General features: G+C 38.8%; 1 long non-coding RNA gene across 4 annotated transcripts; it reads right to left on the bottom strand.

Moving 5' to 3' along the window:
- Positions 1 to 37,611: 37,611 nt before the first annotated feature.
- On the bottom strand, positions 37,612 to 63,743 carry LOC143268151 (uncharacterized). 4 transcript variants are annotated; one of them, XR_013043831.1, is made up of 6 exons: positions 63,645 to 63,743; positions 60,212 to 60,325; positions 50,001 to 50,110; positions 47,658 to 47,778; positions 40,838 to 40,981; positions 37,612 to 38,311 (listed from the first exon to the last, which is right to left on the bottom strand). It is a non-coding gene; the product is annotated as an uncharacterized LOC143268151 (long non-coding RNA). The 4 variants fall into 4 exon arrangements; XR_013043833.1 differs by lacking the exons at positions 37,612 to 38,311; positions 47,658 to 47,778 and adding an exon at positions 49,579 to 49,632 and having other exon boundaries at positions 39,909 to 40,981; XR_013043830.1 differs by lacking the exon at positions 37,612 to 38,311 and having other exon boundaries at positions 39,909 to 40,981.
- Between the last annotated feature and the right edge of the window lie 8,346 nt (positions 63,744 to 72,089).

Here is a 72,089-nt window from a genome sequence, read left to right as displayed (position 1 = left end):
AAATGGTGGGACTCCATGAGTCCTTCCCATATCTATAGCTAACAGTTGGGTTGGCCCAACTTGTGTAGGCCTAGTGCCAGTAGACATCTCCTGTTAGTTCATGATTGCCAAGGCCATGTGGTGCTTAGAAAATGACATGTTGAAGTTCTTTTCTCTGTCTTCCAGCCCTCCTTAAATTCTTTCTGCACTCTCTTCTGTAATGGCTATGAGCCTTAATGGGAGGTGAAAATGTCTGTCTTTCTTTCTCTCTCTTTCTTTCTCTCTTTCTCTCTTTCTCTCTTTCTCTCTTTCTTTCTTTCTTTCTTTCTTTCTTTCTTTCTTTCTTTCTTTCTTTCTTTCTTTCTTTCTTTCTTTCTTTCTTTCTTTCTTTCTTTCTTCCTCCCTCCCTCCCTCCCTCCCTCCCTCCCTCCCTCCCTCCCTCCCTCCCTCCCTCCCTCTCTCTCTCTCTCTCTCTCTCTCTTTCTTTCTTTCTTTCTTTCTTTCTTTCTTTCTTTCTTTCTTTCTTTCTTTCTTTCTTTCTTTCTTTCTTTCTGTTTTTCAAGACAGAGTTTCTCTGTGTAGTTTTGGTGCCTGTCCTGGAGCTTGCTCTGTACACCAGGCTGGCCTTGAGCTCACTCTGCATGCTGAGTGCTGGGATTAAAGATGTGTGCTACCACCACCCAGCCTCTAACTGTCTTTTATTATCACATTCTGTATATCCATGGATCTAGATATTTACCCCTATTCACTGCAGAGAAACCTTTCTATGATTAAGGATGAGCATAGCCTTTGTCTGTAGGTGTAAGCAGATCCTTACAAGGTGGTTTGATACTATGCCAACTTAACTAAGCAGAAGTAGTAGGTCCTTCCTAAGGCCTAAGACCTCTTTAGTCATGGGGTTTTTGACCAGGTTTACAGTAATAGACATAGACTCACTCTTCTGGAACATTCTTCAAATCCAGTGAGGGATTGGTTTGTTATAACAGTCATACTACTATGGTACCAGTGTGCACTTCTTGCCTGGCAGGTTGGTGTTATAGTTAATAGAGTTCACAGCTGGCTAAGAGCATAGATGCTTTGATTCTCTCAGCAGCCTGCATAGCACCATCTGGCTCTATGAATGCTAGCCAGCAGGGAAGAAACTTCTAGCTCAATTCCAGCGAATTTTTTTTTCTATGACATAGATGCAAGGGGAGAACACATCTTATGCACCTCTTTCCTTTCCTTTTTTTTCTATAGAATATAAAACTAAAATTAATTTTACTTTAGTGATTTCACAGGAAGTGTCATGCCATAGACAGTTGATTGGTGAAGCTCGGACTTATCCATGGCACCATTCATAGGATAGGCTTTGCTTGCTAAATTTTAGAGTCACTTGGGCTGTCGTCTTGTGATTTTCTTTATTACAGTTCTATCATCTCACTTTTTCCATAAGTGGGAAAAAAGGAAGTATTGAGAACACTCTTTCATTGAATCAGTCTGCTCTTCTTCTCTGTAATGCTCTAAAGTCTTGGTAGGTGTTCTCAGGTCACACATGACATGGACATTAGCAGAGTGTGAAAAACTTGGGTTTTGCCTTGTACTCAGGAATGTGTTTTGTTGACTCATTTTTTTTTATTAATTCATTTCTATCTGTTGTAATTGTTATAAATCCCTTCCTTGGCTTTGGTGTCAATTTGGTTACTATGGGCTCTTTCTTTTTTCATTTCCTTTAAAGAACAGGCATTTGTAACAACAACTCTCCTTTAAATATTATAGTCGCAGCATCCATATGTTTTAGTTTTATATATCTCAATAAACTTTGTTTTCAGTTATATCAAAGTGTTTTCAAGTTTTCTATGAAATTTTCTTTGTTTGACTCTTTTTTTTTTTTTTTTTTTTTTAAAGATTTATTTATTTATTATGTATACAGTGTTCTGCCCGCATGTATGTCTGCAGGCCAGAAGAGGGCACCAGATCTCATTACAGATGGTTGTGAGCCACCATGTGGTTGCTGGGAATTGAACTCAGGACCTCTGGAAGGAGCAGTCAGTGCTCTTAACCTCTGAGCCATCTCTCCAGCCCCCTTGTTTGACTCTTTTTGTTTAAGATGATATCATTCAATTTTTATAGTTTTTGGAATCTCCCAGATTTTCCCGTTATTGATTTATAACTTCATGTCATCCTGGCTTTATATATTTCAATAATTTTAAATTTATCAAGGCCTGACTATGGCAATAGAGAATGCTTCATCAGAAGTCTTTATGATTGGGTGTTAAGTGTTCCTGTAAATGACTTACATGAGTTGAAGGCTAGATTCCCAACTGGTGACACCGTTAAGATGTGACTGGATCATGAAGGGTGGGCTAACCCACGGAGTGAGCTCACAGCTGACAGGGCTCTTAGGAAGTCGGATAACTAGAGGACATGGGTCATTGAAGTTTGCTTCTGAGGAGTTCAGCGTGTGCCTGAAGCCTCTGTTTCTCCCACCATTTCTGCTTTTTTCCTCTTGCATTGACTTTCTGGCGATTCCCACTGAGTACCATGAGTTGAGCCTTCCTCCTTTAATGTACCCGGTCAGCACGATGTTTATGTCTTCACATAGCTCTAAATGGAGCCAGCCAGCAAGGAAGAAAAAACCCCGAGACCTTGAACCCCAAGTATATGTGTTTCCTTCATTTGTTTTTCTCAGCTATTTTAACAATAATGAGCGTGCACACTTAGATGCTGTTGTGGGTAATGTTGGATAGAATTCTGCAGATTGAATTGCTTTATAGCATTGTTCAAGTTATCCACTTTCTGCAATTCTTCTAGGTTGTTCTAAAATGGTTGAGAATGTTGCATTGAAATTGTCTACTATTTTGTTGAATAGCCCAGTTCTCCATTAAATATTGCTGTTTTTGTTCTTCAAGATGTTTTTCTTCTGAAAGTTTGTGAATGTTTACACTCTTAGTAAATTGCTTCTTTTTTTGCTGTAATATGACCTTCCGCCTGTCTCATGAAGTCTGTCATCTCCTACGGATGTAGCCTCTTGGGCTCTCTCTTTTGCACGGCAGTCTCAGAAGTTCTCCTTTCCTATCCTTTGATACTCTGAAACTCCATAACTAGTGAGTAGCGGTTCATTTCCTCTCCCTTTTTCTTGGCAGTCTCTATGTTCTGTTTCAGCCATTTGGTTTTGTATCCCTAGTAAAGTTGGATTAGTGTCTACTGTCTTGGTACTTGTTTATTTGTTTAAATTATGGTTTTTTGATTTTTCCTTAAAAATAAACATTTTTTCATATAACATTTTTATTTTGTTGTACTTTTACTATACTATTAACCTATTTTCCTATTTCTTAGTTGCTCTGAAAATTATACTTAATGTCTGAATTTAAGAGAAAAATTATGTTGGGATAGCACTAATTTGATTTCATCATTCGATGATTGTAGTGGGTAGCCATTCCAGCTTTGGTCTGGAAGTTCCAGCCCCCATTGAGGTTTTGGTAACTATCACGCCCACAAGGCAGGGCCAAGGGAGGACCCTGAAGACCCGAGATCTGGACGTGCCATGCTGTGCTCTCTTGCTGCTGGGAGCCCGGACGCTAGAGGTGGACGGAGGAGAGTTCTCCAGAGAACATCGCTGGACTACTGCTGCGTCTTTCCCAGAACCCTCAACCTACCTATTCCTTCATTTGTAAGTTACGCCATTAAATACATCTCCTTTTAACTACGTGGAGTGGCCTTAATAATTTCACCAATATATGATCTTTTTGTTCCACAATAGCCCCACCTTTTTTGTACGGCTACCATAATAAAAATTACAAAAGTACCACGTTTACCCTGAAGATTCAAAACTGTGTTTAAAAACTCTCATTTATTTTTATTTTATGTGTTTGAGTGTTTTGCGTCATGTATGTAAGTATATTGTGTGCATACCTGGTATCCATCGAGGCCAGAAGAGGTGCTGGATCCCCTGGAATTGGCTGTAAGCTGCTGTGTTGGTACTGGGAACTGAACCTGGGTCCTCTTCAAGAACAGCGAGTGTTCTTAACCACTGACTGAGCCATCTCTTCATCCTCTGAAAGCATCTTTAAAAAATTGTCACTTGTTTAATTTTTCTCAACTTTTTTAATTTAAAATTTTCAATTTTTGAAAATTTCATATGTAAATATGATATTAACATAATTTCCACACCTCCCTGTCCTCTCCCCAATTCCTTCTACGGGTCCTCCTAAATTGAGACCTCTTATCCTCGTGTGTGTGTGTGTGTGTGTGTGTGTGTGTGTGTGTGTGTACCACCTGCTGAGTCCATTTAGTGTTGCTTGTATGTGAAAGGGTGATGTTAACGAACTCCATGCACATGAAGGGTAGCTGCTCAATGGTACTCGTATTACCCTAAGTTCAATCCTAGGTCTTAGTAAGGACTCAACAAAAATGTTGTTTACAATTGACAAGGTATTAAGATATTTAGTTGGCCACTTGAGATAAGCATCCTATGGCCAGGGAAATTCCTTGTCTGAAGGGTAGGTTATTTTTATTTTTTCACCCCCATTATCGAACAGTCTTAGTCTACATTCTGCGTATCCTCATCTCATGCATTCTACATGTTTACTCTCTTCTTATCTACTGAAATAACACAGGTTAAGGTTTTCTGTTCCATCTCCCTGGAAGTCCTCCATTTGGCTCTGATAAATCTCTTTTTCTGAACACTAACTATTCAGTTCATACAGAGTCCTTGTACCTTTTCTTTTCTTGATTTCTTTCAATTTTTTTATACTTACCACAATTATCTATGTTTGGCACAAACATGAAAATCTGAGCTTGTATTAATATAAATATAAATTAAGTAATATTAGGTGATGCTTAGTAGATTTCACCACCCTCCAACTCTATTTATGATAATACCTATAAGCTCTTTATGACCATGCTTTTTTTTGTAATCTGTGAGACTCTGTTCTCTCTGCATCTTGAGTTTATCACTAGTTTAAAAATAAACTGCCTCAGATAATAGTGAAGTGTTCTGCACACCTTGAAAGTTGAATATTAGACATTTTATATTAGAATCAGAATACATTTCATTGAAATGAAATGATTAGTCCTTCCTACTCTTTTTTGTTTTGTTTTGTTTTGTTTTTTTTGAGACAGGCTTTCTCTGTGTAGCTTTGCACCTTTCCTGGAACTCACTTGGTAGCCCAGACTGGCCTGGAACTCACAGAGATCCGCCTGCCTCTGCCTCCTGAGTGCTGCGATTAAAGGCGTGCGCCACCACCACCCGGCCCTACTCCTTTTTTTGGATAAAACTTACATTAGTCTTGATTGAATGTTGTTATTTTCCACTGTCTTCATTTTTGTTGACAAAAGCATACCTCCCCATTTTGTTGTTAGTTGTGGAAAGCTGTTCTGAAAAGCATCCAATACCATGCCCTCCCTGCACCTGCATAACTAAATAGAAATAAAGGCATTTCTATTAGTAATGTTTGGGAGGTAAAACTCACTGTCACCTATAGACGGGACACCTTCTATTGCTTGTATTGACATCTTCCTTATATACCACCCACACAGTGTATGGGAGTCCTAGAAATACAACTAATGTGAATACTTTTCTCTGCTGGTCATGGACTCCAGAGATCTCAGCCAATTTACAGGTTTTTTTTTTTTTTTAATGGCTCAGAGAACAGTTAAGGAATCCTGACCCTTACATTTTCCATTTAGTCAAAATTTACCTCACCCATTTCTAAAATTTCTGTGGTCTGGGACTATCATTGAATATCCATCACCATCCATCACCAGGATGTCCTGAAACAGATGCTTAAAAACTAGTTCTAGACAGAGACAAGAATGAAAAGCTATGAGAAAATAGAAATAAGCCCAGGACACAGAGACATCTATTGCAGTGATTGGAACTGGCTAAGAAGAAGGGACACGGTCTGGGAGATTGTCTTCTCTAAATGTGTCATACAGAGAATACAGTCCTTGTTCTTCATAATCCTTTACATTTCAGCCTGGCCTTTTTAGACATCTAAGCATGGACAGAGTAACAGTCAACAAGAAGTAGAAATTATTATGAACAACAGGAATGGTGGTCATCATCTGCTAGATAAGCCTTGGGTGTTTTAAAATGTTTTAGTAACACTTTTTATTCATTCTTTATAAATTTCATACATTTTTTACAGTGTATTTTGGTCGTATTTATCTACTACTCTCTCTCTAACTTCCCCTGGTGCTTCAGCCTGTCCTATTAGTCTCTGATTTTTAACAGCTTATCAACAGAATTCTAATGCTTTTTTTTAAAGTGGAGAGTTCCCTAAAACTACTTCTTTATACTACCGTACTGCATTTTATAAATACAATCTGTAATTTCAAATGAATACAGAGCATTGAGGCTAATAGCATATATAGCAACACAACATTAAACACTAGATGACATACAAGACTTGTGAGTACACACACATGCATGCACGCACACATGTACACACGCACGCACGCACGCACGCACGCACGCACGCACGCACGCACACATACCCACCTTGAACCAAGACTCCTTCTTAGGAATTTTTCCTTAATGAGATTTTTCCGTCCTAGAATCCTCAAGTATTTAGGAGGCCCTGCCCTCTGTGAGATGCACCACCTAATGGCATCAAGATGGGGCAGAGTAGGATGCTATGGCTGGTCCTGTTTCTCTGGTTTGTTAACGTTGGGCCAAGATGGAGACCTGACAGTACTTTTGGTAACTAAATCCTTTCTTTAAGTGTGTACTCTTCATTTTAATGGTGGTAAAATCAATCCTGCATCATATGTTGAAATGAAACCTAATCCTATATTATGTGATTAAATGAAACCTAATTGTAGATAATAATTATCATTGTGTCTCTTAGGATTTTAATTAGATTTCTATTTGATTGAGATAGAAATCTATTTTCTTGATTTTACTTCTGGTCCTCTTTGAACAGCTGCTCTTTTGGTGTGTAGGTTCACATCCTCATTCTGAGGCATTCTCCTTCACTGCTTTCCATACTTGAATGCCACATTTCTCTAGTGACTTTAGATGCTCAGCTTCCCTTCATGGTCTTCCTCTAAATACAGTTTTGGTCACTCAGTTGTTAGAGATTGCTTCTCTTCTCAGCTTGTGAGGTTTCTGTCTGTTCCGAGTCTAACAAAGTCAATTTTTCCCCTCTGTTTACACTGCATTCTCTTTCCCTCCACCTTGACCTGGTGGATATTTGCTGTACTGCATTGGAGGGGGATGTTTTAAAAAAGTTAAAGTGAGGTACTTTATGGATGTCCAAGCTTCTACTTTGTGTCTTCTATCCTAAACATAATATACCACCACGGATGCTTCTGTACAAATGTTCCACAATATGTATTGTGAATGCTGTGCTCATATGAGCAAGCTGTTGTGGGCTAGATGAAACTACACGAAGCAATCCCAACCCTAGAGACATCAAATGTAACTGTTATAGATCCATCTTTGATGACTGAAGGATTCTGTCTATTTTGACCACTTAGAGGTTGGCAAAGGCCTCATTTCAACATCTGCTTTTGTGATTTCTCAGTTAGGAAGGCAGTATGGCAAATTGTATATGGATAGTATAATTTCTGCTCCATAACACTGCATGCATGTCTCACATTTGTGGTGAAAATCATTCACCTGGCTGTACCTCACAAGGAGCAATGAAGTTGGATGTGCTGCATGCCTGAATGTGGGAAGAACCAAATATAGCAAAATTTACAACTTTCACAGTAAATGAGCCGTCTGAAGATAATGAGCACATACTTGAGATTACCTAATATCACTAAGTCAGCAAATGTGACAAAACGGTTGTGAATGAAAATGTATTCATTCAGGACAGCTCACCTATTTTGCTACCAAAGGGAGCCTAATAAAGGATGAGAGCTAAAGAGCCACATGCCATTTAAAAGGAGAGATATTGAAAGCTGAAATAGTGGCTTATGGATGTTGTGATGAACTTCTCACAGTGTGCTGGAACTATCTGTAGCTTGCTGGAGAATAGGAGGCTTTTAGGCTAGCCTTGTGCACCTTCTCTGAGGATGAGTAGAACTTTCTGAATAAGGCTTCGAACTGTCTATAGTCCTCAAACGGAGAAGCCAGGACACAGCAACACTGTATACAGTTGAGCCCTATCAACCAAACATGGGATGCCTCTGGCTAAGCCATGAGTCCCCTAATAGTCATCTCTGGTGTTTTCCTGCAAGAGGGATGATCCCCATGTAGAGAGAACCTCTTAAACATGTCATGGGTAAAAACTCCTTACAAAAATAAAGCATTAGAAGATATAATGTAAAATGAAAATAAACTTAATTAAAATGATCTCCCCTTGTTAATGCTATAGTCAGAATGTAAAATCCAAGCATCTTTTCCGTCACTTTTGATGATCGTTGGATGCTTTCTGAAATATTCTTTTTTTTTTTTTTTTTTTTTTTTTTTTTTTTTTTTTTGGACTCACTGATGATGGATAATCAGATTAGATCTGCTAAAGTAGAAACGTTTACATTTCCAAAGAAGCATCATGTATCCCTCAGTAGTGGATGTGACATACTTACTCTGTAATATATTTAGGTGAAATTGAATTTAAACTTCAAATGTGTTTATTCTTGTACTTATTACATCACCTTTCAAGGAACTTTGACATAAAAATGGAAGCTTTTCAAAATCCCCCTAAAATGGAAGATTAAAAAGTATTTCTAAAAAGAGGATTTACCCTGATGGATTTGAAATTGTACCTTTAAGAACATCAGTTTACATTCATATTATTCTGTGAACCTTTAAAATTAGCTAGTTGAATTTTGCCAGAAACTTAGCCTTCTTAATTTACTTACTCACTGATTACTCTTTACACGAGCTGAATGTTTATAGAAATTGGAGATTTTCAAGAACAGTACAGAGACTGTTTATGTGAACAGAGACATAAGATACTTAAGCCTATCATTTTTTATCACACTTATTAATGTTTAGCTGCTCTGACATCTTGATGACTTTTCTAACAACATTAAATCGAGCAATATTTATACCCAGATATTCGAGTTTAGACAAGGCCTACTGGGAGGTCGCTTTCCCTTTGTTTGAAAGTTCAATGTTTATTTTCTTTAGATGTTGATACAGAATGTTCACAATGTACCAGTTTTGTAACAGTGATTCATAAAATGATTACAGCCCATGTATTTTCGAGTTTTCATTGTAGTTTTTTTTCCCACAGTACTTTTAGCAGAAGTTTTTAGCCATTCTTTTAGTTACTTTTTGCTATGTTTCTCAAAGAAAGGGTTCCTGAACCCCCTCCCCTAATTGAGGGGCTTCAGTCAATTGATGGCTTCTGGAGGAGAGGAGTCAGGTCCTTTGTAAGGCTGTGACCCTTGGTTGGACAACTATACTCCAGTAGATGGCCCCACACCTGGGAGTATATGGGCCACACAAATTTTATGGGTTATCTAAAAAAAAGGAGCATCGAGTTGGGGTTAGGGAGTGGAGTGGGCATGGGAAGAGTTGGGAAAAAGTATGGGGCTAATATGATCAGAATAAAGTGTATGAAATTCTCAAAGACTTAACAAAATATTAAAAAAATATCAATCAATTTACCTCAAGACCCAGTTATGCTGTGGGATGTCCTGTGTGCTGTGAATATATGTTGCTATGACTGATTGATAAATAAAATGCTGATTGGCCAGTAGCCAGGCAGGAAGGATAGTGTAGGCGGGACGAGGAGAGATGCGAATGCTGGGTGGAAGAAGGCTGAGTCAGGAGATGCTGCCAGCCGCAGTGAGGAGTAGCATGATGTAAGTTACCAGTAAGCCACGAGCCACATGACAAGGTATAGATTAATAGAAATGGGCTGAGTTTAAGTGTAAGGGCTAGACAGTGGTAGGCCTGAGCTAATGGCTGAGCCGTTTAATTAATATGAGCTTCTGAATGATTATTTTATAAGCAGTTGTGGGGTCCATGGCGCTGGGCAGGACTGGAGAAAACTCCAGCTACACAGTTATACCACTCTTGGGCATATACTCAAAGGACACTTCATCCTACCACAAGGATACTTGTTCAACTATGTTCATAGCAGCTTTATTCATAATAGCCAGAAACTGGAAACAACCTAGATGTCCCTCAACTGAATAATGAATAAAGAAAATGTGGTATATTTACATAATGGAGTATTACTCAGCTATTAAAAGCAATGACATCATGAAATTTGCAGGCAAATGGATGGAACTAGAGAAAAATCATTCTGAGTGAGGTAACCCAGACCCAGAAAGACAAACATGGTATGTACTCACTTATAAGTGGACATTAGCTGTTCAGTAAAGGCTAATCATGCTACAATCCACAGGCCCAGAGTGGCTAAGTAACAAAGAGAACTCAAAAGGGATGCATGGATTTCCCTGGGAAAGAGAAATAGAATAGACTTTGCACATGGACTGGAATCAGGTGGGGATGGGAAGAAGAGGGATCAGGTGGGGCAGTGGGAGTGGGAGTGGAGAGAGTACTTTGAGAGACAACTGGGATTAGTGGGCATTGGGAATGGGGTGATGTGGAAACCTCATGCAGTGCTAGGGTAATGGTGGTTCAGAATTTGTGGGAGTTGTCAACTAATGACTGATCCAAGTTGAGGCCCACATCATGAGAGGGAGCCCACACTTGACACTGAGTGGATAGCCAGAGACCCAGCATAGAACCAAACATAACTGAGGAAAAAAAAAATCAATGAAATGATTGCTAATGATATTCTGCTATTCTCACAGACAGACAATTGCTTAGCCCAGTTGTCATCAGAGAGGCATCATGCAAGCAACTGATGGGAGCAGATTCAAAGGCTCACAGCAAAACACCAGGCAGAGCTAGGGGACTCCTGCAGAAGAGAGTGGGAAGGATTGGAGGAGCCAGAAGGGTTGAAGACACCGTGAGAACATGGCCCACAGAATCGACTGAACAAGGTTCATATAGGGGCTGACAGAGACTGAAGTATGGGTCTGAGCTAGGTCCTCTGCATATACTTTTTGATTGTGTAGCTGAGTATCCTTATGGGACTCCTAACAGTGGGAGTGGGGCCTCTCTCTGACTCTTTTGCCTGCTCTTGGGACCCTTTTCCTCCTATCGGGTTGCCTTGTCCAGCCTTGATATGAGGATTTGTGCCTAGTCTTATTATAACTTGTTGTGCCATGTTTACTGGATATCCCTGGGAGGCCTGCTCTTTTTTTTTTTTTTTTTTGAAGAGAAATGGAGGAGGAGTGGATCTGGGGAAGAGGGGAGGCGTGGGGCTGTTGGTAGGAGTGGAGGGAGGGGAAACCATGGTTGGGGTGTCATGTATAAGAGAAGAACAAAAGAAAACAAAGACATTGCCCCCAAATTTAGTGGCTTAAAGCAACTGATTTACTACCCTTACTCCAGTGTCTTAGGAATTCAAGGAGAGTTCTTGGTGGATACTTTGCCTTTGGATGAGTGGACTTTCTGAGGTTACAGGATCTACCACCGTCTATCTCCTGTATCTGAGTGATGATGCTTTGGTGGTATATGCTATTAGGGTGTGTCTTACCTTCCTTCATGTGCTCCTTCCTCATTCTGTTGCCTTGCCTGAGTTTCTTTGCATTGAAGGTCAATTAAGAAGCTGGGGGGGGAGGGGGGGAGAAAGGCTTAAATTTAAATGCCTTTTAAAACATAGGTCCACAAGCTCCTGGAGTTCAGATGAAGAGAGGGAGGAGGGACCATAGGAGCCAGGGGTGGTCAAGATCATGATGGGGAAAACCACAGAGATAGTGGTCCTGAGCTAAGCGCACGGACTCTGGACTGACAGCTGGGGAACCCGCAGGGGACCTAACTAGGCCCTCTGAATGTGGGTGACAGTTATGTGGCTTGATCTGTTTGTGGTGCTCCTGGCAGTGGGACCAGAACTTATCTTGAGTACATTGACTGGCTTTTTAGAGCCCATTCCCTATGGTGGGACACCTTGTCCAGCCTTGATGCAGGGGGGAGGGGCTTGGTCTTGCCCCAACTTGGTATGCCAGCCTGTATTGACTCCCCAAGGGAGGCCTTTCCCCCTTTGAGGAGTGGATGGGGGTGGAGGGGGACATGGCAGAGTAGGGAGAAGGGGAGGGATTGGGAACTGTGGTTGGTATGTAAAATGAAAATATAAAAATTTAAATAAATATTAAATAAAAAAAAACCATAGGCCCAAATCGCACATAGTTGTGTCTATCACACCATACTGGCCAAGTAAGTCACAAGGATGTACTAGAGATTCAAGGAGAATAGGAATAGACTCTGCCCCTTAATGGGAGGCAGAGGGAGAGATAGAGTCCTATTGCAAAGAATGAAGGGGGAAAGGTGGGATCGCTGCAGTTGTTTAGTGAAAAAAAAGTATCACACGTGGATGCATCACATTTCTAAGGCTACGGTGTGTGCCTCTGTCCAAACTACAGCCCTAACTCCAGCAGGTTGCTACTAACTGAAAGTCCATCTTTGCATTCATATCTTTGTTTGGGAGCCAGTGAATGTGCCAGTCAGTTGAAGTGAATGGTTCCTCATCCTGTCTTTCCGATATTTGGCTGTTTGATGTGGGTTAGAGTCTGCCTCTCCAAACAGAGGAGTGTTGATATACTGCTAGCAATACCAGATAACTTGGTTTTTCAGACATGTCTTAAGTACAAATCCCTATTGGATGTTGGATAAAGATGAGTGGATGTGGTTGGGTTACAACTGGCTTCCAAAATGGCAAGAGTACTGATAATGTCCTAAGATAACAACCCAGGCCTAACCCAGGATGGATTCTTCCTGGGAAAGCAGAAGGATTGTTATCAGGTAGACAGAAGCTTCAACTTAGCATTCCTTAGAAACCCCACAATGTGGAAAGCCATTATTTCCCTTATTTGCCACAATGGTCAACTGCCTCGAGTGAACTGTACCTAGTTCCTGGTTAACCCAGACAGCTTACAGCAGTTTGAAGTCCTCATACTAACTCCCAGGCTGTTCTGGCCTCATGCCAACTCTCACTACTATCTCTTCCAACAAAACTGACAATATTTTTCCCATTGGGTGCTGTCTCTACTCTCTGAGGCAGCCTGGCAGTTTGTCCTCCCAATAAACTATTCTTCCTACCCACAGAGTGATCGAGTTTGGTGGTTTCACTGTGCCATGCTTACAATTTCTTTTAATGCCATGGTGTTTGGCTAAGTCACAACTCTTCAGTCCTTTTCAGTGATTTCCCATATCCATCCCCTTGTCCTGGCCTCCCAGGGGTGAAAAACATTTCCATTCTTGTCTGAGGTTAAGTGTCTTCACACGTCTTTCATTGGCCCAGAGGAAAATAACAGACATGGTTAAAACCATTGCATAGAATTTGTCTGTGCTGTATGGCTTGGTTCATTTTCCCTCTACTGCTATAAGTAGAAACTAGGCCTGAGAAATAATATATATATATACAACTCTAAGCAAGGAGATGAGAACAGCCTGGACCATAGCATGATGCACAACTGGTCATAAGACCAGCCTACAATTACCAAAATACAGGTTGCTTTTGGGTATGTAAAGCTGCCTGAAAAAAAAAAAAAAGAACATTCTATTGCATGCAGACATAGGCTACACAGGTACAGAATGAATCAGGCTACAGTATGGTTTAAAGCACAATAGGGAGGGCTGTCCAAAGGCACCAACTGCACTGTGATCATCTTATTGTATGGGTTTTAGTGGGTCAATGATGAAGGGGTGTTAGAAGGAAGAGACACAAAACTGAAGTCTTTGAATAAACGGTACAGAAGAGTTAACAAAGGAGGAGAAGCAATAACCAAAAGCTCCAACGTGAATAAAAAACCCAAACCAAACATATCAGTAGTCCATTGTTCTGGAGGAAGGAATGAATGGCATGGTCTTGCTGACCCAAGAAATGCAAATCTTAAACTGAGCTCTGCAATGCATTCTAATTTGGAGACTTCTAAGTGGATGCTATCCAGGATTAGCATGAATTGTCTTGGCTCAGGGTAATCACTTAGCAGGCATGCCCTAATGAAGTTGGAATGAACACAGGCAGTTTCATTGTTGCTGCCTTTAAATGAGGAAATTGTATCTCCATCGAAGATTTTAGTTGCACAGCTGAAAAAGGCAGAGAGAGCCATCGTGATTGACTGTAATTTAAAAGAGAATCATGGTTAATTGAACATTAAGGAAAAGTAATATTATACTGCATGGCATTTTGTATAAAAATTCCAGGTGGTCTTCCTTTCAAGTAGGAATCATGCTTGTGCAGAAAGCTAGCAAACCAAAGTTTACTAGGCAACATTCTAAAAAACATCCTAATGGGGAATGATTTTTAGAAACACAGATAATATGCTTGTTTCTTAAGTCCCACATTTAGGAAATGCATTTATTTACAGCAAGCCTTTACCTCCACACGCTTACATTTGAGTGGGGGGTTCCCATTTTAACCTTGATTTTAGAGCTGAGAGGCTATCTCAATATCCTTTATTCCTAATTCAGGTATTTGTTACTTTTCGGGTCCTGCCCTTGGTCAGCTATGAAAGCTTGGATGAATTTCTAGAGCTTTCTGTACCTCAACGACCCTATCAATAAACAGAGAAGTGATTCTTACTGGGTGAAGACCGGAGAAGAAGCGAAATCTTACAGGGAAAAGTGCCCAACTTACTGTGCAACATATGGCGAGCACCCAATAAATGCTGGTTGTTTACTGTTATTTTCATATTAACAGTGATGACATAATTACTAATTACCATCACTGCTTAATCTTATAGTCGGAGAAGCAGCTTCGCTAGAGAACCAGGGGACCCTGGCAATGATGTGCGCAGCAGCCTCAGAACTTGAAATAGATTTTGGCCCTTCAATGTCACCCCAGTTCTTTCCCATCTCACTGGTTTTCAAGAGCGCCCCAATGAAAGTAAAGAGAAACGCTGGAAATCATGGGTCCACAAGACCACTCTGAAACAGAAACAGCAGGAATTACTGAACACCGGAAAGAGTGGCCAATCTGCTGTAATGGCCAACAGAGACATTTTTTGAGTCAAGTAATTGCATTAGGATGAATTTTTTTTTCTTTCTGGAAATTATCCACCGGTGATAAGCAGGTTCAAACATGTAGTCAAATCACAGGAAGGGTGGTGAGAAGTTTTCACGTAAAATGCCCATGTCACTTGAAAGGCTGCTGTTTCGAGAGCGTAGCTGATGACACATTCAGTGTTATCAAAACATCTGCACACAGCCCTACTTCACTTTCATTACAATGGCAGAATTAGGAAGGCTGAACATGAAATCTTAGAAAGGGCTGTAATTTGATTTCATGTCGCCAGCATCCACCACACAGTAGGGAGGATTTCGAAGCTGGCTTAACTACTTCAATGCTGAATAAAACATCAGCTCCATGCCCCAAGGTATGTCTGTGGAAGTTGAGAGCCACTCATTAGCTTAGCCATTTCATGGCAAGCCATGCTAAGGCTACGCATATACTGTTAGCATCAATGAGCTAACAGGTGCCGTGTGGTGTTAAGACGGCAAGATTCAATACCAGTTCTACTTGAACTTAATTCAGTGGGATATATGAGCATAACCTCAAAAGAGGTACTGTGATCTACAGTGAAGAATAATTTGCCTACTACTCTAGTTTGCAATTAATGAAAAGTCCTCAGGAAATCCCAATTTCTGATTAAAGAGAGTTGATTATGATTAATGTACCCAAATTAGCTAGCGAAATTGAAAGCACATTACAGCGATGTCATTGCTGCTTAAGCTCCGGAGGCTGCACTGTGGCCTTCTCTCTCATCCCTAATGATGCACAATCGTAGTTAAAAATTTGGCTTTTGGCTAGGGAGACAATGACTGTCCTTTATTTTTGAATGAAGAAATTATTCAAGGTCTTAGGAATTTGCTTTTCTCCCTTCCTAATTATCTGAAAAATTACCATACTACTGCCATGACGCCAGCACATGAGCATGAAATGTTGCACGTTGCATGTGGAAGCCCAGACCTCTGCACTCAGCCACTATACTGTGGCCCAGCCCATGGCACTTAGGTAAAATTTCAAAATGGAAAGGTAGACCCAAAAATATATTTTCAGGAATATATGGCATGGAAATTACTCATTTCTTTTTTGAATTTGAGTGCTTTAATAAGTAAGGAAGTAGTTTTTTTTGTAGAGGATTTTAGATATGCTATACATATTTGCATCTTTTAGGGGATTTCCAAATACATTTATGGAAAATTCAGAAATGTACCATCAGGTTCTGCTAAATTGACTCTTGTTTTAGACGGGAAGCCTCCTCCATACAGCATTTGTTAGAAAGCATCTTCTTTGGTTGGAATCACATTTATATTTCAGGAGAAGCAAGAAGTTATTGTTATTTGTAAACTCTAACAGAATAGGAATTAGTCCAGAAATTAATCTACATTTCCTCAGTTAGCCTGTACAATGTTTCTCCTCTGCTAGGAATTTCATCAGCATTATCACTTACATTTTTATATTAATAGATTTCATGAACTATCTAGGGTTGCAATAACAAAAACACAGGCAAAGAAAACTTCAATATCACAAAATTTTATCACATAGATACAACCTCTATTGTTTTGGAATTAATTCATATGCACTTAAAATATATCTATGTAGTTTTGTTCTATGATTATATTAATTTATAGATGACATTTTAGAATTTAACAACATATAGATTTAGTCGATAATATTCACATATCTTATTTATTCATTTTAGTGGCTGCATAGTATTTTGTTGCATAAAATTACAAACAGATTCTGTTTTTTTCAATTGTAAGTATAGCAATAAAAGAAGTTACTGTAGCTAAGGTTTAATATAATTAACTAATGATTTCCTTGGGAATGCTTAAAAACTTGAATTTATTGGCCAAAAACATTCTTTTAAGACATTTGTAGTAAAAAATGCTTTACAAGAATTTGTCAGTATGTAAGACATGGGCCTGTATTTTAAATACTTATTAGTGATAGACTTTCAATAGGAATCAAACATGTTCATTAGTTCAGTGCCATATTATTAGTCATTCACTTGTAGATTTAAAAATCTTACTGATCATTTATACTTCTGTAATTTTGTTTTTCATTATAACACATTATAACATTTACCATTTTTTTTATTATTTTACAGGAAACGATCTCTTTACCCCCCTTTCCCCTTTACAAATAGTGTAAATACCTTTTGAGTTTAATGTTCATTTTAACCATTATTTCTGAGTACTGGAAATTCCTCAAACACTCAAATTTACTAAATGTATATCATGTATACTAAATTCCATTTTTTTCCTTCCAAAATGTAATTACAAACTCAGTTCTGTCTGTTTTACTCCAAAACTCAACCTGATATCCCATGGTATAGAGCAGGCCACTTGCCAATGTAAGGATTCAAAGAGACCATCGGTCACACAAAGGAAAGGACGTACTGGATGAGACAGTATGCTTGGAGGAGGTGCCACTGCTTTGCAATTGCCTGACATCTTATAGAACACCTCTGTTAAAGGTTAGGAAATCCTAAAATGTTAGCATCCATTAGCTGATAGAAGCTATAAATTTAGAGATAAACGCCATGTTTAACTAAACTATTAGAAAAGATGCCATTTACATTACAGGCTCTGATATCAGAACGCAATCATTAAAAACAGAAGTCTGTAACATGCAGGTGACATGGCACCCAAGGAGGAATATTGTATGGAGCAAACTGTAACAGGCGCAATGAAAACAGTGAAGCTAACTATTCCTGGCAAGCATTTCATCCATTCCCTGAAGTAAATCTGAGTAAAAAATTAACAACAGCTCCAGACTATATAATCTACTGTATTTTAATAACATCAACTAATTCATCAACTATTATTCCAGACAAATATCCAGTGATTCTCAAGTTATTTTGTCTTCATAACTCCTGGCTGAAAGAATGCCTCTGAGGATTGCTCCAGTACAAATACCTAGGAGGCACTGTTAGTAGATGTGGATTCTGGGGTCCAGAGTTTGTTAAATCAATAAGGAGAACCAATTATAGATGGTGACTTGGGAAATGCATTTCAGTCTGGGTGTCCGGCATGCGGCACAAAGACAAAAATTCAGAATCTCAAGAAGAAATGCAAACAACATCTCATGTTTATTCAATTCTTCATTTTCCATGTTTTCGTGATTTGGTGATTCATTGTTAAGATAATCTTTAAAGTGCTGAAGCCTGCGAGAAGCAGCTAATGTATACCCTGAAGACACCCAAGAAGACGCTTGCCAGCTCACTGTTCTGTCCCCAGAATGCCCATTATTCAAAACAAAAAATTCTAGAAATCAATGTGAATGTCTCCAATGATGACAGTTATAAATAAATAAATAATTCAACTACTAGAATTAATGAGATGATAATGAGTAATGGGTAATTTAAAACTGTACTTGACAATGCACTCAAATCAGTGTTAGATCTGTTAATAAAACAAACTGGAAACGTCTGTTTACATAGCTACATGTTTTTTCCTTTCTTTTTCTTATCTTGTCAGAAAAGGAAAGTGTCAGTGAGTCAATATCTACAACCCTACTGGCAAGAGTTTACTGAGGAGGAATCTCAGGCAGTGTTTTCCTGCATTAGTTTTCTGACCTGAAAAACTAGAATAAAATATCAACAACGCTAGTTAATATAATCATTATTGCCTTTAGCCTGAATTCTTCATACAGCACACCTAAAAGGAAGGATTAAAGGCCAGTAGCCTATTATTTAATTTTGGTGTACAACTCATGGGATCATCAAAAAGCAAGAGAGTCGTGGAAGAGGCAGAAGGAAGAGACAAAGAAAAGAAGGAGACCCTAACTCATCATACTCTGCTACATGGACTGGTTTCCTACTGCATCGTGACAACCTAAGAATTATACCTGAAGATTTTCTGTATGCAGTAGAGCAGGTGGGGAGCATGGATTCACTGAACTCCATCATTGATGGGTTACTCTTTCCCCAGGAAGGGTTAGTTCCTACGTACTTCCAGTTACATGTAGGATAGAGACACAAAGCAGATTGCAAAGGAATCCTATGCGAGGAAGCTCTGGCTAAAAGAAAGTGCATACCAGATGGAATTGAGACAGGCTTTTGTGAGGGGGTGCATACGTGAGCTTGGACAGAGCTTATGTAGACTGTTACTGAGCATGAAGCAAAGCAGGAGCTGAGTGAGGTTGAAAGAACTCACTGTGGTGCCTAAGAGATATCTGATGGGATTATCATTATCGGCAGGCACCCCTAACTTCTAATTACCAGAGCCTCATAAAAATATATGAGTGTGAGTCAGTGTGTGTGTGTGTGTGTGTGTGTGTGTGTGTGTGTGTGTGTGTCTGTGTGTGTGTGTATGTATGTATGTGTGCAGGTGTTCACATGACCATATATATATATATATATATATATATATATATATATATATATATATATATATATATATATCTTCTGGAAGATGGGTGACCAAATTGGCTAGGTCAGTTTCTAATGCTCTCATTAACAGAATAAATTGCTTTCAACCATATGTGTTTCTTTACTGTTCTAGACATTTGTATATTTCTGTGTGCTCTCTCCCTGGAGCTGCCAGAGTGTACTTCACTATGATGTCCTGCCTCAAGCATTTCATGCTTTGCCACAGGCCCACTGATAGGTCCACATACTGTCATGTTTTGATTTCCAACAAACAAACAAACCAGCAAGCAGCCCCCCGTCCCCGCAAAACCCCGCTACCACTACCACCACCACCAAAACAGCAGCCAAAGAGCAAAAGTCAAACAAACAAAAAAGAAAAACCAAATTTACACCCTGCCATTATACTGTTCCAAATATCACTTCCAGGCCTGTCCAGGGACTTCCTGTCATTTGTGTTTGATCCCATTAGTAATAGTAATTAGTAATAGTCAGTTAAGTACTATCCCCTAACCCTTTGTTTCATGTGCACTTTGAAGAACCCAGGTTAAATTTATTTAGCAATCATCTTCATGCAGATTTATAGCATCTTTCTTAGAGTCAGCCGAGAACCTTTTCTGAGTGGTGGAACATCTTGGCCGTTGTGTTCTATTGGTTGTGATGACACCGTGAACAAGACAGCTTATAAAAGGGAGCATTTCACTGGGGCTTCCAGTGTCAGAGGATCCCTTCATGACCATCATGGTAGGGAACGTGGTGGCGTGGTGCTGGCGGGAATTAAGAGCACATATCTTGATCCTTAGGGTTCAGGCAGAGAGGCAGAGGTGAGGAGAGTGGAGTGTAGGGGTGTAGGGGACAGGGCTGGGGGCTAGGAGGGGATAAGATGGGCAGGACACACACACACACACACACACACACACATGTGCAGAGACAGAGAAAGAGAAAGAGAAAGAGTGAGAGACTGAGATATACACAGAGAAGGATTGGCATGGACTTTGGAACCTCAAAGCTCACCTTCAGTGACACACCTACTCCAACAAGGCCACACCTCCTAATCCTTCCTAAGTCATCTACCAACTGGGAAGCAAGCCATTCTCATCAAAACACCACATTGTCAGACTTCTCTGAGCTAAACCTGCTGGGTTGGAATCTGACCAAGCTGTAAGTGTGGAGTCATTGCTTCCTGACCAGCCCTCCCCCCCAAGCCCCACCCTCAGCTGCTGGATACCTGATGGTATTGTCATTTGAGAACTGGAAGGAAAGGCAGTGAACTGTCAGCATCCCAGACTCCCAAAGGAGTATCTTTTGAGCCTGACCTCAAGGCATTTGAAGCAAGAGGTACACTGAAGCTGAGCAGCGACCTCTTTGGAATCCACGTATGCTTTTAGTAAAAGAATTCAGCCCTGACCCCCCACCTATCCAACTGGAGAAAAGCAAGCCATTTCAGGGGTGGAGGTATTACTTACTACAGAGTCTAAAGACAGAATTGTAATACATAATCAAAAGGGAAAAGTCATCAGGAAAACACTGTTGTGTGACCCAGATGTTGAACATAGAGGACAAGGACTTTAAAGTAAAATGTACAGTTTAAAGAATTTAGAGGGGAGGGAAACAAAATACAGATTTAAAAGATGGAGGATTGGTACAGATGAATACTATCTAAAATTAAAAAAAAAATCATAATCTGACAGAGAAGTCTCTGCAAAATGGGGGATAAGATGCTCTTCTTTTTTCTCTGATTCAGATATGTGCCTGCAGATCACCACATTTGAATGACAGTGTCCTTTGGTGTGTACCCATTTCTTATTTTCCCAGCCCCAAATCTTCACAAATACTTCTCATCCTACCCACGATTCACTGAGTCATCAGGGGGCACCTAATGCCACATGTATCAGGGAGTGGGCGATTCATGGAGGCCGCACTGCTTACAGTGTCATGATTTTTCCTCACAAATGTGCCACAGTTTAGGTCTGACTTGAGATGCTTAGATGTTTCTTTGCTCTGTATAGCGCCAATGACTCTTTCTTATCTGGACGTTGTCACCTTTCTTGGCCTGGTCAAGTCTTATTCATATTTAGGACAATTTAAAAGTCTCTTGAAGAAAAACTTGAACTCACTATGTTAGGACTCTGTTCTATATACCCTGGATGCCCACACCATCATTCTTAGCACAGTTCTTGTTATAATGGCTTGTTCATGCACCTTTATCCCCAGATCTGAAGTCTATGAAGGAGAGATCTCTCTTAAACATTGTTGTAGGTGAAAAATTCAACTCAGTGTAGACAAACCATAGAGTTATCAAAAACATTTTCTAAAAGCTGTATGACAGAACACTATGATCATATTTGGAACTCTGCAGCTCAGAGAGGAAGTATGTCACAGACCTGACATACTTACAAATTGTGCATAACCCCAATAGCTACACTAGGAATCAATGTAGTGAGCTCAATATAAGAATGTAAGTAACTGGAGAGAGGAGTCTAGAAAGCAATGAGGACAAAATTATAGAAAGGGTAATAACCCCCTTCCACAGTTCACGAATGGTTAAAGTTATGAATCAGTAGGAACAGTTTTCGATTCTAAGTCTTCGTAGGTTAGTGCCCAGGAACTCCTGGTTATCACCAGGCTGTGCCATTTGTAGATGCCTGCTGTCTGTTTCTTTAGAGGGAACCATACTGGCCTTGGAGAAAGCAGGAAGAATGACGAGTGTCATCATCTTCTTTTTACTTTTATATGATAAGAAAAAGTGCTTTAATAACACTTGCATCAGAATTTCTGGAGTGTTCTCAGTGAAGGACCACAGAACATGGCTTTCTAAAGCCATGGACATATCTACCAGTGAATGGCACAGGGACAGGGCTAGCTTTTGTTCTGTTCTACCTCAGTAAGTTAGGCAGGAATGGGCAATTTACAACACCTTGTTGTTAGTTAATGTTACCTCTGTTTAGACTGCTCTGCAGTATTCTGTTGTGCAAAGAGCTGAAGTGCCTTCTAGAGAGAACACAATGAAGCTGAAAACTTTTCTTGTTGTCTAAGTTGGTGCTTTTCCAAAATTTTTGATTTGTATTACCAGTTATCAGTGAAAAATATTTGAGCAAACGTACACTGTGCAATGTAAGTGTAGTTATTTATTCACTTGTAATGTATCCTGGGAGTTCAAACATTCAATAGTCATAGTTTTATCATCAACCTTTGGGCAACATTCATTAAAAGTTTTAATGTGTTTTTCATTATTTCCATTGTTTCTCTTGCCTTCTGGGAGGTGTATATGCCACTATGATTCTGGCTGAAAGACAATTCTGGTAGACACATTTTCCCCATGGACATCTTAGTGATTCATTTTTATTCCAGTAAACATCACTTCTAATGATAAAGATAATCCCACAAAATGAAATTCTCCATTGATATAATTTCAGAGAAATTTCCAGAATCAAGGAGAAATTATATAGAGGATTAGAATAAAATTATTCTGTGTTGTTTCAAAATAAGCTCATGCTTTTTCTTAAACAACTGGGAACCACTTAGAAGTGGCAAAATATTTTAAAGGCTCCCATGCAACATTGCAGACTTTTGGCTTCTCTCAACAGCATTTGGGAGTTCAACATCCAGTTTTGCTTGATGGACAGATATTTGTGGTTGTGAGCAGTGGAAAAAATCTCAGTTTAATGATTTTCAGAACAATAGTATCCATCATTTAATAATTCTAAAGAAAAGAAAGACACACAAAAGCATAATTATTACAGCATGTGTTTCATATGTTAAAGACAATTAGCTGCAAACCTCAGACTTTCCTTTCTCATTCAGCACACACAGTAAAAATAGCACTTCATTTTGGGCCGGCATTTCATACTTTATGAAGTACATAAATATTCATTGTTTCATTTGATGTTTATAACCATCCTGTGAGGCAGCCAGGAATGAATGTCCTGCTTTTCTCATTTGAAAGACTTGAGAAGGAGCAGATGAGATAGATGCTTAAAGGTCATGCAGTAAGTCTGGGTAGAGCCTGCATGGGTTCGCTCTCCAGTGCCCTGAGCTCACCTTTCCCCCAAATATTTTTTGTTTGCTGGATACATAATCATGTGCACAGTTTATTTGTGTATTTAAATTAATAAGACTTTAACTTTAATCATAATCCTGAAATTTTTCCTAACATGCACTCTTTGTGACTCGGGTAGAATGGGTATTAATTTTAAGTTCGTTGCCCCTTTGATCCTTTGTTTTGAGAACTAGAGAATTGGAAGGAAAACCCTGCTGCTTTTCTGTGGAGCTCTCTTGCTTTATTTGTGTCCTATGACTCAGGTAGTGCCTATTTGCCTATATTGTCGTCAAAACCCTCTTGGATTGAAAAATATCTATACAACTTTTCTCAATATTTGTGTTGTTTTTTAAATAATAGATTGTAAAGTTAAACATATCAGTTTAGTTAGATGTCTTAATTAGGATGATGGCCCTATAAAAATAAATAGTGTGAAATTTAGTGTTCATGTCACTGAAAACTCAGGATTATATTCTGCAAAGCATTCTTACTGGTCTGCCTTGGAAAGGAAAGCATTTCTGTAGAACGACTTTCCTTGCTCATCAACTGCCTAAAACATGGCTACAAGTGCCTTTGATCACTAGAAAAATTATATTTTATGCACTTAGAATTGCTTTAATCTTTAAAATTTTCTTTATGTTTAGGTCATAATTTTCTGTATTATCATTCAGAGTATTTGCTTGTGTATGCTTTCCATTATTATAACAAGTGACACATATTTTATATATAATATATGTGTATGTGACTTACTATAGCTAAGTAAGGAAATTATATATAACACTAGCTGGAGATAGAATCCAGGGCATCCTACATACTAGAAGGGTACCCTACACTGAGGTATATTCCCATTACAAGTAGTTTAAATTCTTCCTCAGGAGTTCTTGTAGGAAGGACAATAAAATTGAATAGTATTTCCTAGAATGCATAAAATAAACATGACATATCAACTTAGTGAACTTCTATTTTGTATTCTGTGATGATATAAACAATAAAATGTACATAAATGCTGATGTAGGAACGTCTGGTTGGTGGAGAGTTTTGGGGTAGGAAATGATTTTGAAGCCAAATTTCAGTACGACCTTGAAAGATTGCCAGAATATTCTAAAATCAGGCCAATCTTTGGGTCAAAGCATAAAATGAGAAAGAGTGGCTGGACCAGGCAGGAGCCCTTTCTCTCTTCCAAATCATATTCCAGTCTTTTAAAATGGGCCCCACGCTTCACTTCTAGTTTCTCAGTACGGTTGCAAGCAGTTATTCTGCGTTGTTTGCAGACTCTTCATTATGTGCACCATCACTTGTAATTCCCCAAGAGAGGGAAAAATGAACCGGGCCTTTTATTAAGGAAGGCTTCAAAATCCCACAAGTCTGTTCTTGGGGAAATGTTAAAACCACTTTCCTGGAAGAGAATCTCCACGGTCTCCATTCTCTTCTGCAGTGTTGGTGCCACGACCTTTGACCCTCCAGGTCAACTGGTTACAAATGTTGACGTGACTGCTTTCAGATAAGGTCCTGCTTTCCACTTTACAGTTTTTTCCCCCTCTACAGCATCTTAACATGCCAGTGTGGTGCAGTTTCTTTTTGACAGACATTTCTGAGTCTGTTGCCTGCTATATTATCCTTCCTCCTGACTGACACTGTTAGTTTAAAAATCATAAGCACATTTCCACTATTAAAAATCGGATAACGGAAACCAGATTTATTGTCTGGATTGTATTGTGGGAAATGTGAAAACAACAGTTTTACAGTGTGCTGGTTCATGGGGGTAGAGGGTGTATTTCTGGGAGTTATTAGAGCTGGTCGCAATGGGGATGTTCAGGACACAGCCAAATCATTGTGGGAGCAGAGGGCCTTGAAATGGAGGCTTCCTTCCTGAGCCTAGACCTGGGGGTATTAGTGTTTAAAGAGTTTGAAGTCCTTTATTTCTTTTCTTTTGGGATTTAGGCAACATTAGAGGGAGAAGATAGAATGGCAGAGATAGATAGATCAGTCATACCCATGTTTTCACTGCAGCCATAGAGTGTCTGGCCATAGACTGAAAATAAATAAGGCTCTGGAAGCATGTTTCTCTTTATTTGCCCTCTATCTCACTTGCCAAATGTGGTCCATAAGTAGTAGCTAACTTCACATGATTCTGAAGTGGATTCAGAATGTTTGTAGTCTCTGGTAAACTTTATTCTAAAACGGCTTTCCATAAATCATGGTGCATCTTCAACTGGACTCATTGGTGAGACTGAAAATGTATGCTTGAGTATGGAGAGTGGTCAGAAATAAAAAAATGAATGGAATTTGATTCTATTTTCCAGACTTCAACTGGGAGGCCGAGGGAAGCCTTGTTTATGGTGGTATACTTTCCCTTCAGTTTGTAGCTCACATCCGAAGAACAGTGCATCCCATGGGCTTTTATGGTGCTCATTTAGGGTATGCACGATCCTTTTCTCAGATGGCTTCAGCAGGTTCCATTGGACCTGGTTCCTCTGCTTAGATGATTTGTTCCTGCCAAGAAAAGCTCTGTTCCCACAGCTAAGCAGGACCTTGATTTCCAAATCCAAGAGATGACACTTGGCAGCTGCTACTGTGACGAGTTCACTGTGGGCATTGCCCGAGCTTGCCGGGCAAGCACCATGATGGTCAAGGGCTGGTCTGGTAACAGGTATTAGCATGGCTGATTACAGTTCTCATCATAGACTTTCAGTAGCTTTGAAGTTCACGAAAAGCATGCTTTTTCCTTCACTGGAGCAGATGAACAAGATGCATGTGATTAATATCCAGAGAGCAAAACAGGTCAATGTACAAATCATTGCTGGTTTAATAAAAGCTCTGTATTTTTTATAGCGAGTAAAAACTTTTTTCCACTTGGCAAATCATGTTCCTGTAAAAATAGCACAGAGTCATGTGGTGCACAACGAGAAAAGGACCAGAGATGCGCTCTAACATTCTTTCAGAGTTTCGTATCATATTTCACCTCTGTGTTAAATGTGAAATAAAGATGCAAGAGTTTTATTTTACAGCAGAGCTTATGCTCCATGAAAAGTCATTGCACTTTCCTGTTTTAACTTTTTTCTTTAAAAAAAAAAAAAAAAAGCCATGTCTTACAGATTTTCAAGTAGAGTTTTGACAAGATGTATCGGTCCCTCCATTTCATTGTCTGCACCTCAGGATGAACCATTTTTTTTCTCATAGAATAAAAATACTTTCATCAGCACAAATCTGTCCCCTTTGGCCAGTTGTGCAATGTTTTATTATCACCGAGGTTTCACATGATCATGAAAGTTAGTTTTAATAAAGTTACAAAAAGCTTTTTTCTTATGTGAGTTCTTGCCATCCATGTGGAGAGTTCTCCTCTCATAGTTTGCCTGTTTTCGTTCGCAGTCACTTCCATTTCTCTCGAATGAATCATTTTGAAATGATGATAAAACATAAAGTGACTACAAAGGAGAACATTTAAAATGCAATAGCAATGTAATTATCGCATATAAAATATTAATCATATTTTCCCCTTTCCATTTTTTGTGCTCTGGGTGTGTGTGTTTGCATGTGTAGGGATGTGTGGTCATGCGTATGGAAACCAAAGGCTGCTGTTGGGACTGTTGGGAGTTATCCTCTACTGCTTTTCTACTTTATTAACTGAGGCAGGGTCTCTCCACCAGACCTGGAGATTGCTGACACGGCAGGTCTTACCCGCTGGTTTGCTCTGGGTGTCCTGTTTCCGTCTTTCCAGACTAGAATTATGGGAGGGCCTTCACAGTCACCTGACATCCCAACTCCTCTCTTCACACTTGCAAGGTACATGCTTAGCCTCTGAACCATCCCTTTAGCTCCTTAGTCAGCTTCTTAATTCCATCACGCAGGTATTCAGTGTATAAATATTTCTCTTTTTTTCTGATATGCAGTCAATTTATTACTAGTGCAGCATCTTTTAAATTCAAAGTTCATTTCTGTATCTCATACGGTTTGATGTTGGTATTATAGTGGTTTACATTTCTCTCGATGATCCCCGATAGGTACAGGGGATGGATTGTTTAAAAATAGGCTGCTAATAAGGAGAGATAAGCTGATAGATTTCTCCAAAACAGAAGACGTACATGCTACAACACCAAGCACGTGGAGCATGAAAAAGCCAAGCAACAGGATTCTCTCAAAGACTTTAGCTCCTTAACTACTAACTGAAAAGACACAGAAACAGATCATGCAGAGGATAGGTGTTTCAAAAGTTTATTAATAAAAATGAACAATAACCTTCAAAACAAAACAAATAAGCAGATTAATTCACTCCAGGACCCAAAGAGGAATATCAGCAAATGATACAAAATCAACAACATGAATGATAAACAAACAAACAAACAAACAAACAAACAAGTCAGATCCCTGGCAGAAAATATAGCAAGGAAATTGAGGTGGGTGAAGAAATGTTGGAAGGGGGAAAAATAAACAATCAAATTAAACTGAAAACATAGAAAACATCACCAGCAGAGTGAAAAAACCAGAGGAAGAATAACAGAGATAGAGCAGCATGAAAATAATGTTCTGCAGGAAAGAAAAGGTCAAGAGATGAGAAAAAAAATTTCCAAACTGATTTCCTAATAATGAAAAAGTTAAGAAAAAGTTAGTTAGACAAATGTGAGAAGGAGAATAAAAATGAGTACATGATATTTTCAAAGCAAAATGATAAAACTAAAAATTATGCTAACATTTATGGTAGAGAGGAAGAAGGAACATAGGGTACATGAGAGAAAAGAAGAGAGAAAAGTAAAAACATTGCCAAATGAAAATATACATTAACAAAATTAAATAAGTGTATAAAGAAAAATATAATTAAAAAATACAATCACGTAAAAACAATGCTGAAAATGTAGTAAAAATTAAGAAGTACAGCATAAATACAAAAAGAAAAGAAGGAAAAACTCACACACACATACATACATACAAACACACACACATACATACAAACAACTAAAACCAAACACTCAATCAACCCAACAAACAAAGCCAAACAAAAGAGAAGCTGAGGTGTTGGTGCACACCTCTGTCTGGGGCCTCAGAAGTTCTAGACTGCGGGGTACATGCATGGGCCTTAGGGAATTGTGCACTCCTGTCTTCCCGGTGCTTATTTTTACCTGTGCCAAGCCTGTGATAGACAAAGGTCTGGTGCCCACCAAAGCTGTCTGCATTTCCTTCTTTGTACTTTGGGGCTTCTGATGACCAGTTAGGTTTGCAGTCTATGAGATGGGCAGTTTCACCCAAGATTTTATCATGCATATGTGTCTAGGGATGTATGCTTGTCTCTCAGGTGCATTGGAACTGTTGCCAACATGCCCCACGCTGAGATCTGTACAGCTGGAGGACGTATCATCTCTCTTTCCAGATGTCTTCAGTAGTAATCACCCAGCTGGAGGGGTGCAGTTTAGAGTTCTCCAGCTGCTCAGCAGAGAGCAGCAGGTAGCACTAACAAAGGATTTATGTGGTGGCCTCCGTCTCCAGGCTCCCACTTTCTGGTGGTCTTCTCAGTTGATGAGATCTGCTTCTAGCCAAAGACTGGGGCTATACAGTTGGATGCTTGAACCTGCAGTGTGGACTTTTCAGCCCCTCAGTGTCCTCCCTCCCACTTCGCAGGATTGCTTCCCAGGGCTGTGTCACACCCCGGAGTTATGACAGGTTCAATTCACCATTCCCGATGAGGGGATTTCCTTTGTTCTTGCACCCTCAGTAGTTGTACTTTAAACAATGGATTCCTTCACAAGATGTCAGGTGGCCACTTCCCACCTGAAGCAAAGTAGGGACAAATTAGGATTCCTTGACCGTGGTTGGTAGCTTACCAAGGGATCTTTATCTCATCAAACACACCCAATGCACTTGAGGCTTTGGAGGGGTGTGGCTGTTCTGGAGTGGGGTCTGCTGTTCTCTTTCCACCAGGGTATCCTGCCTTCTAATTTGGATGAGGTTTCTCTTTCCACTCCCCAAACCATGGAGCCATGTGGCTTGAGTTATTTTCAGGTTGGCCGATTTCTACTTGGTGCATTAACTGTTATTTTGGAAGGGTGCAGAAAGTAATGTTTCTGCTATTCTTCACCGCCTTTGTGGAGTGACAACGTTCTTTTTCTTGCTGGCAGAGAACCTATTCTTATTAATATTGACTCCTCAATGAGCTCACGTGGAGGTAGCTTCCAGTCTTCCATCTAATTTTTATCAAGTTTTCTTCACATGTTTAATGTAGATGTAACACAATTCCTATTTTTTTTTGATATGAGAGATCTGAGAAAAAATAAGAATCAATAATGACTTTGAGACTTGAGTCGGAGCAATTGGAATGATACCAAAGATGAAAAAGATTGTAGCTGTAGTAAGTTCTGTGGAGTTGGTAGTGATATCTGGAATTTAGTTTTTGACTTATTGACTTGGAGATATCTGTATAAGTCAGAGTTCAGCAAAGAATCAGAAAACACATTGAAATTTGCCAAACAAAGCCTTTCCTCTCTGTCTCCGTCTGGCTTTGTCTCTGTCTCTCCCTCCCCACGTCCGGTGTATGTGTATATGTTTGTGTGTGTGTGTGTGTGTGTGTGTGTGTGTGTGTCTGTGTCTGTGTCTGTGTGTGTGTGTATGTTTGTACGTGTGGAAGCCAGAGGGCAGTGTCAGGAGCTTCCTTAGTTACTGTCCGACTTATGGTTTGAAACCTCTTCCACTAAACTGGAACGTGGGATAGGTCCAGCTCTGGGGTTACAGCTTTGCAACACTGTGCCCAGTGTTGATCTCCAGCGCCACAAAAATGGATTTAAAAACCTCACCTAGTATGTGGTGCTGGTTATGAACAGCTTCAGATGAACTACTGAACATGTTTGTTTTGCACCCTACCTTGTGCATGGAGCTCCTGATAATGAAGGAGCTGTCCTCAATACAGAGTGACTTGGAAATATGTCAGCCCTCAACCGTCACTTAGGCCACAACCAACTTCTCTCCTGTTGTAAGAAGTTTGCAGTACCTTGAGGGGAGCCTGGGTGTACAGCCCCAAACTGTCACTGTCTTTTAAGTTCCAATTGGAGAAGCTCTGCTTTCATTTCCTTTCTCATTGCCTAGCCTTAGGCCAACTTTTACCCCCATGAACATTTTCACCTGATATTGAATCTTGAACAGCAGACTCTGTGTTTTAGCACCTAGAGTAGCTTGCTCCTTATGGAAAGGACCCTATGGCTTTCATGGGAATGTGTACACAGCATGTAGAATAGGTGGTATGAACCCAAATGTTTATATTGAGAGATATCAGACTCATCAAATAAAATAATTTTGTCTCTTCCCTTAATTTTTCATAATTATTGTGGTTCCTTGGGTGATGCTTGGAACAGAGAAAAAATATCACTGCCTCATCAGTGATCTATTTCAATAATAATAAAATGATCAATAAAATATTGAAATGGAATAGTTCTTAGAAAATGACAAAGCTATGGGGATATGAACACCCTACTTCTTAGTCAGGGTTACTATTGCTGTGATGAAACACCATGACCAAAGCAACTTGGGAAGAAGGGAGTTTATTTGGCTTACACTTCCACATCACAGTTCATCATCAAAGGAAGTCAGGACAGAAACTCAAGCAGGGCAGGAACCTGGAGGCAGGAGCTGATGCAGAGGCCATGGAGGGGTTCTGCTTACTGGCTTGCTCAGCCTGCTTTCTTATGAAATCTGGGACCACCAGCCCAGGGATGGCATCACCCACAAGAGACTATGCCCTCCCCCATCAATTGCTAATTAAGAAAATATCCTATAGCTGGATCTTATGGAGGCATTTTCTCAATTGAAATTCCCTCCTTTCACATAACATTAGCTGTGTCAAGCTGACATGAAACTAGCCAGCACACCACTATATTGCTGAGGAGGCTATACCGTTCTAGGTATTTCTATTAATCAGTGAATCATTTCACTCTTATGCATAACAAGTGATAACAAAAATCAGTGACTCCCAAAGTCAGTTGGGAAGTTCATCCAGTCTTGGCTAATGTTAGTCACACATTTGTGGTTAGTGGTTGGTTTGGTTGGTATCTCTTGTTATCCTAATGTCCATATTGGCTGACTCTAAGTTCATCTAGGATGACTTCTGGCATAAGTGGGTTTTTCATCACAAAAATCCATATCATTGGTGATATGGTTCAAAGAGAGTAAAAGGAAGGAAGCAAAGCCTCTTGAGATCTAGGCTTGGGATTTTAAAAATCTCCTCTGGCAAGTTATATTAGAATATTTCACAAGCCCAACCCAAATCCAAGAGCTGAAGAAACAGATTGCATCTTTCAATGGGAGGAATCTTAGTCATACTTTAAAAGCATGCACAGAAATGGCGTGACTCATTTTGTGATATTTGGCAGCTTAAAATAAAGCCTCATACCTCCCTCTTGACTCCTCACATCCTAGAAAGCTGCTGAGGAAGCCTGGTACTTTCTCCTTTGGAAGCTAGGGAAGCTCAAACCACAGAAAACTCCATGTGTGTGGTCATCTTTACCCCAGGCCCACTTCTAGACACCACTGAAAATCCCCAGCCAGTCTTTTCTTGTTTTCTCAAGGCATGTTTGAACGATCATGGGAGGCACATGGTGCTCTTCCCCAAGGACTCATCATATAAGTAATTAGTATGTTCATACCTCTTATGTATGTGTTAATCATTTTAGGTACAATTATCAATTTTTGGAGTCCATTGAATAGTACAATTTCATAAACACAGATTAAATGGCAAAAAATGTATCCATGTGGGTAATCTATAAAGTTAGTATTTGTCAGGGTTTGTTAGTTACAATCATTCCTCAGATCCCAGTAGTTTATGTCTATGTATTTGTGTATGTATGTGTGGTGGTTTGAAAGAAAATGGCTCCCAAAGGAAGTGGCACTATTCAGAGGTGTGGCTTTATTAGAATAGATATGGCCTTGCTGAAGAATGTATGTCACTGTGGAGGTGGGCTTTAGGGTCTCATGTATGTGCAAGCCATGCCCTGCATCTCAGACCACTTTCTGTTACCTGCAAGTCAAGATGTAGGACACTTGGCTGCTTCTTCAGCACCATGTCTGCCTGCAGGTCATCATGCTATACTATGATATTCAATGGACTAAACCTCTGAAAATGTAAGCAGCCCCCAAATAAATGTTTTTCCTTTGTAAGAGTTGCCATGGTCATGTTGTCTCTTCATAGGGACTGGGGTATTGGTGATAGGCCAGACCATGTTTTTGTTTGAAGGAATATGGATTTGGGGACTGTGGATTAGAAAAGCAGCTGAACACTTTAACTGCTGCTCAATGGGCCATCCTAGTAGGAGCATGGAAGACAGTAGTGCTGAGGGTGATTTGAACTGGGGAGCGGGGCTCAAGAGGTTTTAGAGGAGAAGACTATTAATATATGGTCTAGAGACCGTATTTGTGATATTTTGTTGAAGAAAGTGGCTGCTTTTTGCCCTTGCTGAAGAGTCTGTTTGAAGCTAAAAGCCTAGCATGGACTCTGTTGTATGGTTACTAGTGGTAATTCTAATGAAGATGTATAATGAAAAGGAGCAAGCCAAGCAAGGTAAATTATGAAATGTAAAACTGAGGAGAAAAGGAACATGAGAGAGTGGAGTGGAGCTAAGGCCTGTGTTCAAGGAGATAAACAGATTAAGAAATGGAATAAAGGAGAGGTGACCTCAGGGCAAGAGCCCATCCAGCTAAATTTCCAACTTGTGAAAAGGAATGAAAGAAAAGCTTAGAGCTAGATAAGGTGGTGCATGCCTTAAATCCCAGCACTAGGAAGGCAGAGGCTTGTGGATCTCTGAGTTTGAGGTCAGTCTGGTCTACAGAGCAAGTTTAAGGATAGCCAAACTTAGGCAGTGAAGGGAAACATCAAAAACAGAAAGTTGCTGAAGATGTAATGGAGCAAGGAAGCCATGTTTCAGCCCCAGTAAGTAGCAGAACTTGGCAGCTTTGGCAACGTGGTTCTGGAATTAAGGATAGAAGAAAGGAGCTATGGAATTTGCCTCCATGACTAAGGAAAGCTGCTGAGGCCAGGTTTGTGTCAGCGGTGTCCCTGAATGGAGGCCCAGAGAAGCCATTTGTGAAGTCTAGGTTGCCTTAGAGACCCTAAGATGTTGGAGATGACAGAGCCGTGGGATACCTGCTCAGGAGAGCTGCTAACAGGGAGTGGAAAAAGCCCAAGAGAGAGAAGCATGTTACAGTCAACAAAGCTGAAAGAGTTGAGATCTGAAGAGTATTTTGACATCAGACATGGGGATGCAGAGTTTGGAGTTTGCCCAGCTGTTTTTTTGGTCTTTCTTTGGTCCAGTCTTTCCTTACTATGTTCCCTCCCTTACATTTTGAAATAGTAATGTATATCATATCCTGTGCCTTTATATGTTGGAAGTATGTGGTCTGTTTTGTGATTTTAATTGTACAGGGGATTACAGTTAAGGGATTGCATGAATCTCAGAAGAGACTTTGAACTTTAAACTTTTAAATAAGTTTGAGACTATGTTATAGACTATGGAGACATTTGAAGTTGGACTGAATGTATTTTTGTATTATGATATGGCTACAAGCCTTTGGGAATGAGAGAGTAGAATGAGGTAGTTTGAAAGAAATTGGCCCCTGAAGGGAGTGGCACTAGACATAGGATGTATGTCTGTCTTTGTTGGAGTAGGTCTGGCCTTGTTGGAGGAAGTATGTCACTGTGGAGGCAGGCTTTGACATCTCATATGTGCTAAAGCCACACACTGTATCTCAGACCACTTGTCTGCAAGTCAAAATGCAGGACCCTTGGCTATTTCTCCAGCACCATTCTGTCTGCTTGCACATCACCATGCTTTACCATGACGATAATGGACTAAACCTCTGAAAATGTAAGCCACCCCAATTAAATGTTTTTCCTTTATGAGTTGCCATGGTCATGGTATAGAGATACCATGGTATAGAGTCACATTAATAGAAACCCTAACTAAGACAATATGTATGTGTATTTCTGTTTGTGTTTATGGTTTTTTAAAAAAGATTTATTTTGCTTTTAATTGTATGTGTGCAGGTTTGTGTGGGTATGTGCACATGAATGTGGGTGCATGTAGAGGCCAGAAGCCTTCAATCAACCTGGTGTTGGAGTTCTAGGTAGTCGTGAAGTCCCTCATGTGGTGCCAGGAACCAACTCTTGTCCCTTGCAACAGCAATATTAGTTGTTATTGTTGAGCCATTTCTCCAGCCCACAAAGATGAAGGGCAGCCTGCCCTTGAACTCATGATTCCCATGCCCCTGCTTCTTCAGCATATCTTATCAAACATGTGCATGTTTTGTACTGGGGTTTGCTCTGTTCCTTTTGCCTGAGGCTGAGACCATGTGCTCTGGCTAGATATCACTGCAGGAGGCTGGCGGCCACTTGACTCCTCACGACTCTGCTGCAAGGATTCTTTGTCTTTTGGAATTCAAGCTGATGGGACAGTTCTAAGCCTGGACATGCAGCTAGAATACAGGAGAAAGACTGGGCGAAAGGGCCAGGGCAAAACCACAGCAGTTTTCAGATTTTTGAGTGGGATGTGGCATAAGTCTTGCTTTACTGTATACTACTGGCTAAGTCAAACAGTATAACTGAGCCCGATGGTTTCTGGTTAGTAGAAGAAGAATAAATACTCTTTCTGTAAAAGGACCAGTGAACCACAGTGGTAAGATGGATAATCTTCCTAATGGGATGGACACAGGAAAATATGAATAGTAGCATAATTTGTCCAGGCAAATACAGTAAATAGTCAAAAGATTAAGCTCTCCCTAAGCTTTTGACTTGATAATTCTCTACCTCAGAACTTAAAGAAAGAAAGCTAACAGGATATTTGAAAATGTGGAGTTCCACATTCTCCCTGTGTGAGAGGAATCCTATCTACAAGGAGTCCCTTTAGTGATGAAAATACTTCATAATGATAGACATCACTTACCTGTTCAAGTGTTATTATGGAAGAACACTTAATGTCAAAGGGAAATGTTCCCAATATTAAAAGGCCAAAGTCTATATAAAGTATATAACATTTATCCTACAGGTAAAATCATTTGTATAACTACATGTATGAAAAAATCAGGAAAATTACCTATCCATCACCTCAAAACATTTATCATTTCTCTACTGTGCAATTTAAAAAAATATTTCTTTTAGACACTTTGAAACATGGAATGCATTATTACCTGTTTTCATTTGCCTATGCAATTGCATACCGAACCTTCAATTCTTTTCTAATTATATCTTGCTACCTTGTCAGTATCTCTGTAACCCCTATCTTCTCCAGTCTGTGGTAACCACTGGTCTACTTTGGGCCTCATGAAATACAGTTTGAAAAGAGATATGTTTGTTTTTTGTATGTGTGTTCATGCATTCATGCACAATCCAGCAGTTTTTTTTGTATGTGTGTTCATGTATTCATGCACAACACAGCAGATGTGAGTGGTGCCCGTGGAGGCCAGAAGAGGCTCTTAGATTCTCTGGAGCTTAGTTATAGGTAGTTGTGAGCTGCCCAATGTGGGTGCTGGGATCCGAACTCGGGTCCTCTGGAAGAATTCTTAACCACTGAGCCTTCTCTCTATTCCCAAGATCACAAAAAAGAAAAGATTCTCTAGGGGCTCTAATTTATAAGACATGTTAAGTGTCTCCATTTAGTATAAGAGGAGCATAAAATGTATAATTTTTTATAGGTCTATCAGTGGTAATCTCATAAAAATAATTGCAAAAAGAAGAAACTTAGGAAATTCTTCAGTTCTCTCTCTCTCATCTTATAATGAGCAGGTTACTCTGTGAGGTGATGGGAGAGGCTTGTTTCTTGCTGTCTTCTTTTTCTTTCATTCTCAAGATGGTTTCTTCAAGGAAGAGTTTGTGTGCACACCCAATTTACCACACAGGGCTGGCATAGCTGGAGTGGAGGTGTAGGAGAAAAGTTGAAAATGCGGGTGTCCCTCATACATCTCTCTCTGGTGATCTTTTTTTGATGCACCTTTGAGCATTTACTGGGGCCCTGCAGAACTCTTCCTTGTTTAAAATATAAAGCAACAAGCTTTGCTCTGAGAAGTAAATCTATATATCTTCTTGACTGTTACCAGCATTTAGAAATAGTCCCACCATGACATGGTGACCCGACATCTGGGCTCAGGAGTTTACAATTTCCATCATGACAATGTTGATTTTAACACTCCTGGTAAAATGATTGGGCTATCATATTTTCACAGGGAAAATCTGTTGGAGCCAGTTTTTTTTTAAACACATCATTACCCATAATTAAGGCCACAAAAGATGTATTCAAGGGCTTTTGCAGGGGGTTCAGTACCCTGCACATACCAGCTTCTCATTTTTAACATGAGAAAGGATAATTTATAGCTTGGTAACATGGAACCGAAGGTTATGGCTTCCAGGTAACAGGAGGAATGGAGCACCTGAGCTCTTCTGTAGAGAAGGGTTAAACTATCTAGAGTTTTAAGTCCCGGCAGAACAAAGAAAGCTTTGAGACTTGCGCGTCGATGCAGATGTTTAGAACTAAGTTGTCTTCAAGAAAGGACATCAAGAATGTAATTGAATCCCTCTAAGGTTCTGATTTCAGTGCAACCTAATTCCAAACCAATTATCTTCTGTTCAAACCAATCAGTTGGTAGGTGTGCAGGGCCTTGATGTAATTTGTAAGACCCAGTTCAAAATGAAACTGTGAGGCATCCTTGTTCTAAAAACAGGAAAAATATTCTGTGAATGGTGCTGAAATAGAAAAAAAAATTCTTTCATAGTTTTCTATGACTTTTCACGGTATCTCTCTTTAACACAATCCTAGGTAAACATAGTCAAGTTATAAACCATTTGCATGAATTTTAGAAGTCATATACAATGGCCCTACTAATACAAATTCATCACCATTTCACCATTATGTAGAATCACCAAAATTAGAGAAGCTCATGTAAGGCTTTGTGTTTTGTTCAGAGCAATGGAAGCCTGCCTTAAAACAGCACAACCCTTTTAACACTGTGGCTTGCACACTTCCTATTAATACACCGTTTTATTTTTTTCCTTCCCTTCCTCACCATCATCTAGCTTATGTGGAAAAGTAACATGACTGAGAAATAGTGACGGGCTTCCTTTCCCATTTCTGGTTCTGAGAACACCATTGGCTCCTTTCTGTAGTTGAGACAAGTTCTGATTCAAATGGAGACTGAGCGTCCCTCGGCTGTGAACTTTCCTTCTTAGTTATAACAGTAGTTTGCTTTTTTTTTTTTAAGTCTAGGTTTTGCTAACCTACTCCATGCGATAGGTACCCAGAATTCTCTGCTCAGGGGCATCTTGTAAAAAGAAACAAATTCTAGGCAGTGCTTAGCTTTGACTTTTATTGCTGCTATTTGTTCGTAGACTTCACTCACCTTGATTGGCTACATCCTCAGATATTTCTCATCTAAGTCTTGTCCATGCCATCCATTTCTCCTCTGCTCAGCACTACATGTCTGGTTTAGCATGCTAGCTGATTCTCGTGCTGGCTGACTTATTGGTCAAAGAAGTGAGTCTATCCATTGGGAGCAGATGACCCCTGGGGAGAAAAGCGGCTTGCAGACATGTACTGCCTTCTGTCCTCCATTCTTCTGGTTTCTCTTTTTGTGTTTGGGCTTCTTTCTCCTTAGTTGTATTTGCTCCTTTCCATCCTACCCTAAGGATATTCGCTCATCTAGAATATGTGGGGCTACTTTAGAAATAAGGCTCTGCTGGTTATGTTTAAGCTTTATTTTCTCAATGTTTTAGTTTTAATTTTAAGGTTTTAATTTTTTCCATGCCAAGGGTGGAATCTCGGGCTTCATGCCCATTAGGCCAATTCTCTTCATTGATCGGCATTGCCAGCCCCAATGGTTTTCTAAATTGACTTGCTATGGTAGACTGAAGGATGGTTTATGCACTAATTCTTGGAATGTGCTGCAAAGCAGGTCCCGTTCTCACTGTTTACTGCCTCAGCTGACCAGTTCAAAAGAGCTTGCCTAGAACGAAAAAAGCAAAGCTAGTCTGCAAAGAATAACATGGGGGCATGGGTCCGATTAAATATTAAAACATAACGACTTAGTTACAGTAGTTAAAGCATCAACTTTTGTTGTGATCTGGTTGAGTGATAAATGGATGCAAATGTATATTAGAAATAGAATTGAGTAAGAGGAAAACGTTAGCAAGGATGAAGGGAATATTAAGGAGCAGTAGGAGGGAACGGTGGTGGAGTTTTCAACCTATATTGTATCAACCTTGTGAACTTGCTGAGGTTTTACAACAGTTAACTGCTAACCTTACAAAATCAGTCTAGTGCATTCTTCTCTTGTTACGTAGGGCAAAAGTTGTATTTTTTTTTTTTAGGCTGAAACATAATTTTCCCTTTTCAAATTTGACTTGACTGTTTTGTTTGCATTTCCAGCTGGCGGATAGTGGGGTTCTGGGCCTCTAACTGCAGCAGATAGTTTCTTAGAAGTCTTGTTCTGTTTGTATAAGCATCTCCTATTGATTCCATTTCTTTGGTAACTCTGACTAACAGTTATCGAGGTGAGGGGTGACTTAAAACCATGAGAAGAAAGCTCAGGTTTAAAGGAAGAGATTGACCATTTTATTTTGTTTAAAATGTTTTGAGGAGGAATGGGAAGAAGGAGACAGGATAGGAGAGGGAGAGGGAGAGGGATGGAAAAGAGAGATACTACGGAAGGATGCTAACCATATTTATAGTTCTCCATAGATATTTGGGCTCTCAATTGTATTCCTTTACGTCTAGATACCCGTTCTTATCCCAGATTCACCTTTGGATGCCCAAATGTCATAGGCTTATTTTTGTACAGTCTCAATTCCATAAACTAAGCTGTCTTATAATCTTGCGTTTTACTGGACTGATTTTGCTTCATTTGTTGTCTTATAAATAGCCTTTAACATCATTTCCAATGATATTGTTTTGTTAGTGGAAATGTGTACATATTTTTTCTTTTGTCTTTTTAGCAGCACAGACCTGGAACATCTGCAATGTACTTTGAATTGATTAGTGCTAACATGATCAGCAGTAACCTGTGTCTGAGGCTACTAAATTTATATCATTTGAAGTATAGGTCTGTGATTTAATAAAGGATCCAGGGAAAGAAATCTGAATTGAGTTACTGAATTTGTTAATACATCTGTAGCAGAGAATAAGCAAATCTTATAAAAATAACAGCCCTTCTATGTTGATGGTGAGATGTCCTTGCCAATCCCTCATAAAACTCCATGTTTGTGTCTTAGGGATCTTCACCTTCTAAAGTTGGCTTTCACTACATTTTATGTGGATGTTTATTTACAACTCACTTTCAAATATTATACTGCGTTAAAGGTGAAAAGTCAGTCTTACCATCATTATCAAGAGCATAAAGAAATTGAAGTTTGGCAAGGTTAACTGTGAGAAAAAATGATAAACAAATGCAACATAGGTTCAGTCTACAGAAACACATTTTGACAATATTTAGCACATATTTACATGTAATTATAGATTTTCCTGATTCTGCTGAATCTAGATGCTAAACAGGAAGTTGAATGGATAAGTGATAGTCCTCTAAAAGCAAATAAATACAGACACAATTTTCTCAGTATCTTTTAATTGGGGTTTCTTTTTTAAAGATAGTTAATGATAACAGAGAGAGTATACCCTGTAAAAATTTAAGGCAGCTAGTTCAAACAATATAGGTGATGTTCAAAACATCATATTCAATGTTTTCAAGTAAATGTGGTTAAGGGATTTTTCTCATACTCAAGACTTTTTAAATCCACATGTAAGCTTGACGATGATGGTGAGCTAAACTTTTGCTTACAAAGAAAGTATTTCAACTTGTAAATCTGAACTGCCAGAACACCCTGACAGGGTTCTGTTCACTGCTGCAAGATGAACTGTGTTCCTCACAAAATTTATAACTTGAGGTCCTAACCTACAGTACTTTGGAATGTAGCCACATTTTGTACTACTGCCAGCAAAGAGATAATTAAGGTTCTATGAGGTCATAATGTTAACTCCAGTCCAGTATGGCTGATGTCCTTTTAAGAGGAAGTGATGCTAGGTACTCTTGTGCACAGAGATGACACACAGATGAAGTCACAAAGAAATGTGGCCCTTTCCAAGTCAAGAACAGAAAAACTAAAGCCTCTGAAGAAACCAAAATTGCTAACACCATAGTCATACTTAACAGCCTCAGAAGCTGTAGGAATGTGTGTGTGTGTGTGTGTGTGTTTTTTAAATCCACCTACGTATTTTGTACTTTCAGCCTCAGAAGACTGATGCTTTCCCTAATGACTGACGGCTTCTGTATAGCTATATCCTATAACATTGAGTTCCCCAAGTTTTATAAATAAATCAGTGTCTTACTACAGTACCCCCTTAAGCCAAATGGAAGGTTGAATTTCTCAAATTTCTCTTGGAAGGAGGCCTTGGCTTTTAGTTCTGGAGGGCTCAGTTGCTTATGTAAGAGTCTCTAGAATAGGCTCCCACTGCCCACACGCTTATCCCAACTATGTACTGTTTTATATATAGATGTTTATTCTGAAAAAGCTGTAAGATCTGGAGTACGGGTGTTTGTTACCGTAGCATAATAAGTTTATCCTCTCTGATATGATTGTGCGCTGAATTTGTTAAAGCTGCACGGCACTGAAGCGGTATTTTCCTGCAATTAAAGAAAACACACAAGGAAAAATAAGGCATCGGCACATGGATACAGGACCAGCAAAAATGTTCCTGTTCTTCGTTTATGCAAATGGTTGCTGAATCCACAGTTAATTCGATCATCCTCATTCATCTCTATGAAACAAGGTTACAAATACTTTATCCATATCAAGGGAAGGATAGCTGGGTGATTAAAGGCCTCGAGCTGGTAAATGTGGCTCTTCATTGTTTATAGAGCAGGCTCGGCAAGAGGCCTGAACATCCTCACCATTTATAAAATCATAAAAACCCTCTATTCAATATGAAACGGAGCCAAAGTTCATTTGCACAGTTCTGCTGCGGTAATTGAAACCACTTAGGGATGTTTATTGTTCTAAGACCAGAAACAATAAAGAAAGCATAAACAAGAGACTGACCCAGTGTGATGCTATCGGATGAATCAAAGAAAAACAACCAAGTTTCTCCATACGCAGCTGAGCTCACTCCCTCCCTGACTGTGATCCGCTTGCCAGCATGCAGCTTTATGCTGTCTCCATTTGAAACTGAGGTGGAGGGGAAGGGCAAGTTCACAGAGGCTATAAAGATAGCGCTGTCTCAGTGTGTTTCCCTTACTTCTCTTTCCCTTAAAGTTACACGCCACATTATAAATATAACGAGGGAGAAAATGAAACTCACATTTAAGGGCAGCCGGTTACTCTATCTTTCATGGATAAAAGATAAAACATTCTTTTCTGTATTAAACACAAAACTTTGTCTGGAACTTAACCTGCCTTACATAAAGACAATGTGCATTATTAAGCAGTGTAACAAGGTTTGAAAATTAAAGTTAGTGGATTCCCACACATCAAATGTTCTAGAAGATACCAGCGAACTGGAACAAGGTTTGTGAGTCGAGGATGTGGAAGGAGTAAAGCAATTTTGGTCATTTTAAGAAGACTTCATTATGCTTTGTAGTATTCATTCTGGTAGGCCATGAGATTCAACAGTGTTGATATGTGTGAATGGGACTCAGGGAAGATAAGACAGCAGACATTTCCTGGGGGCACTTGCATGCAGCAGTCAGTTAGAGCCAAGAACAGACAAACATTAGAAATCAGGTGGAAAACACCTGTGGTGAGAGCAAGGAGAGGTGGTAGGGGTTTGCCTGAGAAGTGTCCCCATAGTCTCAGGCATTTGGTCCCCAGTTGGTGCTGTGGGAAGTTTAGGTGAGACAGCCTTGCTAGGGGAAGAACCTCACTGGGGGCAGGCTTTGAGAGTAAAGTGTCTCACCTACTGCAGTTCATTGTCTCTGCTTCATGCTCTTAGTAAGGGATGTGAGCTTTCAACATCTCGTTTTTTGCTGCCATGCCTGCCCCTTGCTACCACGCTTCCCAGGCATGATGGACACTTACCCTCTACCACCGTAAGCCCAAGTAAACTCTTTCTCCTGTAAGTTGCTATTTGTCATGATGTTTTATCACAGCAACAGAAAAGTAACAAGTACAAGAAGGAACAGAGTTCAGATGGCTAGGTCTTCAGATGGAGCAATAGCCAGCTCTGTAGACCAAGTTGGCCTTGAACTCACAGAGATCTACCTGACTCTGCCTCCCAAGTGCTGGGATTAAAGGCATGCACCGCCGCCGCCTGGCTTCATGTACAGTTTTATTTGACATATTTTCTTAATAGTACTTCTGGTCAGTCATTTTATTCATGAGAATGTTTATTGTTAACTTTGTAGTATATAATTTATTATAGTGTGTTCCTACCTATTCATTATATATGTATGTTGACTGAGATTTCGTTTAAGTTAAAAATAATATCTTCTCATTTGCCATTTCTTTGGAAATATGCATTGTCTACAGGGATTCTATCAGAATTATGAGTTTTCTGGTCTTGTTTCATTTTCATTCTTCCTTCCTGGGTAAAAAACATTTATGGGATTTATTTTTGACTTTGTTTCCCATCACCCTTAAATTTACCAAACTTATTATTATTATTATTAGATTTTTTCTGAGACAGAGTTTCTCTGTGTATCCCTGGCTGTCCTGGATCTCACTCTGTAGACTAGGCTGGCCTAGAATTCAGAGATCCTCCTGTCTCTGCCTCCCTAGTACTTCGATAAAGGCATATGCCACCACTGCCTGGCAACCATACTCACTTTAATGCTTACAGTATTAAAAATTAAATAGATAAGTGAATGAATAGATAACTAATTAAAAATATTATTATGTATGTATGATGGGAGGCCAAGGGACAATTTTGGGGAGTTAGTTCTCTTCTACCATCTTTCTGTGTATTCCAGGGATCCAAAACAGATTGCCAGGCTTGTCCAGAAAGTATATGTGTATATATAGAAAACTGTAAGTGTATATAAATGTATTGCAAGCATGTATATTTCTAAATATATAATTATAATCTTCTTAGTCCATATAATGTTATTTATATACCTATGTTTTCAGGGCTGATCATTTGGTATTAGAAATCAATTGGTGTGCTTTCTCCAGGGGAAGACTATTCCCCCTCTCCTGTTCTCAGCATTCCTTAGTTTCCTGTAGTTTTTTTGGTCTATGGTTGAGGTCTCATGAGCATGTCTATTGGTGCTGCCCTTGTTCAGGTCAGATTTAGGCAGACATATTGATGAGCCATTGTTCAGGGTAATGTATTTAAAAAAATAAAGAAAATGTTTGATATAAGCATGGAAAAATAAAGAACAATCCAAGCAAGACATACATCAAATTCATCAGTTTGTGCTGTCACCTAATCTTTGTGTTTTTGTGATGGTAGGTGATGGATGATTGGTAAGGCATAATTCATAACCATCCCTGGGAATACTTGTATTATGAAAAACAGATATTGGAGTCAAAAATATTTCCAAGATTCCCATGGCATAACAATGAGAGAATAACAGACTGCTGAATTAATATTTGGCTTGGGATTTAATAGTACAAGACAGACAATATACTGACTAGTATTGTCAGAGAGCATGAAGACAATATTCTCTCTAGACTCTGCTTTAAACTTTGCTTCTCCATAAATATGCTAATGCCATGGAAAGGGGAGATCACAGTTTCTAATTTATCCCTCGACCATTTGTCACCGTGGTGTAGTGCAGTGGTGAAGAGGTCAGCCTCACAGCTGGAAGAGCTGTGCTCTAAGCCTTGCTCTTCCATTGACAAGAACACATTTAGGAAAATTACTTAATATTTCCATTTTCCAATTTGCTCCTCAGTAAAATTGCTGAAGTACTAGGCTGGGCCTCATACAATTGTTGCAAAGATCAGATGTTTTAATAGATGCTAAAGGATTCTGAGACCCGCTGCACAGGATTTGTTAATTTGGGTTATTTTGAGGGTTTCTCATCACTGAAAATTTAGAGATAATCCTTAAGGATAAGGGCTTATGAAGAGCCACAGAAATAGTTGAAAAACTAGGAGCAATCTTGTGAGGGGAGATAAAGGGCGTCAAGCCCACATGTCTGTTAAGAGGACAAAGAGGACAGAAATGTCTACCCAACCACCTTTGGAAACTTCAGATATTATTCAGAACTAGTTAAAAATGGTGCCAGGAAATAAAACACTAATAGAACCAAATCTGTAGAGGAAAACATTCTAGTTAAACATCAGGAGTACAACAAATGGATACTTCCAAGTAAGGAGACTGTCTTGTTTGTGGAAGTATTTTAACCCAGGACACACCACACTAAAATGCCACTGTACTGTTAGTTCTCAATATGACAAATCCAGATCCAATTATGCTTTCTTTTTGTCAGCAGCAAAATCAAGATTGTCAGGAGGAGTTTCAGAGTTTGGCATCCTTTATGCTCTTAGAACCCGAATCTTCAGTTCATGGCAGGATAGAAATGCTTAAATATTACAGTAAGAGATGAAAATGGAAATCTATTTTATCCAGACTGTACTGTAATAATTCTACTTTCAAAGGCAACAAAATAGCCAGTCTGTTAATCCTAGTTCCTGAGTGGTGTTGTGGGTCTCATCCCTCAGGTCCAGCTGGAATCCTGATCTATTTTCCACTCTTTCCTGCCATGCCCTGTCTCATTCCACCTGAATTCATGTTGAAGCTGTGTAATGTGAGAGATCAAGACTTCTTGGAAACTTGGAAGCTTCATGACATCGAAATATGGTTCCATCTAACATTGGAACATTCTTGCTTGACATCCTGGGACTAATTTCCTAATTTATATCTTAAAGAAGGGCATCCCTGGGGATTAAAATTTCCAGTTGAGCACATGATAGTGAAACATCCTTGCAATTACTTATCTAAACAATATCAATCCAGAACATTTTTATTCCTGGTCTCAAGCACTTCAGTGTTACAATCCACCCTAAGAGTAGCACAGAGCTTGGTATTCTGTAGCATTTGAGGGCAGTGAAACATGTTCATGTCTGGAAAAAAAGACATTTATGCTTGTGATCTGACCTGGAGTCAGAGTCACAGAATACCTTCATCAGGAAGTGGCATTTGGTCTGTGGCTTGAAGGGGATGTAATTGTGCAGGAAGACAAGCAGGGAAAGAAATGATAGGTAGAAAGTGAAATACATGTAGCTGTTGGAGGAGCAGGATGTTTATTTAGAGTGTGGATTGCCAGATAAGTAATCCCATGACTTCTAGGCACAAGTATATGGGGGATGGGGTCCATGTGGTGGGTAGGACAATGGAGGCCTGCTGAATTACTAGATCAGAACAGACAGCCAGGACATTAAAATATAGAATTAACAAATATATGTGATGGGATTCAGTAATCATAAACCTAGAATATTTTAAGTTGTATGGATTTGTGAAATAGGAAGGTCACTTGTAACCTCTGACCCTCCAGTTTACAAGACCCACATGTAATAAATGCACTTTCCATACTATAAGCTCTGATGATGCAAGGACCTAGAATAGGAAATGAATACACAGGCTTACCCAAATCCCACCAGATTATTGTGATTAGATCAAACCATTTTTGTCCAATCAATTTTCTTCATGACCATACACTTCTGCATCAAACACTGCATCAGAAATACAGTTTGATCTGTTTCTTTTGGGTCTTCATTTCTTTGTCATGTAAGAATCCTATTATGTAATTATACCGTTGTTTACTGTTGTTAATCTGTTTTGTATTGTAGAAGCCTCAATTAGGAGTTTAGTGATGGATGAAGGTAGAGATTTCTTTTTCGCTATATAGACAATGGACAGAGTAATGGAGACACAGAGGCATGAGTGAGTTTTATCCCGAAGCGGTTCATAATGTAATTATTATAAATGTATCTTGGTCACATCAAGCCTCTGAGCATTAGAAAGGAACACACACAGCATGAACAGAATGAGAATTGGAATAAAATAATTCAACTTTGTAGGCATCAAATAGCAAGCATGCTATTTTGATGGCAGACCTGTAGCATCAATGTTTGATGCAAAGAACAGTCAATGAATATTAGCTGACTTATTAAATAGTCATGAGGAAATTCCTTTAGGCCTTACCCGTGTCCATGTGTTTAACTTTCTTTTTCAATATCTGATCTATCTTCTTCCCAAATTATTGTGGTTCTTTCCCAGGACCATATGTTAGGACAGCAAGGTACTTGATATTTAATTATGTTGTGTTAGGTTACTGGGATCATTTCCACATTGGTGAAACTATTGCTCCTGCTCTCTTATTTACAGAGTTGTTTTGAAGATGAAATAAAATGGCCCATACAAACAGTTAGGCAGAAAGTAAGAAAATTGTGTAGACAATAATGAATTGGAATGCAGCTCAGGGAAGGCCTTTACTGAAGAGTAACTGTTAGCCACAATGATCACCTTCATTATGGTAAACAGACAATTTAAACATTAAGCAAATGGCAACTTCTACAGCTTCATGAGGTTACTGATGAATAGCTGGCACTATCTGAATACAAAAGTATCCAGATTCTAAAAAGGCATGGTTTTAATGTTATCTCTTTTTAGTAGTTTGATAACATTTCGAGGGCTTTCTATTTTATTAACCTTTTCTCTGGATAAAGAATTGAGAATTGCGTTCCTCTAGCATAAGAGGAATTTCACTTTATCAACATCTGACATGACTCAGAACATGGATGGTTTTGAAAGAGTGTTCTGTTCAGAAGGTCTGCCATCACTGAAAGCATTAGAGACCCTTATCAAATAAGAATTGATTAAACTTACAGCTTCCCAGAAAGGCTATTAATGCAGATTAATGAGCTTCTGGGAGATTAGAATTAGGGAGTTTTGATATAAAGCATGTACTAAAATTAGCAGAATGTCATGTCAGGGCAGAACAAAGGGAAAATGACATTCAAAACTTTGTATCTGATCATATAGTTTATATTTCACATGTGGATATATGTGTGCATACTTTAAACAATGATGCTTTTGAGATAGCATTAATGTTATTTTGAAAGCTATTTCCTGCTGAGCATGACATGCAGTTTTAATCCTTCAAGATGAAAAGCTTTGGTTATCTTCAAGTAGGTTAAACTGCACATATTAAGGATTTTGACAGTTGGCTCTGAGCTAAGAAATTTGTGCCCCTAAATACCACAGTGTGTTTACGTCTGACCTTTGCTACCACTACTTTTCCAGGGTTGATATGGCATTGAGTATTGAATCATGGACACCTGTAGGCTAACCATTTATTCGACCTCTAAGTTCTACCTCTACAGCATCTTATTGTAACCTTTGAAGAAGGTCCTAACCTTTAAATGTATTTCCCAGATAACACTCCAAGAAAAATGTCAGCATCAGGCTGGTGAGATGGCTCAGTTGGTAACAGAGCTTGTTATCCAGGCCTGACAACTTGAGTTGGATCCTCCAAACCTGCAGTAGAAGCATAGAAACAAATCTTGAAAGGTCCTTACACCTTTACATGTGTGTGTGTGTGTGTGTGTGTGTGTGTGTGTGTGTGTGTGTGTGCCATGGTATGTATGCACCCATACTTTACATATACAATAACGATAAAACAAACAAGTAAAAACATCAACGTTGGATTACCAAATTCTAATGATTAAAAAATTGTACTATGCTGAGACACTTTGCTCAGCCTTGGTGCAGAGGGGAGAGGATTGGACCTGCTTCAACTGAATGTACCAGGCTCTGCTGACTCCCCAGCAGAGACCTTGCCTTGGAGGAGGTGGGAATGGGGGGTGGGTTGGGGGAGAAGCCTGGAGGATGGGAGGAGGGAGGACAGGGGAATCCTTGGTTGATATATAAACAAGTAGAAAATCTCTTAATAAAAAAGAAAAAAATTACAATGTAAAATTTATTGGTAATTTTAGGATAGGATCAATAAATTTATAATACTGTTATTATTATTATAGTCTTGAATATAAAATATTATTCAATAAATTTAGCTTCTCATTTGGGCCACCTAATGTTAGGGTGAGCCTGACATTGCTTCTGTTAAGTTCATCTGAATGTCTTTTTAGGCTAATCTTTAGATACTGCTGTGATTATCATCGGACTTTTCAAATATTTTCTTGCTGGTTACTATACTGATGAAAAGCAAGATTTCTCAATAGTTTACAGTTAACACTGAGTTGATCAAATCTTCCCTGTAGAAGGTTATCCTGTACGTTCTAGGATACTTGGCAGCTTCTGTGGTCTCTATGCTTCCTAACTGAGGTAATGAAAATATTTCTGTATATTGTCAAATCTCTGCTGCTAGGAACACATCTCTATTTAAAAACTATTGTTTATTTATTGTATGTGCTAATATAAGTGTGGTGATTAGTGTTAACTGTCTTATTGACAGATTCCAGAATCACCCAGGAGATGAGTAGCTATGAGGGGTTATCTTGATTATGATAATTGTTGTGGGAAGTTCTATCTTAATTGTGGATGGGACCATTCCCTGAGCAGAGAATTCCAGACTGTATAAAATTGAGAAATCAAGTTGGGCATGGATTCACAGCTCCTTGCTTCTTGATTGTGAATGCCATGTGACCGGCTTCCTCAGACTCCTGCTGCTATGACTTCCCTGTTCCCTTCCATGATGGACTAGAACCTGGAAATTTGAGGCAAACAGAGATTTGCCTGCTTCTGCCTTCCAAGTGCTGGAATTGAATTCTTGTGCCACAATTTCTGGCTGAAAAAAATCCAACTCTAAAAAACAAGTTAGGCCACACCTCCTAATCCTTTCCAAACAATTCCATCAACTAGTTCCTAAGCATTCTAAGCTGTAACCCTACAGGGGCCAGTCTCATTCAAGCAACCACAGATACTATGTACCTATAGGTCATGCTGTCATTCTAAGTAGGTAGCCTCTGTTGTGGCACACACCTTAGGGTTGGCATAGACACCACCTGATTGATAACCCCAAAGATTTAAGTAACAGAATCCAGATCAGGAAGCTTTTTTTTTTTTTTTTTTTTTTTTGGAAGCCTTTTGAATAAAAGAGATCTTTGTTTCTCTTGGATGCTGAGACACAATTCACAGTTTCAACTCTAGATAGAATTTCTTATAATTACTAGGTTTATTACATGACCAATTAATTCTAATTAAAGATGAAACTGATGCCTCACCAAGTTAACTTCTTTCAAATTACTTTTCTTCCCTCATGCAAAGTGTCAGAATGAAATAAATGAGAGAAATCCCACCTATTTCATGTCTGTCCTTTACCAGATTGTGTGCCTTCGTGTTCCTTTCCTGGTAGAAGCAGTTCCATGGCGTTGGCTGGTAAGGAAGGACACAAATAGAAGACAGGGAAGATTCCATCTCTGTCTGACTCATACCATGAGATGTAATATTCAAATATTTCCTGTGTTTGAGACTCTTGGGAGTTAGATAGAAAGAACAGATTTCCTTGAAATTTATTGCTTTATCTATTCTAGTATCCACAGCAAAGTCCCAGAGCTTTAAGTGATCTATTTGAGCACCCCAAGGAAACTGGAAGATTTCCACTATAGAAGTCATGAGTGAATACCCATGTATTATAATACATATTCGTCAAGTAAAAAGGATGCACTGTACTCGTATCTGGTAAGAGAGGAAAGGAGACAATGACCATGTAGCTGCGTGGCTAAACTTACAAAAGATCTCACCTGCTTCCCAATGATGTCGCCTGTGGACCAGAACAAAAACTTCAGTGTTTAGCAGCTTCGTAAATATCTGGAGTGACATTTAAACTTGTAGAGCTGCAGTATAAATTGTTCTACAATGGAAACCATGCTCTCATTAGGATCTGGGATTGTTCTAGCTTCATCACTATTAATGTTCAATGATAAACCATGTAATTAAGGGACAGTCATCTTTCTTCCTAATGATACCAACTGCAGGACTGGTTTAAGTGGGAAGAAAATAATGACTGGAGGGCAGAAAAATAAGGGTGTTTCCTGACACTGCTCGGATATAAGCAGGTCATCATTTTTTACATAAAATGTGTGTTTTGCATGGCTTTGAGGAGGACAACATTCTTCTTTACAAAAGCCACTATGGGTGCTGCTACAACATTAAAGAATGTATGTGGTGTGAAATGTAAGAACAATGTAGGTGGGATATATTTACTTAGGCTTTGTCCTTTAAGATCCGATACATAGACCAGAGACCAACTGGATAGGAGTGCTTACATTGTGGTCTGTGTCCTGATCCAGGTCCTGTCAAAGTACTTCAGATTAATGTATGCTAGCCTCCTCTCTCTTCTCCTCTCTCCTTTCCTCTTCTCTACATCTTCTATTCTTTCTCTCTTCCTCTTACCCTCATATCACCACAGACACAATGTTAAATATGTTTTTTTTTTTTTTTTAATTTCAGATTCTGGATTTCCTGAACTCACCACTTTATTTAACCAGTCATTATTGTTAACATCACGCCTGCCACTGACCTGTGTATGTAAAACACACCATCTCATTCTATCTTCATAACAGTCTGAAAATTTGATATAATTATTACCCCATCTTGCAAAAAATTTCATTCAAGTTTTCTGCCCATGGTTACTGCTGGCTCGCAGTCTCATAGGCATGGGCTGCTGAGATGATTAACCTTTGCTTATTCTCTCCCTTTATAGAAGGAAGTCTGATACCTCCTAGCCTAGAATGTGAAACATAAATCACAGAGTTAGAGCAAACTATCTGGTGTTGCCTGAAGTCACTAGTATACAAAGACCTAATATTTTATGCATGAAATAAGTCTGAATTTTCCTGGACATAAACTACATATTTTATAGATATAATTTTAGTTGTTCCTAGTTTTTTCAATCTAAGCCATGTATATTTTACTTTAATAATGACATTAATAAATAATTTAATTGATAATTGTTAATTTTGAATTTAAAAATTTTCTCTTCATTATTTTGAACAAATGCTTTTTTCTTTTGAAAGCCAAATATGAGCAGACTCTTGAAAGCGCACAGTTCTAGGCACCACATTTATATTACTTGGTGACTAGTGTGCCCTTCCTTTACACAATATTCACTGTTTCTTCCATATAAAAGTCCTGCAATTCTTACAAGACATGTCATTGGACACTATTTTACAAATATGCCACGCCTCACAATTTTTCTGTGTATAACAGAAATTACACATAACATTCTAATAGATGGATTAAAATCAGGAGAGGACCCAAAGAAATTTCAATTCTTTGATTTAGAGAGAAAGATGAATAGAGTTGAATGTATAGAGAACTACCGTGCATAGTATTTTCTGGAACCATGGAAGCCAGATCAAAGGAAGGTGGCTTTCAAGTCGTATCTAGCTCAAGTCACTTAAGTCTTTTGTTCTAAATGTGCAGTGTCTTCAGTGATATGTGCCATCCGCAAGCCTTGAGAGGGAACCGAGGGTTACATCTATAATCTATATTGTTTTGGGAATCCCTTGGACTACCCTGACCAACCAGCCTGGTATTGGGAGCATTGTTAGTCCAAGTAGCTTAATTTCTTTTAAGATGTGTGTGTGTGTGTGTGTGTGTGTGTGTGTGTGTGTGTGTGTGTGTGTCCCTTTCTGTGTGTATGCATATGTATATAGATACACTTATATGTGTTGTATATAATTTTAGATAAGGACAACATAATGCAATGTCTAGAGGCTTTATCCAAAACTTTGGTGTACCCACAGGTAAACATGGCTACAACTGCTCACTAAAGAATCTTTTTACAGCAAATGGAGCCCATACAGAAATAGAAAACTGGAAACAATACAGGGATCAACAGGTCATGGGGAGTCCAGCCCTAATGGATCCGTCTATATCACAGCTTCTGTATCTGGCTTAGGGAATGCTGAGAAAGAGGGGAGAACATGATTGTAAGAACCAGAATACCAAGAAGTCAGTTGTGAAATATTGTCTCCTAGAAATGGCTGCATAAACAAGATTATCACAATGCCAATATCAATGAATATATTAACACGGAAGGAAGACAATTTTCAAACCTACACAAAGAACCACAGGCAACTATTGGCTGTTGGGAGGGGAATTATCCTCTCTCAGGAATGAGCCCTCTTATTGGTTGTCCGATGCAGTGAAATCAGCCTTGAAACCATATGCACACACACACAAGAAAAACAGTCCCAGCAAGTTGTATTTATATATGTTTGTATACACACACACACACACACACACACACACACACACACACACACACACACACCAATAATAAAGAAAAAGAGAGTTCAGAGTGGGGGGCATGGGAAGGAATTGTGAGAGGGTAGCTGAACGGGCTGGAAGGAGGAAACAGAGGGAGAAAGTGATATAATTCTATTTCAATTAAAACATTTCTAAAATAAAGAGAAATGATTTCATTTTGATACAGTTTCAGACACTGAGTTAAATTAATGTAAATTTCTTTTTTTGGTTAGGGTACCTTGTCACAGCCTCAGAAAGAAGAAAAAAATTTTTACTCCCATGGCTCCTACTTATTCTTTTCTTTCGACTCAGTAAAGGTAACTAACTCCAGTCAACCAACTAGCCAATCAATCAATCAGTCAGTCAGTCAATCAACTTTAGACTCAAGGTGTTTCTGTTTCTTATTCTCAGGAGAGTCATCATGTGTAGATCCTAGATTCCAGAGTAAAAATTTTAGATTCCAGTGATGGTAGTTGAAACTTCTCCTCTCTTCCTTTCTCTCTCCTCCTTTTGCCTTTAAGGGAACAAGGCAAACCTTTACCACTGCCTAATTTCTAGTTGTACTTCAAAGTTCTTGCATCTTTTTAGATATTTGTCTAAAAACCCTAGCAGCTTTTTTCTTTACATGTTTTTCATACAATATGTTTTGAACATTTTTCATCTCCTAAATCCTTTCTACTTTCTTACCAGTGTGTGTGTGTGTGTGTGTGTGTGTGTGTGTGTGTGTGTGTGTGAGAGAGAGAGAGAGAGAGAGAGAGAGAGAGAGAGAGAGAGAGAGAGAAGGGGAGGAGAGAGGGAGTGTGAGAGAGAGACAGAGAGACAGAGATGCAGAGTTTTGGGAGAAAGTAATGAGAAAGCATTATATACATGTATGAAATTAATAAAAGATTAATTTATTAATTAATAATAAAAGAAAAGAAAAGTAGTTATGGGGGAATGGGGAGATGACTCAGTGATAATATGCTTGCTGTGTAAGAACGAAAACTTGAGTTTGATTTCTGGTACCAATGTCAAAAGCGAGCTTTACTTGTAATGCTAGAACTGGGAGGTGAAACTGTGAATTGCTGGGGCTTGCTGGTCAGGCAGCCTTCCTGTCAGTGAGCCACGGGTTCCACTGAGAGACTCTGTCTCAAAAAACAAGGTGTGTGATTCTTGAGGAACAATAGTAGAGGTTGACCTCTAACCTCTATGCACATGCATTTGCACCCCATATATGTGAATACACACACAGATACCCCACTTGCACATGTACTCTCTCTCTCTCTCTCTCTCTCACACACACACACACACACACACACACACACACACACACAACCACACACACACATTCATCAACACACACACATCTTACACCATACATAGACAACAGCCATTAATGAGGCAGAATTAGTTCTGTCCCCCTGATATGGCCTTCATTAGGACTTTGAACAATGTTTTAAAATGTTTACATTGGAGGGACCCAATGAGGAATGCATGAAAACTCTGTGACCAATATTTGCAACTGTTATACAGGTCTAAAATTAGTCCAACAGAAAAATATTTATGAAGCATAATGACATTTATAACATGAGAAGTTTATGGTTTATAGGAACATTTGATGAATGGAGAGGATTTGGGGGTCATGAAGAGGGGAGTAATTAAATACAGGCAAGAGTCTAGTGTGGGATTATGGAGGGAGACAGAACTTGTGTGTGGGTGCAAGTTAATGGCATTCAGGCTGGCGGGAACATCAAGAGTGTGGGGGATGAATTACAGCCCACTTGGGCCAACCCCACCATAGTTTCCTACTCTTATGACAAGGTTTTTGGAAAACTAGAGCTGCTAATTCTTAACATGTAATTTTGGTCTGAATTATCGATGCAAAGCAGCTGCCCAAGATTTACATTACTCCTTACCCGCTTCCCTTCTCATATAGCCAAGCAAGTAGGTTTTGCCAAGAGGATGTGGGGCTGTAGGAAATGCAAGCCAGAAAAGAAACATGCATCTAAATCACATGGAAGGTACTTGCCTATCAATGAGAAACACTTGTATCAGACCTCTCTGTTAAGCCACTAACATCTTGCATGTATTCATTATATTAGCCAAGGTTGACCTAACTAACAAAGATACTTCAAACTGTCTAGGGTTTGTGTTAATCGTCTCGAAGTCTCCAGGTCAAAACTCTGTTCCATGGAGCTTGGTCATTATATCTTCAGGCAGGCTTTGCCGTTTGCTTCAATTTTTAACAAGGATTTATCGGGTGTCACATGAAAGGGACAAAGGAGTTTCCGTGAAGCAGAAACATGCCCTGAATATGGTATGGAATGAATGGGTGGGATTCAGATCCTTTTCTGACTGCTTGCTGAAGAATAGTTTATTTATCCTTAGCCTGAGCTAATTTCTCAATTCTGACTCACTTCTTAGGTTTCCAGATTTTTCTATTTATGTGATTTTATTTAGTTTTAAAAGGTATCAGACTACACTACTCGTTCAGTGTCACCAAAAGTAAGGAAGCCCATGTAAATGACCTCCAAGTCTGCTGTAGACTCAGGGATGGTACATAGTATAACCAGCATCCTAATGTTGATGTTATGGTTTAAAAATCCATGGCATTCCTTTAACCCACAGTAGGTTACCTCATCCAGTGTGTGAGAATAACAGGAAAAAATAAAAAAAATGCACAAAAACTGACCTGATATTAATTATTACAGATTTTGAGTTTTTGGCTTTAATTTCATTTGGTTTTCACCTTATCTGGTTGTGTTCAAGACTTTCTATACTGAAAGTCGGGTGTGTGGAAGACTCTTGATCTGCCTCCGATTAACAGGAAATATAGTTGCAAGGAAGAAGAGCAGCAGAGGAATCCGCATGTGGCCTTTGTTTTTCTGGTCTTTATTTCACAGTAAGACCTTAAGGACAGTGTGGTCTGAGTACCCATCTGCTCTGCTTTCATAATCAGCTCTCACGATGAGATGGTGTCTGGAGCCAGGGTCTTTGGGTTGAGACTAGGTTAAATGAGATTATGAGGCTAGGGTCTCTACGGGACTATTGACCTCTAAGTGTGTTTGTGGGGGGGCGGATTTTTTTAAAAATTGGATTTCATGACCTAACAAACTGTTTCTTAGATTGAAATTACCCTTTATTTTATTAAGTAAGGACACCAAAAACAGTAACAATAATAGCAATCATGAATAGCTTCTTTTCTATTTATTAGGATGCTAAAATATATTCTGATACTATGTTTCATTTAAAGATGGTCTTTCATGCTAAATTTAGTTTATAGAATGTAATGTCAAAATGTCCAAAATTTCTTTTGCCATTTTTCATAATGCTTGAGTCATCATAAATTACTAAAATTATCTGTATGCTACTGTCACCTTTTAAAGAAGAGTCCTCCTCAGAGACAAGTATGTAGACTGTTGAGGTAACACTTTTCTGCAGTGAAAAGACCCAGGCTGAAGAAAACTAGATGACAAGCGGCAATGATGGGAACCTAGGGATTTCCATGGATGGAGAGATCCAATAGCTAGTCAGGATTTCAAAATACAGCTTCAGAAATGAGAATACATATTTTTGGAGTAATCACTTACTCCCAGGAGTGGAAGTTATGAATCCGGGCAGTCGTGGATGAGATGGAGATCATTCTGACACTGTGAAGGCTGACAGAAGGAGACAGCCCAGTGTTGAACTCAGGGAGGATGGCTCCATCCCAGGCCTGAAGGACAGATCTGAGAGGACTGAAGGATGATCTACAGTAACCCAGGCGAGGAGAAAGCGGGACCTGAGAGGCAGGAAGGCAGTAGAAGTGGAGGTGGAGTACGTACTGGATCTAATACTCAGAGGACACAACCTCCAAGATACACAAAGAGAACTGAAGGAGAGAGAAGCGATCCGTATCTGTAGGTTTCAACACTGCTGTTGAAGAATGTGAGAGACGTTATGAGATTGGAGGATAAAGGGATGCCTTCTTCGGATTGTAAGATACTGCATATTTGTGGGAGAAAAAGAGAAAGAATAGGATGTGATAAGATGAAACAGTGTATAAGAGCTCTGGGCTATATTACTAGTAGAATTATCCTATCTCTTCATGGATAAAAAGCCTGCCCAACATTACACATTAGATTGCCTTAAGGGCAGAGATTATTTAATTCAGGTGTGTTTGACAAAGTGCCTATCCAGTACTTTCTAAAATAGGCATTTGTTGAGTTTAATCCTCACATTAGAAAATATTGGCATTTCTCCCCAGCCTTGAAATAAATAAAAGAGAAACATTTGATAACTTCTGGATACGTAGCTAGTTGAGCCTTGCCCAGGCTTTGACTAAAAGATACTCATGGCTAATGCATGCTGACTGGCACTTGTCACCCAATTCCCCCCCCCCCCAAGAAAATTCTCATTTATTATAGTTTGAGCTAATATGTTTTTCCATTTCCAAATCTTATTTCAACTCCTTATCCAATTTTGTACAGATTTACCTTCTGGCTCTCGTGTAAAGTAAAAGTCTTCTGAAAGGCACAACACTATATTTAATAGCTATTGCTAGGCCGAAGCAACCAGAGCAGTACTGAAATCAAATTAATTAGCCAGAAGGGACGGAGCCCAGAAGCGTTTTGGATTAAAACTGTTCTCTTTGCCGCTGTCTGGAACAATATATTTCTAATAAAACTGCTTTACATAACAGTTCCGTGGCAATTCAACCCTATGGAGAACTTCTCCTTCTTTGCTCACAAAACCATCTAGAGTGGTTTTTTTTTTTGTTGTTGTTGTCCAATAAAAGCTAAGTTGAGCGTTTGCTTCATCTTTTCCCCCAATAGCTTCATATTATTTCCCATGGCAAAATTCAAAGTAGCTCACCTCGTTATGTATGGAGTGAGGGGCGCCTTTCCATAACTGTATCATAAAGGTTCGTAGATGCATATGTGTATTTATTTTAAAATATGAGTCTGAATTTACTAGGCCATTTGTGAGACTAGTGAGAGAGATTTTAAATAGCAAAGCGAGAAAAATCTTGGAGAAATGTATACTTGTTAAAATTTACTTGGGCTCCATCAAAGTGTTATTGGTTCAAGAAATATACTAGGAAAGAGGAGACATCCTCTCATAAGAAAGAACTGAAGCCTGAATCTCAAAGATGCTTCAGATATTGTACACATATCAAGGGCCTTAATCTCTGAAATGTGAGGTCTTCATTTGGATGTATCTTGTCTGTAAGAAGTATAGTGAAGTCTTTAAATTTAGAAAGGAGTCATTCCTGAAATGAGAGTCATTCATTCAGAGAAAAATACCACCTAAAACTAGGTCTTTATAAGACAAGATAGAGATTACTACTTCTTTGTAAACCAGGAATTAAAAAGTTTTTTCCCCCCAAAGTCTTAATCTATGTACGTTAGGACATGTCTGTGTTTCTAGCATCTGTTTTTCCATGATCTCCTGATGATGGTCATTATAGAACTTAAATTTGACTTTATGTTCTCTTTGAAAATAGGCTGGATATGTGACCTTGGCAGAAAGAAGTGGCAAGACAGGAGAAACCATTTTTTGGGGGGAAGTTTAAAAGATGGTAATTTTTCTTTAACATATTAAATATTTTATCAAATATAGTTTTGGATCTTTTGTCACCTCAGAAAATAGAAGCAGGCTCCCCAAACCTAAAAACTGGTGTCCAAAGCAAATATTTAGGGGAATGTTGAGATTTAGTGTTGATGATCTATGTGAATTTGTGAAAATGAGTGTTAAGAGATAAAATACCAATGAAAACATCATGACAGAGCCTGTTACTTTGTACAGTGAATAAACACTAATAAATAAAGAGCCTTCATGAGAGCCTTGTGGGGGTATTTCTAATAAATGCAGAATTAACACATTTTTCCTATTTCAAAATATTATTTTATTTATCCTTTTAAATTTGCATCAAATTTAACTTGATATAGTTTGCCTTAATTCTAGGAAGAAAGCATTGTGGGGAAGTCTCTAATCAGAATAAGAGTTGGATTTTGTGCATAGATTTTATGATGGGGAAACTGGTTGAAGCTGATCAGGACTTGGGTTGCAGTTAGAATTTAGAATTCTATTTGCTAAATAGAATAAAATAGAATTCTATTCTAGTTGCTCCTTTATGTTTTGAAAAAGATGAAGCCAATAAAAAAATAGAAATAATAATACTATTCTATGTCTACTTTGCCAGATCCTCTAGTTGTAAACTTTTGCTGTGTCTTCTCATGTTGTTATTTAAAATAACCTTTTGCAGTCATAATGTTGTTACCAAGATATTTGATCCTTATGTACCCAAATAACTCTGATATAATTACAGTGGCATTACCATACTCAAAAAAATCGAATTCTGATATTATAATGGACTCTAATACGCAGTCCATATCCAGGATTACTCAACTGAGCCCGCATGCTCTTTAGCTGTCTTTAACTTCTTTGCGACTGATTAATAATCCCACAGTAAAATTGGTCATCATATTTCTCTAAGCTTCTTGAATTTAAGGCAATTCCTTACATCTTTTCAGTTTTTGTGACTATGGTATTTTCAGGAATATAGGCTAGTGGTCTTGACAATTAACACACAATTTTATTTGTCCAGTTGGTTCCTTATGATCAGATTTCTTATTATTTTGTCAAAAGTAGTGCATAGATGATGCTCTGTATTTCCCTTTGTATTAAGTCAGAAGGATCAGTTTTTGTTCTTTTGTTACTTGCTGATAGTAAGTTTGACCATATAATTAGGGATAATAATACAAAGAAGACCAAAATGTAAAAGTGCTATTTCCTCCCTTCATAGTTAATGGTTATTTTGTATATTGTTAATTGAAATTGTGTGAAGTTCTTAGCCTAAATAAATCTCACTTTCCACATCTCAGAATCCAAGTCCTGCAGAAGTGTGTTTAACAGTTGTTCTGAGAAGTAGATAATAACATGGTAGTTTGGAGCTGAGTCATTTACTGACAAAGTAGCCAAGGTCAAGGAAGTACAAGGATGGACTGGTACAAGGTGTAAATTATAAAGCTTTCACCCTAGGTGTTTATTTATGTGATATTATGCTGGTAAAAGGAAATGCAATACCGAGTTTGCTTTAGTAAACATTTAAGATACACGAGAGACACTAATTATAAATGCAATGGTGTTGGATAGTTTTTGCTAGGGGCAATTGGCACTCTGGGAAGAGAAAATGAAAGATTGGAAGAGATTAACTGTCAATAAAGTACTAAATGTGAATGCTAAAGGGACTCCTTATAAACACACAAAGAGATTCTCATTTTCTTCAGCCTGAAGGCAGGAGAGGTTGATGACCAGCCTCACGTGTTAAGGATAATAGAACTAAGGGAAAGTTAACTTCACCAACTAGTTAGGGCTATACAAAAGGACCAGAGGAGTTTCTGGCAATGGATGAGACTCATAGATATTGGATGAGAATATTTATTTAATGTGTGTGAAAAACACAGGTCTTCAGGTTCCTTGAGCCAGACCCCTGAGCTTCAAAAGTGCCTACTAGTTTTGAAGTTGATGCAGCTACTCTATGCTGAAAGATAGCACAATCTTTCCTAACATATGTCATTCCTGTCTCCTGTATACAGTAGTCCAAAAGTAGGTTTATTTTTGCACTAGTCAAAGACTGAGTTACAAGATCTAGATCATATTAACCAGCAGGAGCACAGAAAATTCATAGGCATGATGACTTTGTAATCAATGTAAAAAAAATCAAACATAAGGATACCTTAGTGATTCAAACTCTCCAACTTCCCCTCCATGATGCTGCTGTACCATCCTCAGGCTGCGCCTGTGCAAGGCTGCCAGATTCATATGCCAATTAACTGCTGGGAAGGAAATGCTGTAAGATAAACAAAACATAATAACATTAAATTTTTTTGTATGATAAATTTATGAGGACACTTTTCTAGAGAAAAAGACTGAATGTTTGTGTTTCCCTAGATTGGCTTGTTAAGCTCCTAACTCTCAGGATGATGCTAGGAGGAGGTAGGGAGAGGTAGGGCTTCTGACGTGGACTAAGTTCATGAAAGCAGAATATTCATGAGTGGAATGGGTTTCTTTATGAAAGGATCCTAGATAACTTTCTAGTTTTTTTAAGAGCCACAAGAGGTTCCAGTATGCACTTTAAGACCTTGCCACAACCCAGCTACATTGATAATATTCTTAATCTCTAGCCCTGTAACTAAGAAATGCATTTCTGCTGTTCATAGGCCACACAGTCTGTCTAAGACAACATGCCTCATCAAGGTTAAATAAAAGCTGACTTTGAAATGAAACATTGGCTTTGATATAACCTTAATAACATCCAGAAATGGGTTTTTGATGAGATAGAAAAAATAAACATGTAGACAATGTTAGGCCAAAAATTCAACTGAGATCTCTGTAATTGCCACAAGAAAATGACTTCCTTAGGGTCAGAAAGTGAAGGTGTTTGAAGGTATTGCAAAACACAGAAGAATTTATTGGTGCTGCCCCTCTCAACCCCAACAAAGAATTAATGGAGAAGGCTTGTTTGATGATTAAGTTCTGAAAAATGCCCCTTACTTATTATAAAAGCAAACAAATACTACATGTGAAAAAAATCACAAAGGAAGTGAAAATGTACTTATCAGAAAGATGTGTGTGATGCTTCCAAGTACATTTTTTAAAAAATAACATTTACTGATAATATTTGAAAATTATCACTTTCCCCTGGGAGGCATTTGTGCTTTACTGAAAAGTAGAAAAAGCCAAGGAGAGGTTCTATGTCAGTCTCATTGTCTGGTTGGATTAGAACAGGCATGATATTGTAGGGTTCTGGCTTCAAGCCAGAATTTTTCAAGATTGAGGTTGACGGCTGTTTTATATCCAGCCAAAATTTATTATCGCTGGAAACAATATGCATGTCTTCTTCAATTATGGAAGTCCTGTGTGATCCTGGATGAGGTATTTTATAGAAAGTAGTAAATCCATTAGGTAATTATTACCATGATATTTTAAACTGATTTTGAAAGAAAGTGTTTTTTGTTGATTGAAAAGAGGTAACAAGTAACAGGCCAGCACTCCTGCAGCCAAGAACATTAACAGACCACAGTTCCATTTCTGTGATGATTTCCTCCACATACAGGTTTTAATGAATAGTGGCCCTATGGAGAAATGGACAGTCTACAACACACACACACACACACACACACACACACACACACACACACACACTCCACGTCCCCTGCAAGCTCATATGGGAAGATTTGAGAGACACAGGGATGTCTAGCTATGCATACATATACTCTGAACCAGGATATTTATTCTTCCTCTCAAGATGTTGGCAGGGGTGGCGGGGTGGTGGCGGCAGGGAGACATTCATGGCGGGTGAGTGTGAAACTTGGCCATGCTATTACTTTATCCAGTCCTTCTGTACTTGATCCCACTTCTCCATGTTCCTCTCTTCTGTCTCCATCTGCACTTACTAAGGTTACTCTCCAATCATGTTTTCAGAAGAATTCATTGTTGTAGCATTTGTGAGAGATGACTCCTGTTTCCTCAATTGTCCCCCTATTCTCTCTGGTGGGTTTCTGAAGTAATTAGTGAATGTGTGTGTGTGTGTGTGTGTGTGTATGTGTGTGTGTGTGTTCTGCTTAAGGAGATCTAGCTCTGAAATTTAAGGACTAGTGATATTAATACTGAAGCTCCATCATTTTTCAGAAAACATCAACCTGTCAGTTCAGTTTTCCAAAGCTAGGATTTCCCCTTCACAAATACGTTTATCAATATTGCTGCTTAATACATTGTAAGTTTGGAGCATATGAAATGATACCAGATAAGCTGAACCATAAAGATGATAAAGGTAATAATGAAATGAAGAGAAGCAAGTATGGAAATGTCTAATTCTTAGAGAGTTCACTCTCTTGCACATAAGTAAGTTTTAGTATTGTGGAAGACTCCCAGGCCAAGGAAGGCCTAAAAGGAAGTGCCAAGTAATTAAATACCCAGGTTCTGTAAAGTACTTATCCCATTATATGATAATTCCATAAAAGAATGCTGTTTTGGTTCTGGGAGTTTAATTAAAAGAAAATAAGACGACAAAATCATTTTATTTTTCAATGAAAGAAAACTGGAACCACAGAAACAAATTGCCAGTTTTTATCTGTTCACAATTATTCGACACTTTTTAGGAGAAGTAATCAGTTGATTTATCTGCTGGGAAGATGGGCTACACGTCCTTGTTTACTTTGCATGCCAGGGAAGCTGTTTTTCACAATGAAGTGGCACACCCACAGATCTTTTGTAGGATTAAAGGGAACATTATCTAGAGTTCTCAGCTTATCCATGCCCTGAGTAGGAAGAAGATGTAAGCTCTCTTTCCTTAACATTCCACTAGCATGTAATTAAGGAACAAGAATGTTGTTAGTTGGCCCCCGCCTAATCACAGAGGTGTAACCTCTCTGACCTTCTCCACTGTCTTCTCCCCTCATGTAGATATGAAGGCCTCTAGTCTGCTCTCAAAGGTTCTCTCCCGTGGGGCGGTGGGTGCCCGAGTCTTTGGTTTCAGAGGGGGATGGGGAGATGCTGCATTTGGCAAAGGCTGCGCTAGATCTGTAGCCACTGGGTCGCTATGCAGTATTAAAAGTGTCGACAGACGGAGAAGCTGAACAAGGCAGACTCAACGCCGTTTCCACTTGCTCAGCATTGTTCGCACACTGACTTTTGTCTTAGTATTTTCAGACGGCAGTTATACTTGCCATTTGACTGTCTGTACACTTTTAATTTTCTCTGTCAATTCCCATCCGTCTTCTGTCAAAACCCACCTCTGATTTATTGCCAGGAGTTATCTTGTAGGTACCTGAATCTGCAAACCGTTTCATTGAGTCCCAGAAGCCAGGAGTCTCTGAATTCTGGAGTCCCTGCCTTGGGTGAGTGGGGCTGTGAAAAGTCGCCCAAACTGTGCAGCCGCTGTCTAATGACTCACGTTTTCACTTAGTCAGGAGCCATGTTATAGATTTGTTATCTTCCCCGTGTCTCTGTAATGTCCTCATTACAACAAAGAAACTGCAGGCTGATGGCCCGCGACCGGAAAATGCAATCTCTTTACAGACATGCTTTGGCATAGGATGCGGCATTTTCCCGAAGCTGGGACTGCTCTGGGGGGGTTCCCCTCGGTGTCTCTTTGAGCCCTGCCTCACCTGGCGCTCCTACCCTCCAGCCACGGGTGACACTTCTCCGTGGCTGCCGCCGCCCCTTTCTTTGTCGCCTACGGCCCTTGCCTCAGTATCAGAGCTCGCGCACCGCCAATGACTTTCATAATATGACAGTTTGCGAATGTTAATATTACTCAAATTAAAACGCCTGTCTGTTTCCCTGCGCCTAATCCTCACCAATCCCCTGCTGTGTTTGATGACTGGGCTGTGAAAAGTCCCCCAAATTGTGCAGCTGTTTAATGACTCGCTTATTCACTGCCGCATTCATAAATGACAGATCACAGAAAATCAGAAACTCAAATGTCAAATCAGACACTGAAAATTTCATGAAAATCTAAAAGGCCAGAACCTTCCCAAGTTTTTTTTTTTTTTTTTCTCTCTCCCTCTTAATTGCATTTGTAAAGAGACAGTGCAATTTTCCGTGGCCACCATCACAAATGCAAATGAGTATGAACTTGAAAACCCTCAGGCAGACTTTTCCCCAAATTGACTAATGGGATATTAGGGGAGACTGTGCAAATGAACCTAATTCCACATGAACATCTATTCCTGTGCGCAAGGCACCGCATGAGACACTTTTATATAATTATCTTTTGAAACAATATCCTTAGATCTGAGTTCTCTCTCACTTCGTCTTTTTCTGAGATAATAATGAGGGAAATACCTTGAGAAAAAAATTCTCTGGAATCTTGGAGGGTTTTACTTTGTTATCTTTGGCCCTCAAATGCAATTGCTAGAGAAAATTCTTTAATATAATCCTCAAGATAAAGTTAGTGACTGAAATTTATTTAAAAGGAAAGGGACTACAAAATTTGAGAGGTTCTTGCACCATGAAAACTACACATATGCGATTTTTTTTTTACTGTAAAAGTAAACAACACATTTACAAACACTATAAAATAAAAACAAGAAACCAACAGGCATTTGGTCCATCAACAGAGTTAGCCATGTTCAATAATGTGTAGATATCCAGTCCTAAAATATTCGCTATGAAATAGGGAGATACAAAATTATAATCATTTACATTCACTTGTGTCTATAAGACAGTCTGGAGTAAGCTTGTTGCTGGGAACATTATCTTAACTTGTCTCTCTGGCCCCTGTGATGTTGATCCAAAAAAATCTAGATGAGATAAGCAAAGTATAACATAGATGATAGGCAAAATTAATTATGAAGCAGAACATCATCTCAAGGGATAAGAGTGGACAACAGAGAGACAACTGTTACAATCTACATTTATACTATTTTTAAAAACTCTCTAGAATAAGCAATTTTTTTTTGTGTGTGTGTGAGAAACTTTTGTCCTGTCCAGGTGATTGACAGGCATATTTGAATTCTTATAGGAAAGAGTAGTCGTTCCTTAACTCTGTACCAGAGGAAGTGAAAGAGCAAGCAGCTAGCCGGGCGGCGGCGGCGGCGGCGGCAGCGGCGGCACACGCCTTTAATCCCAGCACTTGGGAGGCAGAGGCAGGTGGATCTGTGAGTTCGAGGCTAGCCTGGGCTACCAAGTGAGTTCCAGGAAAGGCGCAAAGCTACATAGAGAAACCCTGTCTCGAAAAACAACAACAAAACAAAACAAACAACAACAACAACAACAACAACAACAAAAGAAAGAGCAAGCAGGTAAGGGTATTAAAATCACTGCTTTTGACAACAGAGGAAGGTAAGTCATTACTATCAGAGTTACTGTCGTGTATGCCGTGGAATAAACATGCTTTGGTGGGAAAGAGAAGACAAGCTCAGCCACGGAGCAGAGCTCAATCTGGAACTGCAGATGACTGCCTCGACTTCCCCAGTTGATTTCTGGTGGATATTGTAAGCCCTGACTTGATGATGTCACTTTCAGTTCCTTTCACTATCATGCTGCTATAGTTACCTTGGCTAGAAGTAGGGAGTGACTGATTTGATGATATTTTGCTCTCTGTCTGTTACTTCTTTCTTTCTGCTACTTGCTATTTGTTTATTTATTTGTATTTTTGCTTGCCATATGCTTATTGTACCCATTCAAATCTGGAAATATGGCTATTGTAGGTTTTTGGACCCTATATAACACCTTTTATTGTTCTAACTAAATTACATATATTGCAATTTTTTCCTCAACACCGTTTACTTGAGGAAAATTTAGTGAAGTATCTCTTTCCATTTTCATATGTTGTTATCATAATAATTTGATATTCTCTAATTACATGTTTGTCTCTTATAACTGACAAGCTTTTCAAGGGAAATTTCAGGTTTTAATTTCATATACTTAGTAACATTTTTGCTGAATTAGAACATGCGAGACATCATATATATATATGTATATATATATATGTATATATATATATATATATATATATATATTTAAAATCTAGTTGTCACCTATAGTCATTTTCTAAGTGGTTTAAGATAACATATACATGATATTGTGATAATAATAAAAAACAATGTCTCCCACCTATACAGAGTGCTAGTATTAAGTATACACATCTGTAGATTTTTTGAGGTAGGAAATCTCTTATCTTCAGTGCCTGTGTATGTTACACATCTCTTGGGTTGTCCTTCCTTAATGTTGCCTTTTTCTTCACTGTGCCAGACTGTCTCTGGTCTCAGATTTGACCCTTACATTGATAAGTAGTGTTGAGAACATCACAAACTGTGAGCACTCTTGAAATATTTCTTTTGAAGGAAAGCAATTTGGTAATCTCTTACCTATTAATGCCGTCTGCACTGTCTAAGGTTAGTGTTATGCTTTTAAATGGTAATCTCTTAACTCATGTCTATAGCAGGCTTTCTTGGACTGCCAGCCCCCAAATCATAACATGGAGACTTATTATTAATTATGGATGCCCGGCCTTATTTTATGCTAGTCCCACCAGCTCTTATAACTTATTTTAACCAGTTTCTCTTCATCTGTGTTTTGCTTTGGGGCTTTTAAGCTTTCTTTCATTCTGTCTATGTTCCTTTCCCTGCTTCCTCCATGTCTTTCTGGCTGGCAGCTGCTTCGGTAGCTGGCTTCGAGCATCTTCTTCTCTTTTTCCCTTGTTCTTTTCTCTCCTAATTATTCTACTCTCTGCCCACCAGCCCCACCTATCCCTCTACTACCTAGCTGTTACCCGTCCAGGTTTTTATTAGACCAATTAGGTGCCTTAGGCAGGCAAGGTGAAACAGCAACACATCTTTAGTTAAACAAATGCAGCACAAACAATTGTAACACACCTTTACATAGTTAAAGTAATATTCTGCAACATAAACAAATGTGAGATATCTTTACATAACAAGTAATGTTCCACAACACATGTCTTCATTTATAGTATGCTCAAAATTACTAACGCTAACTTGAAGAAAAATAATAATTATCTGTTTTGTCTGCATGAGAAGAATGTAACTGTTTCCATGCACACCAAGATGCTCTTTTCCTTGGTGTTTGGCACTTTATCTTTCTTGACCTGAAATCCTGACACTTCCCCTTTGTCCCAGATGCCTCTCGCCTATGACTACTAGGTCATCTTATTTCCCCGCTAAACATTCATCTTCATTGACATTCATATAATTATTTGATCATGTCTTGTGCCATACAAGATGCGTGCCTGGGTATTATAGTTTTAAGACTGCTAATACTCATTACACCATGGTTTTTCTGTCCACCCCACACATCCCATCCAGGATTATTCCAACCAGAAAGTAGTATGACTGTAAGGAAGTGATCATTCTCTCCCTCTTCTCTCTCTCTCTCTCTCTCTCTCTCTCTCTCTCTCTCTCTCTCTCTCTCTCTCTCTCTCTCTCTCTCTCTCTTCCCTCTCTCTTAACCAGCTTCAGGTGCATGATACGAGGATGAGAATGCACAAGTACAGATATAGGTAATCATATTCATTTAGTGTTTGACAGCAGAGCTGCCAATGCCAAAGCTGGGATCAGGCCATTCGTGGGTTCAATAGCAGTCAGAGAAGGTAGGTTAGGCTCTCCTGGATCTTAGGGTAAGATGTTGGTGAATATTTGGAGCATGTGGCTCTTTCATGGGACACCATGCATTTCTGATATTGTGTGCGGGCGCGTGCGCACACACACACACACACACACACACACACACACACACACACACACACACACACACTGTACTTCTCCACTGAGAGTCTCAAGGTGTTCGATAGGCAGTGAGAATTATAAATCCTTGACCATGGAGTTGGGTATCATAAATATTGCTATTTCCCACATTTAATGAATGGAACTAGTAGTTTATGGGGGAACTGAAAGAGAAGTCAGAGAAGTGTCCCCATGTAAATTTAAATCTTTGTTCAGTTTTATATTTCATAGCATTTGGAAAGAGTCTTTAAACTTCATTTTAGAGAGGAAAAGAAATGTCAGAGGAAACTTGGAACACCCTTCTGCCTCTACTTTATACTCCTTCTACAAACAGGAGTTTTTCAAATATTCCTTGATAAGAAGGGCAAGACACATTAATGGAAATTCCAGAGTGTCACAAAAATATCAAAATAATGAATATGAAAGTGCATATCTGCAGACTGGTACCCAAGTCTATCTCAGTGCCTTAGGATACATTGAAATAGCATTATTTATCTTTTTGAAATTATAATATAATTGCATCATTTCCCCCTTCCCTTTGCTCCTTCAAATACTTCCATATACTCTTTATTGCTCTCTCAAATTGATGGCGTCTTTTTGCATTATTTTTGTTATATATATATGTTTAAAAACAATATATATCTACATATATACTTATTTATTTATCTATATAAATATACCCTCTTCAGTCTATATAATGTTACTTATATGTGTGTTTTCAGGGATGGATATTTTGTATTGGATAATCAATTGGTATTCTCTTCCCTGGGGAAGACTATCTCACTGTCAGCATTCTGTAGTTTCCTGTAGTCCTTTTTTGTAGGGTCGAGGCCTGGTGGGATTTCTGCCTGTCCATATTAGCACATTTATTGTCCAGCTCTTGTTTGACAACATTTATGATTATGCTTCCAATTAGTTTTAACTCAATGCATTTGTACTAGAAGTGATGTTTAATTCATTCTGTTCAGTTTTATATGAGAATTAGGGATGCAATTTCACATGCTAAATTTTATGAAAGGGTATTAAACTCCATGCTATGGTCAAATGTCTTCTTTAACCTATAAAGCTATGTCAATCTGAAAAGTGGACAAATTCTACTCCATCGTTAAAACTGATTCCAATGGGCTTCCTCTTTCTAAATTTTGAATCTCTGCTCCTGTTGTTCAAACTTCCAGTTCAGATTTCTTTGCACTTAATTCAACTAAATCTTCCATTTACCTGTCACCCACATAGGATAGACTTCCCTTTAAAAAAAAAATCATACCAGGGCTTTGTGTGGCTGATTTTTATCTCATATGCGGCAAATAAATGAATGATGTCCAAAGTCTCAAAAGAAATATTGAAGAAACCCAACTAACATCTCTAGTGAGGTAGCAAGCTTGTAGGAGTTAAAAGGATGGGAAAAACAAAAATAGAAAGTGAAATGATGACATTGGTTTTCTTCTTGAAGCGTCACCTGCAGATTGCACTTTCTGAAAATAAGAGTGGGAAAAAAATCAATTTTTAGTTAATGTGTTTCAGGTAGAAGTGGAGGACAATGGCTCACCTCAGTCACTAAAGCTGATGAAGGGTATGATTAGTGCACAGGACAGAAAATCACCCCAAATTACCCGAGAATTTATTATTAACTAAGCCTTAAGTGTAATAGGACCTACATCTCAGATAAGTTCATTTGTCTTTCCATCTGCCTCAATCTAATTTATAATTTGCAATTATAAGCATTTCATTAATCAGCTAACAAGGCATATTTATAAGGCACATTAATTCATAGATTACATCAGTAAATTGGCTTTGTTTTAAAAAGCAGCCTTGGTGTTTTATCAAAGAAAAGCTAATGCTGTTTACTCCAGTGCCTGGTTCTGTATTAAACTATTGGATGGGGAATTGAGTTTAAGACGTAAATCAATGAGTATGTTAAAAATGGTTTAGTTTATTGTTACCAGGACAAAGAAGCAAATTGTTGATTGTGACTGGATAATATACAATAGATGTAAAATGAATATATTTTTATATACAAGAACAATGACAAAACATGCCTAAGGAATTAAATTTTCCTGTTAGGATGCTGGATTCTTGTCTTGTTTCTATTAGGTGTGGTCACAATATCTTTACTATTTCTAGAAACTAAGTTTTAAAACACATAATTAGCAGAATTAACATGGAGTTTAGGTTCTTAGAAGCATTTTAGTCAACTATTCTATGATATTCTTAAGTTATTAACTCTTTTGGAAAAGATAATATAAACCTTTTTTGCATTTGTGACTTATTAGTTTAAATTGTGTGATTGGTGGTGAATAATTATTCCAAATACACTTATATTCTTGCAATTAATTGTATATAAACTTACTTTTCTTGGTCTGAAGTTCTGTTGGTACCTAGATAATTTTGAATGCCTGAGTCAGAATCTGAATTTCCTCTTCAAGTTCTCATCTATTAAATTGAGTTAACAGCTAGATCACAGTCCCTTCAATGGTTTATATTGTTACATTAAAAACACATTTCTCTGACATTTTGAATGAAAATACAGTTTTTAGTTACTATTTCATCTAACTTGTCATTGACCATCTCATTAAGTATGAAAAATATTATCAGAAGCATAATCAATGTTTGCTGAAATTCCTGTGTCTGAACAGTTAGTCCCAAATCCCCATGGCTCAATAGCATGTCTTTTTTTATTTTTTGGGTAATTATACAATTCGACTACCATTTTATCGTGAGCAAGAAATACTTAAACCTGATTTTGTGTTTTCCATTCAGCAGTGTTGCATATGATTAGCATCTACTGCCTGGAGCATTAGAAAAACCTATTGATTGGCTTTCACATACGGCTGCTAATAGTAAAATGTTGAATTTTGCTGCAGGTGAAATGTGTCCTGTCAAATAATAATCAACAGCCCATTCACATGTGTATTTGAGGAAAGAGTTCACATTTTGCAAGTGCATTAATATTGATTCCAGCTTTCTCATTCATGTTGAGGACTTATCATACATATTGGTGAAAATGCTTTGGCGTTGGATATTTTTTCACATTAATATCATTTGATGCATTCTTTCAATTAAAACCTACCCCAATGACAATCATTTTGTTACTGTTTCTGAATTTCTCACCACAAAGGAAAATGACGGACTTAAAAAAAATCCTACTGAATATATTATCAAACCCAACATAGTAGTTTCTGAGACAGAGCTGTGATCACAAAGACCAGGTGCTTGAGCCAGAGGTCCCTGTGACCAGGACCCTCATGGAGTCTGGATCCTGGATGAACAGCTGCAGAATGTTACATACTATTTTTATTTTTGCCTCTGTTGATTTCAGTTACTGCAATGTGGGGTCTGGACCAGATTAGCACCAAAGTAATTTCCATTTTCAGGAAAAAAAATGACCTTCAAAATTGATAATGTAGACCTCTCAAGCTATTAGATTCCCCCTCTTCCTTCCCCCAAATTCTATGTGACCATTTAGAAGTTGTAATGCCATAAAAGTAGTTACTGCTCTTCAGCTTTGGGTGGCTGAATTACGTCTGTTTCTTCACCTCCTTTCCTTTCCTAACAGACAAAACAAACAGAATCCAGGTATTACATACGGGAGGGAGGGAATCGCTGAATAAAGGCAACAAAACATACCTAGAACTTGTACCTGACTACAGCTTTCTTACCAGAAAGGCAACATTGTACCTATCTGTGATTTCATGACAGAAATGTAACATGGGAGATAGGAATGGAATGAAACATTCAAATAGCTACACAGTTAATTCACAAACCACATGCAGGTTAGAGCCACAGTGTCTCTGATGATTTGAAAGCTACCCTATGCTCTCAGAGAACAGAACACTTTCATGGTATTATAAGCTCTTCCACTAAATATCATGTTATAGCTTCAATAGAAGATGTGGTAAGTGTCTAGACAGAAGCATTAGATTTAGGGCAATTTATGACCTTGTCATTAGTGGGTACAAAGGAAAAAGACAATAGCTCTATGTATAGTTGTATTTAAAGTTTGTGCCATGAAAGTGAAATGAGGATGGATAGATAGTCATTTAAAGATTAACTTAATGACGTATCTTGACTGTTACAATGATGTCTACACAAGATGAAGGGGAGTTTTATTTGGAAAATTCTCTCACTTTCTTGTAGCCCATTTTAGAATCTTTGTGTTGCTGGTGAAGCTTTGTGTTAGGTGAATGTATTTGTAGATGTCTATGGAAAGTGTGTGTATACTCAGAGGCCTTTCTGTTTTCTGAAACTGAAAATCCTCCCAATAACCATGAAAAGTTTGACTTAAGTCATTTTATTGAATATCTGCACAGTAACGAAGCTGGTAAAGGAATTGAGGACAAATCTGTGAACAGTGGTGAGCAGCTGAAAGTC

Source organism: Peromyscus maniculatus, chromosome 12 (assembly GCF_049852395.1).
Source record: "Peromyscus maniculatus bairdii isolate BWxNUB_F1_BW_parent chromosome 12, HU_Pman_BW_mat_3.1, whole genome shotgun sequence".
Taxonomy (NCBI): Eukaryota; Metazoa; Chordata; class Mammalia; order Rodentia; family Cricetidae; genus Peromyscus; species Peromyscus maniculatus.
Note: the sequence above shows the minus strand (reverse complement) of the source record. Positions and strands in the feature narration are given on the sequence as shown.